This window comes from Lucilia sericata, unplaced genomic scaffold (assembly GCF_015586225.1).
Source record: "Lucilia sericata isolate MDLA Ls3-8-SP2 unplaced genomic scaffold, ASM1558622v1 Contig001218F_arrow, whole genome shotgun sequence".
Lineage (NCBI taxonomy): Eukaryota > Metazoa > Arthropoda > Insecta > Diptera > Calliphoridae > Lucilia > Lucilia sericata.
Genome location: NW_023995178.1, coordinates 34,082 through 106,170, shown reverse-complemented (window position 1 = coordinate 106,170; position 72,089 = coordinate 34,082). Strand labels below are relative to the sequence as shown.

Below are 72,089 nucleotides of genomic sequence, written 5' to 3'. Positions count from 1 at the left end.
GAACTGAACTAGAACTGAACTAGAACTGAACTAGAACTGAACTAGAACTGAACTAGAACTGAACTAGAACTGAACTAGAACTGAACTAGAACTGAACTAGAACTGAACTAGAACTGAACTAGAACTGAACTAGAACTGAACTAGAACTGAACTAGAACTGAACTAGAACTGAACTAGAACTGAACTAGAACTGAACTAGAACTGAACTAGAACTGAACTAGAACTGAACTAGAACTGAACTAGACTGAACTAGAACTGAACTAGAACTGAACTAGAACTGAACTAGAACTGAACTAGAACTGAACTAGAACTGAACTAGAACTGAACTAGAACTGAACTAGAACTGAACTAGAACTGAACTAGAACTGAACTAGAACTGAACTAGAACTGAACTAGAACTGAACTAGAACTGAACTAGAACTGAACTAGAACTGAACTAGAACTGAACTAGAACTGAACTAGAACTGAACTAGAACTGAACTAGAACTGAACTAGAACTGAACTAGAACTGAACTAGAACTGAACTAGAACTGAACTAGAACTGAACTAGAACTGACTAGAACTGAACTAGAACTGAACTAGAACTGAACTAGAACTGAACTAGAACTGAACTAGAACTGAACTAGAACTGAACTAGAACTGAACTAGAACTGAACTAGAACTGAACTAGAACTGAACTAGAACTGAACTAGAACTGAACTAGAACTGAACTAGAACTGAACTAGAACTGAACTAGAACTGAACTAGAACTGAACTAGAACTGAACTAGAACTGAACTAGAACTGAACTAGAACTGAACTAGAACTGAACTAGAACTGAACTAGAACTGAACTAGAACTGAACTAGAACTGAACTAGAACTGAACTAGAACTGAACTAGAACTGAACTAGAACTGAACTAGAACTGAACTAGAACTGAACTAGAACTGAACTAGAACTGAACTAGAACTGAACTAGAACTGAACTAGAACTGAACTAGAACTGAACTAGAACTGAACTAGAACTGAACTAGAACTGAACTAGAACTGAACTAGAACTGACTAGAACTGAACTAGAACTGAACTAGAACTGAACTAGAACTGAACTAGAACTGAACTAGAACTGAACTAGAACTGAACTAGAACTGAACTAGAACTGAACTAGAACTGAACTAGAACTGAACTAGAACTGAACTAGAACTGAACTAGAACTGAACTAGAACTGAACTAGAACTGAACTAGAACTGAACTAGAACTGAACTAGAACTGAAAGAACTGAACTAGAACTGAACTAGAACTGAACTAGAACTGAACTAGAACTGAACTAGAACTGAACTAGAACTGAACTAGAACTGAACTAGAACTGAACTAGAACTGAACTAGAACTGAACTAGAACTGAACTAGAACTGAACTAGAACTGAACTAGAACTGAACTAGAACTGAACTAGAACTGAACTAGAACTGAACTAGAACTGAACTAGAACTGAACTAGAACTGAACTAGAACTGAACTAGAACTGAACTAGAACTGAACTAGAACTGAACTAGAACTGAACTAGAACTGAACTAGAACTGAACTAGAACTGAACTAGAACTGAACTAGAACTGAACTAGAACTGAACTAGAACTGAACTAGAACTGAACTAGACTGAACTAGAACTGAACTAGAACTGAACTAGAACTGAACTAGAACTGAATAGAACTGAACTAGAACTGAACTAGAACTGAACTAGAACTGAACTAGAACTGAACTAGAACTGAACTAGAACTGAACTAGAACTGAACTAGAACTGAACTAGAACTGAACTAGAACTGAACTAGAACTGAACTAGAACTGAACTAGAACTGAACTAGAACTGAACTAGAACTGAACTAGAACTGAACTAGAACTGAACTAGAACTGAACTAGAACTGAACTAGAACTGAACTAGAACTGAACTAGAACTGAACTAGAACTGAACTAGAACTAGAACTGAACTAGAACTGAACTAGAACTGAACTAGAACTGAACTAGAATGAACTAGAACTGAACTAGAACTGAACTAGAACTGAATAGAACTGAACTAGAACTGAACTAGAACTGAACTAGAACTGAACTAGAACTGAACTAGAACTGAACTAGAACTGAACTAGAACTGAACTAGAACTGAAGTAGAACTGAACTAGAACTGAACTAGAACTGAACTAGAACTGAACTAGAACTGAACTAGAACTGAACTAGAACTGACTAGAACTGAACTAGAACTGAACTAGAACTGAACTAGAACTGAACTAGAACTGAACTAGAACTGAACTAGAACTGAACTAGAACTGAACTAGAACTGAACTAGAACTGAACTAGAACTGAACTAGAACTGAACTAGAACTGAACTAGAACTGAACTAGAACTGAACTAGAACTGAACTAGAACTGAACTAGAACTGAACTAGAACTGAACTAGAACTGAACTAGAACTGAACTAGAACTGAACTAGAACTGAACTAGAACTGAACTAGAACTGAACTAGAACTGAACTAGAACTGAACTAGAACTGAACTAGAACTGAACTAGAACTGAACTAGAACTGAACTAGAACTGAACTAGAACTGAACTAGAACTGAACTAGAACTGAACTAGAACTGAACTAGAACTGAACTAGAACTGAACTAGAACTGAACTAGAACTGAACTAGAACTGAACTAGAACTGAACTAGAACTGAACTAGAACTGAACTAGAACTGAACTAGAACTGAACTAGAACTGAACTAGAACTGAACTAGAACTGAACTAGAACTGAACTAGAACTACTAGAACTGAACTAGAACTGAACTAGAACTGAACTAGAACTGAACTAGAACTGAACTAGAACTGAACTAGAACTGAAGAACTAGAACTGAACTAGAACTGAATTAGAACTGAACTAGAATTGAACTAGAACTGAACTAGAACTGAACTAGAACTGAACTAGAACTGAACTAGGACTGAACTAGAACTGAACTAGAACTGAACTAGAACTGAAATAGAACTGAACTAGAACTGAACTGGAACTGAACTAGAACGTAAATAGAAGATTTGTAGTTTATAGAAGTTTAATTTATTTTAATAAAAGTTAAGTCAAATATATTTAACTTGTTCGTTCCCGAAACTAACCCTACTTTATCACCCACTAGAGACAGATTTTATACAAACCGTGCCGGTCGGTGTAGGGTAAACATGTCGAAATATTGTAGCTTCTAGAACTTCTTATTAAGGTGCATTAAATGAATTGAAAATACTGCCAATTAATTTTATCTGAAAGGACATTAATCTTTGATAGCTATCAGAATGTATATTTATATAAGTATGTTCACAAGTAGGACAGACAGTTAGACACACGCACTTATGTTTAATGTGTTAACATACGTATATATGTATGTATATAATGTTGTATATTCACATTTAGTTCATATTTGTAAAAACATTCCCTGTAGATATTGGAACTGGTTTTATATTAGGAAAGTCGTCAGATAAATAAAGCAGTACAATGCTACATCATCATGAGAATATTTGAAATATCTATGCAAATCAAAAACTATAGCGAACAGTTATTTTAACAACAACATTATATAACGTATTTTTAGGAGTCACATTGTTGCCTTTTAAACTGCAGGGTTTTTACACATTCGTGCTTTTTGTAAGGCATTAAACTATGTTTATGCGAACACTGGTTAGTATTTGAAGTGTTATTTTTTTATGGTTAAAAAGAAGTATATACATTTAATATCGATAGAGGACCCACATAAATACATAATTATGGTGTAATATTTATTTGAGTGAGTTTCAATTGCCATTAGGCAAATAACTATGTCAAGGGACAAAATGTAATATCTGAACAACATTAAGTACGTAGAGCAAACAACATGAAAAAAAATTCTAGCATAAGTATAGCCCAACTAACTACTAACTAACTACATACTAACTAACTAACTAACTAACTAACTAACTAACTACTAACTAACTAACTAACTAAACTACTAACTAACTAACTAACTAACTAACTAACTAACTAACTACTAACTAACTAACTAACTAACACTAACTAACTAACTAACTAACTACTAACTAACTAAGAACTAACTAACTAACTAACTACTAACTAACTAACTAACTACCTAACTAACTACTAACTACTACTAACTAACTAACTAACTAACTAACTAACTAACTAACTAACTACACTAACTAACTACCTAACAACTAACTAACTAACTAACTAACTACCTAACTAACTAACTAACTACTAACTAACTAACTAACTAACGAACTAACTAACTACTAACTAACTAACTACTAACTAACTAACTAACTAACTAACTAACTAACTAACTAACTAACTAACTAACTAACTAACTAACTAACTAACTAACTAACTAACTAACTAACAACTAACTAACTAACTAACTAACTACTAACTAACTAACTAACTAACTAACTAACTAACTAACTAACTAACTAACTAACTAACTAACTAACTAACTAACTAACTAACTAACTACTAACTAACTAACTAACTAACTAACTAACTAACTAACTAACTACTAACTAACTAACTAACTAACTACTAACTAACTAACTAACTAAGCTAACTAACTAACTAACTAACTAACTAACTAACTAACTAACTAACTACTAACTAACTAACTAACTAACTAACTACTAACTAACTAACTAACTACCTAACTAACTACTAACTAACTAACTAACTAACTAACTAACTAACTACTACTAACTAACTAACTAACTAACTAACTAACTAACTAACTAACTAACTAACTAACTAACTAACTAACTAACTAACTAACTAACTAACTAACTACTAACTAACTAACTAACTAACTAACTAACTAACTAACTAACTAACTAACTAACTAACTAACTAACTAACTAACTAACTAACTAACTAACTAACTACTACTAACTACTAACTAACTAACTAACTAACTAACTAACTAACTAACTAACTAACTAACTAACTAACTGACTAACTAACTAACTAACTAACTAACTAACTAACTAACTAACTAACTAACTAACTAACTACCTAACTAACTAACTAACTAACTAACTATACAATATTTGATGGAAGTCAAAGTTGTTAGTGTTAAATTTGAGAATTCTAGTAGTTTCTATTATATAAGATTTTTGTGTTTAATTCATATGGGAGACGGGACACTAGTCCGTCCATTTTTTCTTTCAACATTTATATATAGTTCCTTCCAGACATGTGAAAGTTTCAAGAAGATTGTTCTTGTCGTTTAGTAGTCTAAATAGACTTCAAACACACCTACAAGCATACATATGTATACAGATAATTCTTTCAAATCACTGTTTCTCTTTAAAGTTCTATTATTTGATTAATGCAAACATCATTAAAGAGTTCTTTAATAATGTTACTTTACCCCGAAATACTTATTTGCTTTGTGCTTTAAATTTTCAAATGTTTTCTCTTTAAGCACATGATTGAGTAGAAGGTAAAAATATACACTTTAACAATAATTTCATTTAAGGGATGATTTTCCTCGAAATATAAAACGCACTTTTGTAAAACATTTGTAAGTCTATTTGACAAATAGCGAGTAATAAGATTAAATTACAAATATTCTTCAACATAAAACAAAAGAAAAACGAAAATCGTTTAAGAAAATCTAAAGCAGACATATTAGATATAAAATCACTTTATTTTATTGGCACTACACTAACAGACGCCATTCAATAAACATAAAATATTCATATTTTGAAACAACATTAAACAACAAAATCAATATATTTTTTCTACAAATTTTTTTTCCAAAAAAAAAGGTTTAACAAATACATAAATATGTACATACATATATTGGCAACGAAGAGGCGGAAAATATCCTTTAGTCATAGAAGCATAACACAACAAGCTGACATCCTTAAGCAGACAAGAGCTTTTTGCCACTAACTAATCCCCTCGAATTTTTTGGGTAAAACAAAAAAATAATATGCAAATTTTTATACAGCTCGTAAAGACTTCTATAAATTTGCTTAATATTCGTGTAATTAAAAGGGTCATTTTGACACTTGAGATTTATTGATTAAACTGTAAAATGTTTTTTTGAATTTATGCAAATTTTATTCCTTTTTTTATATTTTCCGAGTGGCTAACAAAGTCATGTCAATGACTGGTTTTCCTTTTATTCTGTTAAGGGGGAATAATTATTGGAAATTATTTGGGTTAACAACTATTGGAAAAATAAGGTAGATTATTGAGGGGAAATATTTTAACTTTTATAGTAAGTATTTATATTGAATGTTTTTATCCATTTTTAATTAATTTCTTTATCTTAAAATGTCTAGAGAATTTTAATGCCAAAAATGAAATAGGTTGCCATAAATTAATTTTGATTGGTACGTTTTTTTTCTGTGGCATAAAGAATAAATCAAATAGTTTTATTGCTGTATTAGGGGTAGAACATGTTGGGATCCGAAGAAACATATCTAAGTAGGCTGCTATCGAGCCTATTGTTCTAATTCAGTTCTAGTTCAGTTCTAGTTCAGTTCTAGTTCAGTTCTAGTTCAGTTCTAGTTCAGTTCTAGTTCTAGTTCAGTTCTAGTTCTAGTTCAGTTCTAGTTCAGTTCTAGTTCAGTTCTAGTTCAGTTCTAGTTCAGTTCTAGTTCAGTTCTAGTTCTAGTTCAGTTCTAGTTCTAGTTCAGTTCTAGTTCAGTTCTAGTTCAGTTCTAGTTCAGTTCTAGTTCAGTTCTAGTTCAGTTCTAGTTCAGTTCTAGTTCAGTTCTAGTTCAGTTCTAGTTCAGTTCTAGTTCAGTTCTAGTTCAGTTCTAGTTCAGTTCAGTTCTAGTTCAGTTCAGTTCTAGTTCAGTTCTAGTTCAGTTCTAGTTCAGTTCTAGTTTAGTTCTAGTTCAGTTCTAGTTCAGTTCTAGTTCAGTTCTAGTTCAGTTCTAGTTCAGTTCTAGTTCAGTTCTAGTTCAGTTCTAGTTCAGTTCTAGTTCAGTTCTAGTTCAGTTCTAGTTCAGTTCTAGTTCAGTTCTAGTTCAGTTCTAGTTCAGTTCTAGTTCAGTTCTAGTTCAGTTCTAGTTCAGTTCTAGTTCAGTTCTAGTTCAGTTCTAGTTCAGTTCTAGTTCAGTTCTAGTTCAGTTCTAGTTCAGTTCTAGTTCAGTTTAGTTCAGTTCTAGTTCAGTTCTAGTTCAGTTCTAGTTCAGTTCTAGTTCAGTTCTAGTTCAGTTTCTAGTTCAGTTCTAGTTCAGTTCTAGTTCAGTTCTAGTTCAGTTCTAGTTCAGTTCTAGTTCAGTTCTAGTTCAGTTCTAGTTCAGTTCTAGTTCAGTTCTAGTTCAGTTCTAGTTCAGTTCTAGTTCAGTTCTAGTTCAGTTCTAGTTCAGTTCTAGTTCAGTTCTAGTTCAGTTCTAGTTCAGTTCTAGTTCAGTTCTAGTTCAGTTCTAGTTCAGTTCTAGTTCAGTTCTAGTTCAGTTCTAGTTCAGTTCTAGTTCAGTTCTAGTTCAGTTCTAGTTCAGTTCTAGTTCAGTTCTAGTTCAGTTCTAGTTCAGTTCTAGTTCAGTTCTAGTTCAGTTCTAGTTCAGTTTCTAGCTCAGTTCTAGTTCAGTTCTAGTTCAGTTCTAGTTCAGTTCTAGTTCAGTTCTAGTTCAGTTCTAGTTCAGTTCTAGTTCAGTTCTAGTTCAGTTCTAGTTCAGTTCTAGTTCAGTTCTAGTTCAGTTCTAGTTCAGTTCTAGTTCAGTTCTAGTTCAGTTCTAGTTCAGTTCTAGTTCAGTTCTAGTTCAGTTCTAGTTCAGTTCTAGTTCAGTTCTAGTTCAGTTCTAGTTCAGTTCTAGTTCAGTTCTAGTTCAGTTCTAGTTCAGTTCTAGTTCAGTTCTAGTTCAGTTCTAGTTCAGTTCTAGTTCAGTTCTAGTTCAGTTCTAGTTCAGTTCTAGTTCAGTTCTAGTTCAGTTCTAGTCCAATTGTTGTTGTTGTTCTGTACGTTCAAATTTGTTTAGTTGTGCTGTTGATTCTATTCAGTTCTAGTCTATTGTTTCATCACCATTCTGCTCGAATTTAGTTAATTCAATTCTATTCGACTCGATTGGAGTCGTTTTAATTTCGAACAGTAGTTTAGTCGATAGTAGTAGAACCCAGCTGAAACTCTGTAATACCTTGTACTTACATACCGGGTGCATTACTTTTAAGTACCCTTTTAATGTCTTACATATAATTAGTTACGTAAGTACTTTAGTGTGAGTTTCACCGTTTTATTTGCACGTTTTTTTACACACGAAAAGAAAATACGTTTTCTATATGAAAATCATTATTTGATGCAAAATTAAATAACTAAGCAGTGGTGTTGAGAGTTTGAAAGCGAACTATGAAGAAATACTTAATTAACTAGTTATTTGTAAGAGAGCGTGGTAAGTGCTTGCCAGCCATGTCATCACCGTGTTAAAGTAATAAGATAAATTGCTAATTAAGAACCCAGCAAAAAATCTGAAATTTTTGGTAATAGCCAGTAGTTATTTCATACATTACTTGGTAATGAGTGTTCATTATCATCCACATTATTTTATTTAGCTGAATAGGTTATTACTGGTAAAGAACAAAACAATTTGGATTTGTTATGGCTCAATTGTCTAGGTCGCTTATTTAACAAACAGGGGGTTCCTGGTTCGAGCCCTGCTGGATACTGTTTATTTTTTTTCAAAATGACATTCATTTATATATTTTTGTAAAATGCCGTTCTCAAAATTAGAAAAAGCAACATGTTAATGGAGCATCGAGTAAGCGGCTGGAGTGAGAAACACAGAAAACAACTGAATGCCTGGGTTCAAATCCCGGCCGAGAATTTTTTTATTTTTTGTTTTCTACATACAAAGTCGGCCCAAAATAACTAGCTATCATATAACATATTTGTAGGTTTATTTGTAACTAGTTATTTCGCAAAGTTTTTGTAATCAAATTAGTAACCATTTATTAATTTGTTTAAGGTAGGTACATATTATTTGAACCTCGTCGAACAAAAATAATTAGTTATTCACCCCAAAAGTAATTAGTTTCCACGAGATTCCAATATTACTTTCTAGATTACTAGGTAATGAAAATTTTTGCTGGGAAGTATTGAAAAGAGTCTTTCCAGTTGATTCCAGTCAACTATATTCTAGTCGATTTTATGTTATTCTATTCTATTCTCGTTTTTCTCTGTTCAGTTTCAGACTTCATTATAACCTATGCCAATCGACAAATGACAAATTCAGTCAATATTTGTTTTTTTTTATATTATAATAAAATTTATTTTAATAACTAAAGTTTTAAACCATTTAATAGAAAGTTTTATACATAATTTTCATTAAAGTTATTTGTTGTCAACTTTTTTTTTAGCAAATTTTATTCAAAAAAATTCTTTTCATTCAAGGTAAAGTTAACATTATTGTAATTAAGAATAGTTTTCTGTTTTAATTAATTTTTGCAAAAGGAGGAGTTAAAATTTGCCTATCGATAAAGATACAGATTTCAAACACACATAAGCACAAGCTAACAACTATCATGCTTACTTAATACAAGAGTGATATAAGTCAAAATAAGAAAAAACTGTTGACTTTCTTAATTTTTTTTTTGACAATTATTAATTTAGTTAATAATTTATTTTTTTAGAATTTTGATTGTAATTTAAACTAAATTTAGATATATGTATGTTTGAGTTATTACATTCTTACCTTAAATGAGCGATACACATGTGAATGTATATAAAATGTTGTTGTTGAAAACTTTAGCTATTTGTAGATGTTTTTTATTTCCACACTTCCTACATAATTTTTTTTTTTATTTTATTGAATTGTCAACTTTTATTTTATCTGCAACAAAGCAATAACAAAATATATTAACACTTTGAAGTCTAGGTTTTTTTTTTATTTCTTCATCTTAAAAAAATAAATTCCATTAAAAAGCTCATGTTTATTTATTAAAATTAAATAGGTACGTAACCGCAAATGTTATCTACTTTTCTATATATATATATAAGTATTTACCCCGCATTATCCATATAGTTGTACGGAAAAAGGAAATAAAACCTTTAAATAAATAAAAAGGGGAAAATAGATAAAAAAAAAGGAAGTATAAAAGTAGCAGCCTCATTCTCCTCAGTCAAAAAGTAAAAGGAAGCCAAACAAAATATTAATACTACATGCATCACGTGCAAACCACTCTATAAATGTCTGACAATAAATATTGATATTGGTGGTAGATGCCACTTCATATTTCATACCTTTTGTAAGTATTTGTGTTGCTAAATAAAAATATGCTGGCATTGAAGCATTTTACGATATTCTTTTCTCCCTCTTTACCTTTTTTAAAAAATTTGTCGAGACGAGAAAGAAAAATCCCCTTTTTGTGCATGAAGAGGGAAACAGTCCTCGTTTATCACAATGCCAATAGACCAATATCATCATATCATGGCTATTTTTACAAATTGGGTTCAGTTTTGAAAAAAAAAAAAATATGTATGGAGGAAAAAAACAAAATTCAATAACTCTATAAAAAATGAAAATAACAAAACAGACGATTGCGTGCTGCAAAAATACCTTTTTCATACTTGTATGTTCGAATATGATTACACAAAATACCTACAGTTCGGAGTTTATATTAGTACAAAATTGCAAATTTGAATATTTTCTATAAGATGATAATTTTTTGGAAGATCTTATAGAAAGGGAAATGTTTCTATAGAATGAGAAGTTTGTTTAACATTTTTTTTTAAAAGATAAATTTTTTCTACAGTTTTCTATAATAATAAGGGAACATTTTTTATAAAAAAGAATTTTTTGAAAATTTGGATTTTTTTGAATAATTTCTTTTTCAAAAATTTTATATAAAAAAAATTTGTTAAACATTTAAAAAAAATTTACTTTTAGATAATAAACATTTTTATATAATTTTCTATAAAAAGTGAATTTTTCAAAAAATTTCCCATAAAAAGAGAACTTTTGGAATAATTTCTATAAAAAGAAATATTTTTCTACAAGAAAAGAATTTTTCGCAAAAATTCTTTATAAAGAGAGATATTTTTTCCAAGAATTTTATATAAAGAAAGAAATTTTTCCAAACAATTTTTGAAAGTTTTCTATAAAACGTGAAATTTTTTAAAAAATTTTGCATCAAATGTAAAATGTTTCGAATATTTTCTAAAAGAATTTTATATAAGAGAAAATTTTCGAACATTTTCTATAACAAAAGAAATTTTTCGAAAAATTCTCTATAAAAAGAGAAATTTTTCCAAGAATTCTCTACAGAAAATTTTTTTCCAAAAATTCTCTATAAAAAGGAATTTTTTTTATGAAAAATTACGAAAATTTTCTTCAAAAAGGGAAATTTTCTATAAAAATGAAACATTTTAATAAAAAGGGAAATTTTTCAAAAAAAATTTTATAAAAATGGAAAATTTTGATATTTTTCGAAAATTTTTCATAACAAGTTAAATTTTTTGAAAATTTTAAATAAGAGAAATTTCTATAAAAAGAAAAATTTTTCCATGAAAAAAACTTTTTCCAAAAATTCTCTATAAGAAAAGGAAATTTTTCCAAAAATTCTCTATAAGAAAAGGAAATTTTTTCGAAAATTTTCTATAAGAAAAGGAAATTTTTTCGAAAATTTTCTATAAGAAAAGGAAATTTTTTCGAAAATTTTCTATAAGAAAAGGAAATTTTTTCGAAAATTTTCTATAAGAAAAGGAAATTTTTTCGAAAATTTTCTATAAAAAAGGAAATTTTTTCGAAATTTTCTATAAGAAAAGGAAATTTTTTCGAAAATTTTCTATAAAAAAAGGAAATTTTTTCGAAAATTTTCTATAAGAAAAGGAAATTTTTCGAAAATTTTCTATAAGAAAAGGAAATTTTTCGAAAATTTTCTATAAGAAAAGGAAATTTTTCGAAAATTTTCTATAAGAAAAGGAAATTTTTCGAAAATTTTCTATAAGAAAAGGAAATTTTTCGAAAATTTTCTATAAGAAAAGGAAATTTTTCGAAAATTTTCTATAAGAAAAGGAAATTTTTCGAAAATTTTCTATAAGAAAAGGAAATTTTTCGAAAATTTTCTATAAGAAAAGGAAATTTTTCGAAAATATTCTATAAAAAAAGGAAATTTTTCGAAAATTTTCTATAAAAAAAGGGAAATTTTTCGAAAATTTTCTATAAAAGAAGGAAATTTTTCGAAAATTTTCTATAAAAAAAAGTAGGACATTTTTCGAAAATTTTCTATAAAAAAAAGAAGGAAATTTTTCGAAAATTTTCTATAAAAAAAGGGAAATTTTTCGAAAATTTTCTATAAAAAAAGGGAAATTTTTCGAAAATTTTCTATAAAAAAAGGAAATTTTTCGAAAATTTTCTATAAAAAAAGGGAAATTTTTCGAAAATTTTCTATAAAAAAAGGGAAATTTTTCGAAAATTTTCTATAAAAAAAGGGAAATTTTTCGAAAATTTTCTATAAAAAAAGGGAAATTTTTCGAAAATTTTCTATAAAAAAAGGGAAATTTTTCGAAAATTTTCTATAAAAAAAGGAAATTTTTCGAAAATTTTCTATAAATATGAAATTTAAAATTTTCTATTAAAAAAGAAAGATTTCCAAAAATTCTCTTTAAAAAGCGAAACTTTTCGAAATTTTTTTTATAAAAGAGAAATTTTCCCAAAAATTTTCTATAAAAAGGGAAACTTGTCGAAAATTTTCTATATGAAAAGGAAAATTTTTGGAACATTTTCTATAAAAAGGGAAAAATTTCGAAAATTTTATATAAAAAGGGAAATAGGAAGTTTTCAAAGATAAGTTTTCAAAATTTTTCTATATAAAGAGATATTTTTCTAAAATTTTCTATAAAAGGAGAAATGTTCCAGAGGATTTTTCTTTCCAAAGGATTTTTTTTAAATTTTCTAAGAAAAAAGGATTTAGTGTTCCAAAGTCCTCATAGAGAGATACTAAAATTGGAAAAATATTGACAACATAGTATGCATCGGACACCTTGCAAAACTGCTGGGAAGTATAAGTGTAAAGATTCCTATGTACTTATGTGTGTATTTCGATTCTATGTTTACACTTAAATGTGGTTTTAACGAATTTGGTTTTCCTCACGCAAGCATTTTGTTTTTGAAAAATACAAAAATTTCCCACTAGTCGTTTTAAACCGTACTCAATGTTATTTATTGGACATTGACTATTGAGCATTAAATATGGGTGTAAGTATGTGTGTGTGTGTGTTGTTGTCGTCTAGATTTATGTCCTTTTGCGATAAGGGCGTTTGGTATATTTCATGTTAGTATGTGATTAAAAAAAAAATATTCAATGTTTTCAACATTGAAATCTGTCAGATTATGTATTTTATCTCAATCAAATGCAATACAAATCGATAAGAGTGGGCGTTGTATGTATGTGTGCGTAGGTAAATCCAAGAGTTTTAATAAAGTTGTTTTTCTGATTTGAAGTGAGTATTCATGAAATTTATTTGACAATTAACAAGACAATAAGTATGTTTTTACTTTATCTTGTTATACACTTTATGAAAAGTGAAATGAAGTAAATTTACCAAAAATTTGCTTATAAACTATATTAAGTATCAACATATGTATGTATACCAAATAATAAGTTTTTTCCTAAAACAGAAAAGTTAATGAAAATTTTAAAATAATTTCTCTAACAAAATAATACTATTAGTTTACTTTTAGCTAAATTTTAGCAAACTTTAATGCAACAAAAACCACACTTTTATCCAATTTAACTTTGTTTTTTAATCTTTTTCTACTTATATGCTCAAACACTTACTACATATACTTATGTACATTATAATCACATTTATATTTTATTTTTACCCAAACCTATGTATTAAATATTAATGATTGAATACGAGTAAACTGCTTATCATGAAAATCATTTAAGTTTGTTATACAATAAACCTTCCATTAAAAATCCCTTTATATTCCCCATTTAACTCCCATAAGTATTTAAGATTTCTCACACCACCAGAGATTGCTGATGGTGTTTTTGTTTTTATGAAAACAATGGTCTCTCTCTCCCTCTCTCTCTTTGACCATAGGTTTATGTGTGTGAGATAGATACATTTGGACAATGAGGGGTGAAAAGGGAAATAATACTTTTTGTAGTATGAAATCTATAAAAAGTGCAATTTTCGGAAAATTTTCAAAAAAAAAAAAAAAAGAAAAATTTTGAAAAATTTTCTAAAAAGGAGAACTCTTCAAAAATGTTCCATAAAAAATTTTTTTAAAATAGGAGAATTACTTTGAAAATTTACTACAAAATAAGAATTTGTAGAAAATGTTCTTTAAGGAGAGAATTTGTTCGAAAATTTTCTATAAAAAGAGAATTTGCTCGAAAATTTTCTGTGAAAAGATAATTTGTAAGAAAATATTCTATAAAAGACAATTTATTCACAAATTTTCTATAAAAAGTGAATTTGTTCGAAAATTTTCAATTAATAAAGTGTATATTCGAAAATTTGTTACTAAAAAATAAAATTTACTATAAAAAAGATTTTTTTCGAAAATTTTCTATAAAAAGAGAATTTGCTCGAAAATTTAAAAAAAAACGTTAATATGTTCTATATAAAGAGAATTTGTTCGAAAGCCTTCTGTGAAAAGAGTATTTGTTCGAATTTGTTTGTTTTTTGTAAAAAGAAATTTTGTTCGAAAATTTTGTAAAATAATAGAAACTTTCTATGAAAATTTTCTATAAAAAGAGAATTTGTTCAAAAATTTTCTGCGAAAAGAGGTTCGAAAATTTTCTTTAAAAAGCGAAATTTTCTTAAATAAAAAGGAATTTTTTCAAAAGTTTTTTTCGAAAATTTTCTATAAAAAAAAATCTGTTTGATAGTTTAGTACAAAAAGAGAACTTGTTCGAAAACTTTCTAGTCTAGTCTATAGTCTAGTCTATAGTCTAGTCTATAGTCTAGTCTATAGTCTAGTCTATAGTCTAGTCTATAGTCTAGTCTATAGTCTAGTCTATAGTCTAGTCTATAGTCTAGTCTATAGTCTAGTCTATAGTCTAGTCTATAGTCTAGTCTATAGTCTAGTCTATAGTCTAGTCTATAGTCTAGTCTATAGTCTAGTCTATAGTCTAGTCTATAGTCTAGTCTATAGTCTAGTCTATAGTCTAGTCTATAGTCTAGTCTATAGTCTAGTCTATAGTCTAGTCTATAGTCTAGTCTATAGTCTAGTCTATAGTCTAGTCTATAGTCTAGTCTATAGTCTAGTCTATAGTCTAGTCTATAGTCTAGTCTATAGTCTAGTCTATAGTCTAGTCTATAGTCTAGTCTATAGTCTAGTCTATAGTCTAGTCTATAGTCTAGTCTATAGTCTAGTCTATAGTCTAGTCTATAGTCTAGTCTATAGTCTAGTCTATAGTCTAGTCTATAGTCTAGTCTATAGTCTAGTCTATAGTCTAGTCTATAGTCTAGTCTATAGTCTAGTCTATAGTCTAGTCTATAGTAGTCTATAGTCTAGTCTATAGTCTAGTCTAGTAGTCTAGTCTAGTCTATAGTCTAGTCTATAGTCTAGTCTATAGTCTAGTCTATAGTCTAGTCTATAGTCTAGTCTATAGTCTAGTCTATAGTCTAGTCTATAGTCTAGTCTATAGTCTAGTCTATAGTCTAGTCTATAGTCTAGTCTATAGTCTAGTCTATAGTCTAGTCTATAGTCTAGTCTATAGTCTAGTCTATAGTCTAGTCTATAGTCTAGTCTATAGTCTAGTCTATAGTCTAGTCTATAGTCTAGTCTATAGTCTAGTCTATAGTCTAGTCTATAGTCTAGTCTATAGTCTAGTCTATAGTCTAGTCTATAGTCTAGTCTATAGTCTAGTCTATAGTCTAGTCTATAGTCTAGTCTATAGTCTAGTCTATAGTCTAGTCTATAGTCTAGTCTATAGTCTAGTCTATAGTTAGTCTATAGTCTAGTCTATAGTCTAGTCTAGTCTAGTCTATAGTCTAGTCTATAGTCTAGTCTATAGTCTAGTCTATAGTCTAGTCTATAGTCTAGTCTATAGTCTAGTCTATAGTCTAGTCTATAGTCTAGTCTATAGTCTAGTCTATAGTCTAGTCTATAGTCTAGTCTATAGTCTAGTCTATAGTCTAGTCTATAGTCTAGTCTATAGTCTAGTCTATAGTCTAGTCTATAGTCTAGTCTATAGTCTAGTCTATAGTCTAGTCTATAGTCTAGTCTATAGTCTAGTCTATAGTCTAGTCTATAGTCTAGTCTATAGTCTAGTCTATAGTCTAGTCTATAGTCTAGTCTATAGTCTAGTCTATAGTCTAGTCTATAGTCTAGTCTATAGTCTAGTCTATAGTCTAGTCTATAGTCTAGTCTATAGTCTAGTCTATAGTCTAGTCTATAGTCTAGTCTATAGTCTAGTCTATAGTCTAGTCTATAGTCTAGTCTATAGTCTAGTCTATAGTCTATAGTCTAGTCTATAGTCTAGTCTATAGTCTAGTCTATAGTCTAGTCTATAGTCTAGTCTATAGTCTAGTCTATAGTCTAGTCTATAGTCTAGTCTATAGTCTAGTCTAGTCTAGTAGTCTAGTCTATAGTCTAGTCTATAGTCTAGTCTATAGTCTAGTCTATAGTCTAGTCTATAGTCTAGTCTATAGTCTAGTCTATAGTCTAGTCTATAGTCTAGTCTATAGTCTAGTCTATAGTCTAGTCTATAGTCTAGTCTATAGTCTAGTCTATAGTCTAGTCTATAGTCTAGTCTATAGTCTAGTCTATAGTCTAGTCTATAGTCTAGTCTATAGTCTAGTCTATAGTCCTAGTCTATAGTCTAGTCTATAGTCTAGTCTATAGTCTAGTCTATAGTCTAGTCTATAGTCTAGTCTATAGTCTAGTCTATAGTCTAGTCTATAGTCTAGTCTATAGTCTAGTCTATAGTCTAGTCTATAGTCTAGTCTATAGTCTAGTCTATAGTCTAGTCTATAGTCTAGTCTATAGTCTAGTCTATAGTCTAGTCTATAGTCTAGTCTATAGTCATAGTCTAGTCTATAGTCTAGTCTAGTCTATAGTCTAGTCTAGTCTATAGTCTAGTCTAGTCTATAGTCTAGTCTAGTCTATAGTCTAGTCTATAGTCTAGTCTATAGTCTAGTCTATAGTCTAGTCTATAGTCTAGTCTATAGTCTAGTCTATAGTCTAGTCTATAGTCTAGTCTATAGTCTAGTCTATAGTCTAGTCTATAGTCTAGTCTATAGTCTAGTCTATAGTCTAGTCTATAGTCTAGTCTATAGTCTATAGTCTAGTCTATAGTCTAGTCTATAGTCTAGTCTATAGTCTAGTCTATAGTCTAGTCTATAGTCTAGTCTATAGTCTAGTCTATAGTCTAGTCTATAGTCTAGTCTATAGTCTAGTCTAGTCTAGTCTATAGTCTAGTCTATAGTCTAGTCTATAGTCTAGTCTATAGTCTAGTCTATAGTCTAGTCTATAGTCTAGTCTATAGTCTAGTCTATAGTCTAGTCTATAGTCTAGTCTATAGTCTAGTCTATAGTCTAGTCTATAGTCTAGTCTATAGTCTAGTCTATAGTCTAGTCTATAGTCTAGTCTAGTCTAGTCTATAGTCTAGTTCTATTAGTCTAGTCTATAGTCTAGTCTATAGTCTAGTCTATAGTCTAGTCTATAGTCTAGCTATAGTCTAGTCTATAGTCTAGTCTATAGTCTAGTCTATAGTCTAGTCTATAGTCTAGTCTATAGTTAGTCTATAGTCTAGTATCTAGTCTATATCTAGTCTATAGTCTAGTCTATAGTCTAGTCTATAGTCTAGTCTATAGTCTAGTCTATAGTCTAGTCTATAGTCTAGTCTATAGTCTAGTCTATAGTCTAGTCTATAGTCTAGTCTATAGTCTAGTCTATAGTCTAGGTCTATAGTCTAGTCTATAGTCTAGTCTATAGTCTAGTCTATAGTCTAGTCTATAGTTCTAGTCTATAGTCTAGTCTATAGTCTAGTCTAAGTCTAGTCTAGTCTATAGTCTAGTCTATAGTCTAGTCTATAGTCTAGTCTATAGTCTAGTCTATAGTCTAGTCTATAGTCTAGTCTATAGTCTAGTCTATAGTCTAGTCTATAGTCTAGTCTATAGTCTAGTCTATAGTCTAGTCTATAGTCTAGTCTATAGTCTAGTCTATAGTCTAGTCTATAGTCTAGTCTATAGTCTAGTCTATAGTCTAGTCTATAGTCTAGTCTATAGTCTAGTCTATAGTCTAGTCTATAGTCTAGTCTATAGTCTAGTCTATAGTCTAGTCTATAGTCTAGTCTATAGTCTAGTCTATAGTCTAGTCTATAGTCTAGTCTATAGTCTAGTCTATAGTCTAGTCTATAGTCTAGTCTATAGTCTAATCTAGTCTAGTCTATAGTCTAGTCTATAGTCTAGTCTATAGTCTAGTCTATAGTCTAGTCTAGTCTTGTCTAGTATATACTAGTCTAGTCTAGTCTAGTCTAGTCTAGTCTAGTCTAGTCTAGTCTAGTCTAGTCTAATCTAGTCTAGTCTAGTCTAGTCTTGTCTAGTCTAGTCTAGTCTAGTTAATAGTCTAGTCTAGTCTATAGTCCAGTCAATAGTCTAGTCTATAGTCTAGTCTTCATAGAAATTTTGTAAAAATTGCTAATAGAAGGAGAAATTTTTAAAATTTTAAAAAATCAAAAAATTTCTACTAAGGCAGAAATAATCTAAAATTTTATGTTAATGAAGAGATTATTTATCAAAATATTGGTACTTTTTATGCATGGTACTTTTTATGTTTAAGTTTGTATTTGTATATGCATGTCTTTACTGAAAAATCTTTGATGTCCGTGATTTAGTCATGGTTTTAAATATGCCACATCCATTGTCTTAGCTGGATGAACATTATTGTTTTTATACTTTAAACCCAAAAAGAGGTCATAAGTTCTATAAAAATAAGCAAAGAAACAAAAAATTTTAAAAATGGTACGAGATATTATTGTAGGTTCATAGTTATTGACAAACATTTTTTACACTTGATGATTGATGGTTTGGTGGGTGATAAATTGGATTTTGGATTTTTTTTTATATAAAAAGGAATTTCTTGTTAAAGCTTTATGGTTTAATCTTCATTTGTGTGCTATGTGTAAATATGGGATTGATTGTGTGTGTATGTGTTTTCATATTTTATGATAATCTTGTCATCATTTTCACCAAATTCAATAAAAAATATTTGTTTTCATTTTTTTTGTAATACAATTTATGAGTATTAATAACTTATGGTGTTTGGGGACAAAATTTTTTTATGAGATTTTTTTTTATTTTCTCAGAATTTTAAAGGTCAAAGATTTTAAAGGAAATGAGGGATTGTTTTGGGTATCATATTATATGGTTATATTAGATTAGGTTTAAAAAGAGATTTCATTAAGGTTAAAATTTTATATTTCATTATCAGAAAGGAAGTAGAGCAAAAATGATGTGAAAAGTCTTTCTAAGTAGAAAAATGACTGGCTAAAATTCTAAAGGTTATAGAGAAAAGTGACATACTTTGCAGCATGATTTTAAAGTTTATTTTACCCTATACTTAATAAGTTCTTTTTTCCTTTTATGTGATATTTTTCAAAAGCAGTTAAGTGTAAGATAAACTTATAATAAAACTTGTCCGTTTTTTTTTTTTTGCTTTTTTGACAAAACTTAAGAAACACATGTTGACTTTCATAAATTTTATGATGAAATACAAAGAACAAATTGAAGTGGGAGCATAATAAAAACTGACACATTTCAAGAAAATTAAAAGGAAAATGAGAAAGAAAACAACTACTTAGAAAATGTGCTAAATGTTAATATTTATCTTAATACTACATACAGCTGATGTTAACAGACACACTAATGTTTTGTTGCAAATACTGTCAGAAAAATGTTAATGTAAATATGTTTATATTTTTAAGATTTCACTAATGGACAGTAATTAGAAATATAAAGCAGCTTCAGTGTCATAACAGAATTTTACCAATCCAATAATAATGATGTAATAAATTTGTCAATACTAACGTCTTTATTAAAGTTCTATTGTAACATGCGTATACTTGTTATAAATACCAAAAAAATTAATCATACGCCCAAATGACCATGGCAAAGAAAACAAAACGTATTCAGTAAGATATTAATCGGTTATTTTTGGTTTATTAACACATTTTCTATACAAATTTTGAAAAATTTCTTTAGAAATCATAAAAAAATAGAAATTTTCAAAAATGTTCTATAGAAAAGAGAAAATTTAACAAATGTTTTAAAGAAAAGTGAAAATTCAAAAATGTTTTATAGAAAAGAGAAAATTTCGAAAAATGTTTATATAAAAGAGAAAAAATTGATGATTTTCCATTGAAAGAAAATATTTGGATAATTTTCTAAAGAAAAGAGAAAACTTTTCCTTAGAAAAGAGAACGTTACGAAATTTTTCTATAGAAAAGAGAAAATTTCGAAAAATTTTCTTTATAGAAGAGGAAATTTTCTATAGAGAAAATAAAATTTTGAATATCCTCTCTTTTCTATAGAACAATTTTGAAAATTTATTATTTTCTTCAGAAAAAAATTTCAAAAATTTTCTTAAAAAACAAGAAAATTTAAAAACTTTTCTATAAAAAGGAGAAAGTTTTCAATAAATCTAAAGATCATTTCGAAAATTTTCTATAAAAATGGGATAATTTAGAAAATTTTCAATAAAAATAAGAAAATATGAATAAATTTTGTAAAAAAAAGAGAAAATTTTGAGAAAAAAGAATAATTTCGAAAAAATTCTAAAAAAAAGGAGATAATTTTGAAAAATTTTTCTAAAAAAGAGAATATGTACTTCGAAAATATACTGTAAAAACGAAATGATATCGAACGTTTTTTCTGAAAAGGAAAAAATTAAAAGTGAAATTATCTAAAATTTCCGAAAAACGATAAATTTTGTAAAAATTCCTAAAAAAATAAATTTAGAAAAAATTCTTAAAAACTAGAAATTTAGGCTTAGGCCACTATCGGACCTGTTGTACACTCCTTTTCATGAAAAGAAAATTCATTTATTTTTCAGTATTTATAAACTCAGTTTCCTGGACGTAATTCCTAAGAATCTTCCAATTAGTGTTAAGGTAGAATTACCCGAACGTTGCTGTCCACGTACTGTAACGTACCGTACTGTTAGCACGTTTGTTCAATTATAGAACATTTAAAAACGTAACACTTGTTTTGAAAATAAACACAAAATAAATGAAGTTTTCAGACGTTTTTTAATATAAATGTTAAATTAATTCGCAATAATTTGCTTATTTTGTTATTTTCTTAAGAATATTTTATGTATTTAAAAAAAAATTCAACATTTATAAAAAACAAAAATAAAGTACAATAAATATTCAATCAGCTGTTCGAAACAGTGATGGTTATTGAGAGGCACTTTCTTTAAAATGTTTAAGTAGAAAAGGTACCAAAATTAAAAAATATATATATAAGTAAAAACGTTTAACTCATCAAGCGTTCTATTCCTGTTGAATACACCATATGATAGCACTTCTTCCTCTGAGTATAAAAGTGGAAAAATATTTATCTTCTCTATTCAGGTGCAGGAGTTATAGGCTTTCAAAGTTGTGATATATAATTGAATATGTCTCGGCTACTAATTATTATATATTGTCAACATGGGTATCAATAGAAAGGTCTCAGAAATATCTATCGATCGATATAGAATATTACATATATCTTTAACCCATTGAGACCAAAATTCAAATTGTATGTTTTCTGATATTGACTTTTTTACAAAAGCATAGTTATCTCAAAAATATATCGATATAACGGTTCTTCATATCACATCAAATTTTGTAGACAACATGTTGGGCTTCCATGTGATATATGATTGAGAGGCCTATCTCAATCGCGCGATTTTTTAAAATTATTTTTAACTTTTTTTAGAAAGTATTGAAAAATTTAAAGTTACCTTTAATTGTACTTGTAAAATTGAATGAATGAATCAATGAATGAATGTATGTATGTATGCATGCATGTATGTATGTATAACGAGCATATCGGATAAGTAGTTTCGAGCTATATCAATTGCATTTAATACAAATCAATGATTTTAAAAATATGCATTTTTAAACTCACACCATGCCTGCATTTAATGAGATAGGGCTCTAAAACATATATCATATGAAAGCCCAAATTGTTGTCTACAAAATTTTATGTAATATGAAGTACCGTTACATCGATATATTTTTGAGATAACGGCGCTTTTGTAAAAAAGTCAATATCAACATATCACCCTGGCTCTCAATGGGTTAATAATTTATGTCATATTATATATCAATCAAATGATATTTCAAAGACCTTATTATTGATACCTATATCGATCATATATATAAATAATTAATCAAGATATAATCAATTATATATCAACATTTTGAAGACCTCTAACTCCAGGAGAAATATTTTAATCATGTATATTTTTTTCTTGGAATTAACTGAATTAGAACGTTTGACTTACGCCTGCTTCTATAATTAGAAGGTTTTTTGAACAGTCTAACTATGATTTCTTAGAGTTTAATATGTTATTAATGTATTTTCTATAAAATTTTATGTATACACATTACTAACATCACATATGCAACCTAAAAATTTAAAAGCTAAACAATTTTATTAAATTTATGCATAATAATATAAAAATTCAAATTTGTACATACAATTAAAAAAAGTAAGAAAAAAGGGAATTTGTGCCACAGTTCTATTCTACATACAAAAGTGCCATCACTGTTCTAAAAATGTCACGTAACAACGTTATAAAATTCTATTTTATACAGGTTGAAACGTTACGGCTACATTTCGGTAAGCATTTTCATTGCTTTTCCTTAATCAAAAACGATCAGCTGACACGTTTTCTTACGGTTACAGTACGTTGCGGTTGGGTAATCCTACCTTTAGTCAGGAATGTTATTTCCGGAATAACATCACTTCCAACATACTTGGATCTAACTTCGACGAATGCCTGACAGTGGCAAAGAAAGTGCTCCAGAGTTTTACTGTCCTCTAAACATGCTCTACTTTAGTCTGAATTCGCATGTCCAATTTTGCATAGACATGCTCGTATTCCTGTGCATCCACTCAGAATACGTACTATCATCAGGGTCACCCCATTAGATTTTAGGGTTCTACCCAGCGTTTCGTTATTCCAAGAGGACTTATTCTTAATTCAGATTTATTTTTAATTCAGATTTTGTTGCGTCGAATGGTTGTGCGTTTGTCAGGTTAACTGCCTCGAGCTCCCTTCACTTTAAAGCTAATACATTCTTAGATTTAATTCTATCACCTGATATCGCCCTAATTGCCTTCTGGCGGTCGGTAAATATGTTAAGTGCTGTAGGCGCCATAATTATTCTAATCCAATTTACGCATTCCGTTATTGCTCGGACTTCTGCCTGGAAGCTTGTGTTATGATTAGTTAAACGGTGGTATATTTCTGTTTCTGGGTCTTCAATATAGAACACCAGGCCCACTTTGTCCCCCCAAATTTGAAGCCATCTGTGAAACAACGGATTCTTACTGGTATTTCCTCTAAAGTTCCGCTTGAGCAAGACATTCTATCTGGGATCAGCGTTTCAAAGATCAGGCACGTCCGATGATTGTGTATAACCTTTCAATGTATCCAGTATATATTGATGACGTGTCCTATAACCACTTTTGGTCAGTTCGCCTAAAGTAAAAGCCTTTCGGCTGTAAGCACCGCCTCATATCTTAAATATGTTTCAATGGGTGGAATATCTAGCAACGTTTCCAGAGCCTTGAAGTAGTACACATGGCACTACTTATACCCAAGCAACATGTACGCTGAACTTCCTGTAGTAGTTTGATATTACACTTTTTGTCCAAACCAGTCCAACAGATTATTGAAGCATAAGCTAGAATTGGTCTAATTACACTTTTATAAAGCCAATTTATCATAGTAGGAATAAGATCCCCCCATTTCATGCCTATAGTTCTTCTACATATCGCCCAGCACCGATGTGCCTTGTGATGTCTCCATTTTGAATGTTATTGAAGGCGCCTTCGATGTCAATGCATACCGCCAGTGTATACAGTTTGTTATCAAAGGATTCACCTTTGTAGTGGACAACTTTCGGAAATGTTCTATAAAAGAGAGAAAATTCCCGAAAACTTTCCATATAGTTTTCTATATATAGAAACATTTTCCCAAATGTCTAATAAAAAGAGGAATTTTTATACAATTTTCAAAGAGAAAATTTCAAAAATTTTCGATAAAAAATAATTTTCTATTAAAACAGAAATTTCGAAAATATTCTATAAAGGCAAAGAATTTCAAAAAATTTTTTGATATAAAAACAGAAATTTTCAAAAATTTTTTATAGAAAAGAAAAAAAATTCGTTCAATGATTTTTTATAAAAAGAGAATTCTGGTAAAAATTTTATATATGTAATGTAATTATGTAATTTTTTATTAATTCTTGGTTTAGCAAATCACACATGTATTCGAAAAAGTTGAAAAAAATTTTCGTTTTTATATAAAGTAACTTCTTAATCCCCCCACGTTACACTAAAGAGTTAAAAAGTTAAAAAATTGCTACAATATGTTACAAGCTGTATAAGCATTAAAAAAATGCTTCTTCGGTATTTCTTTTAAATTTTTATTACACTAGTTGGGTTTTTACTCTAGAGAAATATAAATTATTGACAATTTTACAGCATAGACGATTAATTTTGTTAAATTGTGTATAAAACAAACACACAAAACAATAATAATAAAAATCTAAACAAAAAAATTTGGTTAAAAAATCTTAAATTTTTGCAGGCAACATAAATAAAAGATTTGCAGTTTAGTAGATTTATTAGTCTTAGAAAGAGAGTTAGAAATAGTTGAAATAGAAACTTGATAAGGGTAAAATATTTAACACATACAAAGACTGAGATAAAAATTTATTGTTAATTTTAAATAATATTTTTCTTGAAATATAAATTTCTTTTAGTATAATATATTTAAATGATAAATTCAACTAATTTATTTTTATTTTCTTTTCAGGTAAATATTGTTTGAAATCTTTAAAGTTGGGATTTTTGGAAATTATATGTCAATACAGAGGTAAATTGAAATTTCCTAATAAAATCAATTATTATATGTTTTTTTTCCATTTTCATATGAATGCAATAATTTTTGTTTGCAACATTTTCAAAAGAAAAATTAAAATTTTTTTCTCACAAATTGAAAATTTATTTACACTTTATTTTTATGAATATTTATACTCGTTTGCATATTCACTCTTATGTATTGGTATATTAATGTGAATGGAGTATGTAAGTTTTACTCCTGTTTCCGGTTGCATTAATTTGCATAAATTTCCTGTAAAAATATAAACTTTTATAACGAACTCTTACAAAACCTTACAATACAAATTGTAAAATCATAGCATGTATTATGGTGCAACATGATTGGGAGGGAGGAAAAATTATAAATTTAAGATATTTAAAAAAAAAGAATTCTAAATTTTTTATAAAAAAATAAATTTTCAAAAATTATTTATAAAAGAGAAATTTTTCGATAATTTTCTATAAAAAGAGAAAAAATGTTCAAATTTTTTTTAAAGGAGAAATTTTTCGAAAATGTTTTTTAAATAAAATTTCTATAAAGATAGCACTTTATCAAAATTTTCTATAAAAACAGATTTTTCGAAAATTTTCTATTAAAACAGAAATTTTTCGAAAATGTTCTCCAAAGGGACTACTTTTTGAAAACTTTTCTATAAAAAGAGAAATTTTTTGAAAACTTTTCGAAAAAGATAGAAATTTTCCGAAAATTTTTTATAAGAAAAGAAATTTTTCGAAAATTTTCTTTAAAAAGAGCAAATTATCAAATATTTTCTATAAAAAGAGATTTTTTTGTTAAAAATTTTCTAGAAAAACAGAAATTTTTCGAAGATGTTCTCCAAAAAGATTAATTTTTTGAAAACTTTTCTACAAAGAGAGAAATATTTCGAAAATTTTCTATAAAAATATAAATTTTTCTATAAAGAGAGAAATTTTTCAAAAATGTTCTCTAAAGAGAGAAATGGTTTTAAAATTTTTCTATAAAAACATAAATTTTTCGAAAATGTTCTCCAAAGAGAGTAATTTTTTGAAAACTTTTCTAAAAAGATAGAAATTTTTCGAAAATTTATTATAAAGAGAGAAAATTTTCGAAAATTTCAATAAAGAGAGAAATTTTTCGAAAATTTTCTATTAAAAAAGACATTTTTCGAAAATTTTCTATAGAGAGAGAAATTTTTCGAAAATTTTCTATAAAAACAGAAATTTTTCCAAAATTTTCTATAAAAAGAGAAATTTTTCGAAAAACTTTTATAAAAAGAGAGAAATTTTTCGAAAGTTTCAATAAAGAGAGAAATTTTTCAAAATTTTCTATAAAGAGAGAAATTTTTTAAAAATTTTCTATAAAGAGAGAAATTTTTTAAAAATTTTCTATAAAGAGAGAAATTTTTAAAATTTTCTATAAAGAGAGACATTTTTAGATAATTTTCTATTTTTCGAAAATTTTCTATAAAATGAGAAGTATTTTGAGAATTGTGTATTTATAAAAGTGAAATTTTTCGAAAATTTTCTATAAAAAGAGAAGTTTTTCGAAGATGTTCTCCAAAAAGGGTAATTTTTTGAAAACTTTTCTATAAAGAGAGAATTTTTTCGAAAATTTTCCATAAAAAGAGACATATTTCGAAAATTTTCTATGAAAAGAGAAACGTTTCGAGAATTTTTTATAAAAAGTGAAATTTTTCGCAAATTTTATATAAAAAGAGAAGTTTTTCGAAAATATTCTCCAAAAAGAGTAATTTTTAAAAACTTTTCTATAAAGAGAGATATTTTTTGAAAACTTTTCTATAAAGAGATAAATTTTTCAAAAATTTCTATAAAAAAGACATTTTTCGAAAATTTTCTATAAAGAGAAAAATACTTCGGAAATTTTCAATAAAAAGAGAATTTTTCGAAGTCTTTTTTTTTATAAAAAGATCGATTTTTCTATAAATAGAGACATTTTTCTTTAAAAACAGAAAACTTTCGAAAATTTTCAATAAAAAGAGAAACTATTCGAAAATTATCGATACTTTTTAATAAAAAGAGAAATTTTTTAAATATTTTCTATAAAAAAAGAAAGAACATTTTCTATAAAAAGGAGAAATTTTTACAAAAAATGAAATTTTTCGAAAATATTCTATAAAAAGAGCGATTTTTCTATAAATTGTGAAATTTGTCTAAAAGAGCTTTGTTAAAATTTTATTTAAAGAGAGAATTTTCTAGAAAAAGAAAATTTCTATAAAATGAGACATTTTCTATCCAAAATAAAATAAAGTGAGAATTTTGAAAATGTTCCATTTTTTGAAAAGAGAAAATTAATTTTGAATTTGGTTTTGCTTTTGATTCAAATTTTGGGTGTAGCCTAATATACATATCTATGTGTATATATGTATATTTTTTTTCTGGACTCCATGTAGTATTGTTCTTTGGTTGCTGTTATTGAAAACAATTGTGGTAGCCGAACATATGTTTTTGATGCAGAAACGAAGTAACCGATAAAGACAACTTACCAACAAAATTAAATGATATAACAAATGTATGTGTAACTGATTGCAGTAATGCTTCAATAAGTCTCATAACCTTAAAGTTGAAGTCCGTCTTGACAGAATTATGTCAGGAGAATAAAATGTAGAATTGTGTTTTTTTATGTTAAAGACATAATCATTATAACTTTACATTTCAACATTTATTGGTCAAGCCCTCTTGAATTTACATGTACACATTTAATTTTTTTTATATATATACTATCATAACAACAAATTGTTGCACACAGCATTGTACATTTACTAGATCCTGTATACATTCATACATATGTAAATATTTGTCTGGGGGACATTGAGAATACAATTTATATTGTATGTACTATTTGTATATTTATCAATATGTAGTACAGTTTTATTTCATTTCTTGCAATTTTATTTATTTCCTTTTTGTCATATTCCTTTGAGCAACTCCCAACTAGTATTACGGTTCCCACAACATTTAAAATTCATGCCAAGGCATGCATTAATATCGAGAATTGTTGTATGCGTGTATATTACTAATAAATTTTACAACTAGAAACAGAGCAGAAATTTTAATTTTAATATTAATAATATGGAAAAAATAGAACAATTTATATTTTTTTACTTCACGTAACAGTTAAATTAAAAAATATATAAATACATATTTCTTTATTTTCCTATTCTTTTTAATTTGCATACGTTGAATATTTTTTATTTACTTATATTCTACTTATATGCATTTATTTTCTTATTCCTTCTAAGGTTGGGAATATGTACATAAGATTCTGTTCTTTATGATTTTTTTTATTTTTAGGGGGGGGGACAAAAACGTGGGAAAAAGGGGAGCGCGGGAACAGGCGGAAGGAGGGGGAGGGGCAGGAGGGGGCGGAAGAAGGAAGAACGGAACACGAGAGAAGAAGGAACGAAAGACGAAGAAAACGATCGAACGAAGAAAACGAAATGAACGAAACGAACGAACGAAAAGAACGAACGAACGAACGAACGAAGAACGAAACGAACGAACAACGAACGAAACAACGAACGAACGAACGACGAACGAACGAACGAAACGAACGAACGAACGAACGAACGAACGAACGAACGAACGAACGAACGAACGAACGACGAACGACGAACGAACGAACGAACGAACGAACGAACAACGAACGAACGAACGAACGAAGAAGCGAACGAACGAACGAACGAACGAACGAACGAACGAACGAACGAACGAACGAACTGAACGAACGAACGAACGAACGAACGAACGAACGAACGAACTAACGAACGAAACGAACGAACGAACGAACGAACGAACGAACGAACGAACGAACGAACGAACGAACGAACGAACGGAACGAACGACGAACGAACGAACGAACGAACGAAACGAACGAACGAACAACGAACGAACGAACGAACGAACGAACGAACGAACGAAGAACGAACGAACGAAACGAACGAACGAACGAACGAACGAACGAACGAACGAACGAACGAACGAACGAACGAACGAACGAACGAACGAACGAACGAACGAACGAACGAACGAACGAACGAACGAACGACGAACGAACGAACGAACGAACGAACGAACGAACGAACGAACGAAACGAACGAACGAACGAACGAACGAACGAACGAACGAAAACGAACGAACGACACGAACGAACGAACGAACGAACGAACGAAGACTAACGAACGAACGAACGAACGAACGAACGAACGAACGAACGAACGACGAACGAACGAACGAACGAACGAACGAACGAACGAACGAACGAACGAACGAACGAACGAACGAACTAAACGAACGAACGAACGAACGAACGAACGAACGAACGACGAACGAACGAACTAACGAACGAAACGAACGAACGAACGAACGAACGAACGAACGAACGAACGAACGAACGAACAACGAACGAACGAACGAAAGACCGAAGAACGACGGACGACAGAAAGAACGAACGACGAACGAACGAACGAAGAATCGTAACGAACGAACGAAACGAACGAAACGAACGAAAGAACGACGAACAACGAACTAACGAACGAACGAACGAAACGAACTAACTAACTAACTAACTACTACTAACTAACTAAACTACTAACTAACTAAACTAACTAACTAACTAACTAACTAACTAACTAACTAATAACTAACTACTAACTAACTAACTAACTAACTAACTAACTAACTAACTAACTAACTAACTAACTAACTAACTAACTAACTAACAACTAACTAACTGACTAACTAACTAACTAACTAAACTAACTAACTAACTAACTAACTAACTAACTAACTAACTAACTAACTAACTAACTAACTAACTAACTAAACTAACTAACTAACTAACTAACTAACTCACTAACTAAACTATGAAAGCTAAGCGTAATAAAAGCTTCAAAGCCTTACACAGAGGAAAAGGAAACTTTTTATAATTTTTCAATACCATTCGTTTTCAAAGTACATACATACGTACAACAACATAACGTAATGTTGACAACAATGCAACAATTCGTTGTCGAAATCTAAATTTTATACACATCCGTTGTCTAAATGTTTACAAACGTGATAAGCTCACTATTGACAAACAAACCGTTGCCAATAGTGAGCGTTTGTTAACATTTAGACAACGGATGTGAATAAAATTTAGATTTCGACAACGAATTGTCGTACGTATGTATATACTTTGACAACGGATGTTATTGAAAAATTACAAACTCTTTGGTGTCAATTTGGTAACAGGCGTGAGCTTTAAGCTTATCAAAAATTTTTAGACTTTTAAAAGTCTTATGCTTTTAAAGCACTTAAGTAGAAGATTTGCTTAATATAAAATTTAAACTTAATAAAAATTTAAGACTTAATTAAAGCTTTTGAGCTTAGTAATAACTTTACTAAATATTATCTGAAATTGTGCACCCTCTCTCATTCTACATTAATGTCAAAAATTACATTTTGACATTCTCTTATAGCTTTCAAAGAAACACATTCTAATTTTATTGTCATACTCAAGTATTTAAAGAAATGGAGAGCTCCCTGTCTATTCAACCATATAATTTTGCGACTCGTTCAGTTTACTCCAACTTTTAAACAATTTTTAGAAGGTTAATAAATTTGTTGCTGTAGGCATAAATAAAGTGTTTAAATGTTTTGCAAAAAAAGAGCACTTAACAAATTATTGTTTTTGACATTAGAATTTATATTTATTGAATTTGCTATAATTTCACATAAAATTTTATCATTTACAATATTTAAAGGAAAATGTTAAAAGGTAGGGAATGTATATTACATTTAGGGAAAATACAAAGTAATAAAATGTAAAATAACAACAACAACAATAATTATTGTTAACAAGACTACAAATATTAAATACCTGACTTTTTAGAAACAAAAATAAAATATTAGACATTAATTGAAAAATAAAACATTTTCCGAAATGTTTTCAATATTTAACTTTATATTATATACTTTAGAGGAAAGAGAGATGATTTTCCCAACAAATCATCATCAACATTGTCATCACAACCATCAATGTAGACAGACCCAATCATCATTAGCACTGAAGCGTTTATGTTTTTTTTATTCTTTAGTTAAAATGTGGCAGTGCGAGTGAATATTTATTTAATGTTTCGAAATTTTTCTTTTAAGAAACACAAAACTTTTTCAGTGATTTGTAAATGTTTTTTGTTGTTAGCAAAAGTTTTTCTGTTTTATTTTAAAGAGCTCTCTGGCTTTATTTCAATTAAGTATAACATTTTTTTGCTTGTACTTATTACTTTCTTTATTTTTTGAGTATTACTTAAGGGAATACTAATAACTAAACATTTTTAAAAAAATGGAAAATTGTTTAACGAAGTTTTTGTCAAACAAAAGCTTTTATTAGGAAAAATTATTAATTGTTAAAGAATTTTTTTGAAAAGGTTTAGGTAAGGAACTTTTTAATCAACATACATATATCCACAAAATCGGGAAAACATGTACATTTCTGTCATAACTCAACCATTTTAAGAACAAATTTTCTGATTATCAAAATCAAGTCTAAAAGATTGTGTCTGTATATGGGTTCCTAATGCATCTGATTCTCAACCAATTTTAATATATTCTGTCTCTATAGTGAAAGTCATAATAAAAAATTTTATTAAAAAATTCTTGATCTTTTAAATGACAAAGATAATAAAAAATCATCACATTAAAAACCCATTTTTAATGGGACAATTTTATGATTTTGTTAAACTCGAAAATATTTAAAATTCCTCTAGGTTAAATGAATCAACAATAATTCTCATAAACCTACGTTATTCATCAAAAATAACTTAACTTAAAAATAACCAATTAAACATTTTCATCATAATAAAATTATTACCAAAAAAGAAAAAAAAAAACAAATTATATTGTTGTCCTAATTTAATAACAACAATAAGACAAATAATTGATTTTATTAGTCCTAAAAAAAAGATAATAAAACAACACTTTAAAATTATAATAGAAAAAAGAAATATTACATTTCAACATTTAAAAACAAATTATTAAAAAAGGTTCCCATCAAAAAAAAAAAGGGTTAAGAATAAAATTGAGACATAAAGAAAACGTCCATTTCGCTACAAATCATTACAATGTCAATTAGAATAGAAATAAAGAAAAAAATTTTAGAAATCACCAAAACAACGAATTCTGGTTTATTAGTACTTTTGGCAGTAGTATAACCTTTCTGGGCAAGCAAGAAAACAAATGCTAAATAAGAAATAAAAAAAATTATGTCTTATTTAATTTTCTTTTGAAATCAGAAATATAAAAAAAATTTATAAAACTCTAGACGAAAAAGGTTTTGCAATAAAATAGCAACAAAATATCACACTAAACTTGATGGGTAAATAAAAAACAAGAACAGAGGGGGAAAAGAATGTTAGCTTTAAGGCTACGTAACATTATTTAAATAATAATTCAGCTATTCAAAATTTCTAAGTTAGTTGGTTTTATGAAGCATATACATACTCTGGATCTTTAAGTCATGTCTGTCTGTCTGTGTGTCTGTTGATATCAATTTTTTGAAGACCCATGATACTTTCGGGATCCAAATCTTCAATAATTCTGTCAGTCACGCTTTCGAGAAGTTTCCTATTTAAAATCAGCAAAATCTGTCCATATATAACGAAGATATAAGTAAAAACCCAAGACATCCTATAAAAATTACATTAAAAAAGAGAATGTGCAAGATGTGAGTTAGTTAGTTAGTTAGTTGGTTAGTTAGTTAGTTAGTTAGTTAGTTAGTTAGTTAGTTAGTTAGTTAGTTAGTTAGTTAGTTAGTTAGTTAGTTAGTTAGTTAGTTAGTTAGTTAGTTAGTTAGTAGTTAGTTAGTTAGTTAGTTAGTTAGTTAGTTAGTTAGTTAGTTAGTTAGTAGTTAGTTAGTTAGTTAGTTAGTTAGTTAGTTAGTTAGTTAGTTAGTTAGTAGTTAGTTAGTAGTTAGTTAGTTAGTTAGTTAGTTAGTAGTAGTTAGTTAGTTAGTTAGTTAGTTAGTAGTTAGTTAGTTAGTTAGTTAGTAGTTAGTTAGTTAGTTAGTTAGTTAGTTAGTTAGTTAGTTAGTTAGTTAGTTAGTTAGTTAGTTAGTTAGTTAGTTAGTTAGTTAGTTAGTTAGTTAGTTAGTTAGTTAGTTAGTTAGTTAGTTAGTTAGTTAGTTAGTTAGTTAGTTAGTTAGTTAGTAGTTAGTTAGTTAGTTAGTTAGTTAGTTAGTTAGTTAGTTAGTTAGTTAGTTAGTTAGTTAGTTAGTTAGTTAGTTAGTAGTAGTTAGTTAGTTAGTAGTTAGTTAGTTAGTTAGTTAGTTAGTTAGTTAGTTAGTTAGTTAGTTAGTTAGTTAGTAGTTAGTTAGTTAGTTAGTTAGTTAGTTAGTTAGTTAGTTAGTTAGTTAGTTAGTTAGTTAGTTAGTTAGTTAGTAGTTAGTTAGTTAGTTAGTTAGTTAGTTAGTTAGTTAGTTAGTTAGTTAGTTAGTTAGTTAGTTAGTTAGTTAGTTAGTTAGTTAGTTAGTTAGTTAGTTAGTTAGTAGTTAGTTAGTTAGTTAGTTAGTTAGTTAGTTAGTTAGTTAGTTAGTTAGTTAGTTAGTTAGTTAGTAGTTAGTTAGTTAGTTAGTAGTTAGTTAGTTAGTTAGTTAGTTAGTTAGTAGTTAGTTAGTTAGTTAGTTAGTTAGTTAGTAGTTAGTTAGTTAGTTAGTTAGTTAGTTAGTAGTTAGTTAGTTAGTTAGTTAGTTAGTTAGTTAGTTAGTTAGTTAGTTAGTTAGTTAGTTAGTTAGTTAGTTAGTTAGTTAGTTAGTTAGTTAGTTAGTTAGTTAGTTAGTTAGTTAGTTAGTTAGTTAGTTAGTTAGTTAGTTAGTTAGTTAGTTAGTTAGTTAGTTAGTTAGTTAGTTAGTTAGTTAGTTAGTTAGTTAGTTAGTTAGTTAGTTAGTTAGTTAGTTAGTTAGTTAGTTAGTTAGTTAGTTAGTAGTTAGTTAGTTAGTTAGTAGTTAGTAGTAGTTAGTTAGTTAGTTAGTTAGTTAGTTAGTTAGTTAGTAGTTAGTTAGTAGTTAGTAGTTAGTTAGTTAGTTAGTTAGTTAGTTAGTTAGTTAGTTAGTTAGTTAGTTAGTAGTTAGTTAGTAGTTAGTTAGTTAGTTAGTTAGTTAGTTAGTAGTTAGTTAGTTAGTTAGTTAGTTAGTTAGTTAGTTAGTTGTTAGTTAGTTAGTTAGTTAGTTAGTTAGTTGCTTTATGCTTCATGTAATTTTTAAGCTTTAATTGAGGTCAAAGCTCTTATTAGGCTTAAAACTTCAATCAACTTCAAACTTTCTATTAAGCTTAAAGTTTTGGTTTAGCTTAAGGCTTCTGTTCTTATTGCAATTTCAATCCTATTAATAAGTCAATAGCCGATTTCTGCTCTTCACAAAATAAATATGTTTATTAAGCTTAAAGCTTTGAAAACACAGTTATAGATACCCTCTTAAAGTGAAAAATTATTAAAGAAATAACAGTTATCTACAACCTATTGATTGTCAAACATTCAAATACAAAATACAGAATAGTACAAAAAATTTTAACATCTATCTCTCAATCACAGTGCGAAAAAAATCCTTTACATTTTATTAAACCAAATCTTTGACATAAAATATTCATGTGGGAAGAACTTTGTAGGCGTTTGATTTCAGTGTGATTTCATTTCTCGGCATATAAAAGGGAATACACAGTTAAATACCTCTAAATATTTTTCGACATTTTAAGAGTATTTATGTATTTTATGGATGAAAAAGAAAATGTTTTTTTAACATTTTAGGCGAAAAGCACCTTTTGCCTTATGTCGATAGACCGAAAAAGAAATATTTCTTAAAAAAGAACCAAAAAAGAAATTAAAAGAAAACAGTAGAGTTAAAAATATTTTGCTTAAAAAAGTAACTAGAAAGAGGGGAATATTTTTAAATAATAATTTATAAGAAATGTTCAAATATAAATTAATTAATACCTACTTAAATTATACCCCAAATATGCTAAAAATATTTATACAAGAGTTTTTCCCAAGTAAAATTTACTTATTTGGTAAAATACATCGCCATTAGTAAAAAGTAAATGGTGTCATTAACGCCCACCTTTACTTTTTATTAATTTAACTCCAACCTTTTTAAAATTTTTAGGAAAAAAAAACTAAAACTCATGAGTTTGCTTTATAAAAACTTAAAGTAATTACATATTTACCTTAAAAATATAACTTTTTTGTTTTCGGCTTTAAAAATTCACCAAAAAATGACAAATCCTTTTGTTTTTATTGTTCATTTTAATGAATTCCATAGAGTCTATATATTAGAGCCAAAAAAAAAAATGAAAAAAAAAAAATAAATAAAAAGAAAAGGTTTACATTTAAATTGTATTTTGTCACAATATGCTTAGAATGCGCATATTTTTCTTACAAAATTGTCTAGAAATATTTAAGGGGGTAGCCTAGAATATTACACCTAAAATTTAAGTTATTTCCCTGTATACAATGTTTAACCGAGATGTTTGTTTTATGTTCTAAGAATATTTTTACATAAAAAATGTTTTGTAGAATAATTCTTTTTGAAAGAAAGAGTATTCCTACCACAGAGAACAATAGTGTGTTTGTATTTAGTCCCCAAATGACTTTTAAGTGCAAAAATATAGTCATTAAAATAGACAAACTTACCTTAATTTATTTTGCGTGACTTGAATATTTTTAGCAAATTCATAGACATACATACTCATACACATATCTTGAGTGAATACACAGACATAGATATGTATATGTACTAATAGTTAAGGTATACATATGTATTTAAGAAAAATAGTCTAGCAAATGTTTAGGGGATCATATCCCCTATGTTTAAGTAACCAGAAAAATATCATGGTTACAGAAATATAATTTCTAAAATTAAAACTAACAATCATTATATGTTTGTTAAGATTTTCATTAAAATGTCTAGCTCTCGATTTCGAATAAAATTAAATAAATCTGGTATTTCTAAACAGTTCGATTGATCCGATTCAATAGTTTACGAAATACATACTATAGTATGACAGATTTGTCAATATTTTGCGTGGCGCCTACTTTGACGGTTTAAGCTTACGTTGCTCTTAATGCTGGGTGAATACAATGCGTCCAACAGCGCACCCTAAACCATCCGTACAAAAACGACAGGAAGTGCCGAACAACCTGATTTGAAGTCATGCAATTGCACATAACCTCCCTCTTGGTTTGGGGCGGAGATTATCTAAAACTCTTAGTAATAACGGTACGCAGTTGCAATACAACTCCACCCCGAGCTCACGCTTAACCTCAACTTAGTCTTAGTGTTTGTAAATAATGGACACAAATGTCGCCATATTTTTTTGAAACCCATTTTTATGGATTAATAACACATTTATATAGCCAGTCACAAAAGTAATTGTTTAACTTCTCGGTTACTATACGAATTGAATATTAGAGACCTCAACTGAGAAAGAAGATAATTTCTGCCCCGAATCATGGATTCATTATGTCTAACATCGTGTGTAAAACTTGGCCAACTAGTTAAATCGACACCAAATATTCATGGCGCTAAGGTAATGCTCTGTATTTCGGTCTGTAATCTAGCGGGACCAACACTGATTCGTTTAAAGCAATCTTGGGCCACATGTTGCAAAATCTGTTAAAAAAGAAGTAGTTGGGAAGATTTACCTCACTTCCTTATAGTCAAGACCTTGCACCATCCGACTGCTATCTGTTTCAATCGATTACTTCGTTATTTTCATCAAAATGGGGGAAGTTTTTCAGTGCGAAATGCATATAGAATTTTACCATAAAATCTACCATAATTATCAGGTCTTGAGAGGGACATAAGAGTCCGAGTGCTTTTGTATTAATTCCAATCTAGACATATTTAGTATTCTCTTATTCCCCCTGTGTTTGATCGCTCGCATAACAGCTGTTGCTTGTGTTACTCCATCATCCAATATTTGAGGAGGGTTCAACATGATAGTTATCTTTGGATGTTGTTCTTATGAAAATCTTTTTGCCATATTACATGATCTTGAGATCTAATAATAGTTCCAAATAGTTAATTAATTACTACTGACAGTCTAAAAAAAAGTAATTAAACTTTTTCTATCGTCCTGTTTACTTTGTAGGACTATGGGTTTTCCGAAACTTGTCTAATTTTTTTCAAAAACTAATCTTGTCTTAAAGTTATCACGAACATGCCCGCCTCGTAAACAGATAATTGTGGACTGACAGGAGCAAAAGCACAATATTTCCGTCCATAAAATAACAAACATAAGATTTCAGTCTTTTATCGTATGATTGAGAGATTTCCAAAATTTTTTAATTAAAACTTTTCAAGCCTACGATAATTACAATCAAAATGATTACTGGGTTACAAAGCAATAAATGTGTCTGCAAACATTAGTACTTACATATATGCAAAATACTAAATGTTAAATAAATTTTATCACCATTTTGCAAAACATAAAGAAATTTTTGGTTGCCAAAGGCAGCAACTAAATATGCTTGACTGTACAAACGGTTTTTTAAAATAAATTTAAAAAAAGTTTTTTAACACACAAAATTATAAAATATAAATTTTATTATATGATTAACATTTCAAATCACTTAATTAAAAGCTTTTACCTTTAAAACATTTATATAATATAAAAAAAAATCATAGACATTCATAGACTTATTTAACTAAATAAAACAATGAGACCATTAAACTAAAACCATTAAAACTATAAATTTTATATTAATTGTTTAAGTATAATAGGTCACTTTATAAATAAACTTAATATTCATCTTCCCACCAATAGGATTGATTTTCCAAATCACTTTCAATGAAACAATTTTTCATGCGTTTAGCATGAATGGAACTAAGATTTTGTGTAAGACAACCTGATGGCCCCAGCAGGTGCAGAGCAATTTGATCCTGACAATCGAATACCCCATCTTTATTACAATCTTGTTTATTGCGATTATAATACTGACGTATTACAGCCGAGGAACACATAGCATCATTAACACAGGTCAGATAGTCTGCAAAAACCGGACAAATACATATACAATCATTAGAAATTTAGTAAAAAAAACTTTATTTTTTTACTTACCTTGATCTTCGTTACTGGTACTGCCCCCGCTGATAGTTGGTTTACCACTATCAATCCAATATGATTTTGATATTCTAAATATGCCACACGGATTGCCTGAACCACAAAAAGTTGGTTGACATTCGTTTACCGTCATACATAGGCATCTGAAACACACACTGGAGTTAGGAGTCATAGATGTTTCTTTAGGCTCGGAACTTTCTTCGATATCATCCATATTATATTCTTCTGAATATTGATGTGACAAAATTTCTTTAGATTTCATGTGCATTGTATCTTCATCATTATCACTGATATTTTCTTTAATATCATCTACATCATCATCATGATCTTCGTTAATGTTTTCTTCTTTAAATTTATTTTGATCATCATCATAGTCGTCTTCGGGAGATGATGCTTCCAGTATGTTATTGTAAACATCAGTATCATCTTTATCGGTGTCTAAAATTTCTTCAGTTATTTTTACATATTTCGAATCATATTCATCGATCCATGTTGTTGTGTCTAAATTAAACAGATTGTATGTGATATTTTGTTTTAACGAAGTTTTTGTGCGAAAATAAGGAAAACAAATTTAAAATTTGACTAGACATAGACTAGACATAGACATAGACTAGACATAGACTAGACATAGACTAGACATAGACTAGACATAGACTAGACATAGACTAGACATAGACTAGACATAGACTAGACATAGACTAGACATAGACTAGACATAGACTAGACATAGACTAGACATAGACTAGACATAGACTAGACATAGACTAGACATAGACTAGACATAGACTAGACATAGACTAGACATAGACTAGACATAGACTAGACATAGACTAGACATAGACTAGACATAGACTAGACATAGACTAGACATAGACTAGACATAGACTAGACATAGACTAGACATAGACTAGACATAGACTAGACATAGACTAGACATAGACTAGACATAGACTAGACATAGACTAGACATAGACTAGACATAGATAGACATAGACATAGACTAGACATAGACTAGACATAGACTAGACAAATAGACATAGGACTAGACATAGACTAGACATAGACTAGACATAGGACTAGACTAGACATAGACTAGACATAGACTAGACATAGACTAGACATAGACTAGACATAGGACTAGACATAGACTAGACATAGACTAGACATAGACTAGACATAGACTAGACATAGACTAGACATAGACTAGACATTAGACTAGACATAGACTAGACATAGACTAGACATAGACTAGACATAGACTAGACATAGACTAGACATAGACTAGACATAGACTAGACATAGACTAGACATAGACTAGACATAGACTAGACATAGACTAGACATAGACTAGACATAGACTAGACATAGACTAGACATAGACTAGACATAGACTAGGACATAGACTAGACATAGACTAGACATAGACTAGACATAGACTAGACATAGACTAGACATAGACTAGACATAGACTAGACATAGACTAGACATAGACTAGACATAGACTAGACATAGACTAGACATAGACTAGACATAGACTAGACATAGACTAGACATAGACTAGACATAGACTAGACATAGACTAGACATAGACTAGACATAGACTAGACATAGACTAGACATAGACTAGACATAGACTAGACATAGACTAGACATAGACTAGACATAGACTAGACATAGACTAGACATAGACTAGACATAGACTAGACATAGACTAGACATAGACTAGACATAGATTAGACATAGACTAGACATAGACTAGACATAGACTAGACATAGACTAGACATAGACTAGACATAGACTAGACATAGACTAGACATAGACTAGACATAGACTAGACATAGACTAGACATAGACTAGACATAGACTATTTTAAGAAAAAAATAGTCTGAAAAAGTCTATTTAAAGCTGATTAAAGTAAATAAACCAAATTTTCTCAACTCTTTGAAAACAAGTTTCAAGAACTAAAAAACCCGAATATATTGAATATTATATATTATTGAATATTTAAAAAAATGTTGCTCAACTTTTTTAAATTTGAATATAAAAGAATATAAAAATTTATAGAAATGTTTATTCCATTAATCTGAGTTTAATCATTGTGTCCAATGCAGCGAACAGTACTAAGAGAATATGTATGCCGAAAACATTTTCCCAAAACATATAAGATTATATTTTCTTTATGAAAGTTTTCATGGGACCCTCTTGTCGTGTACAGTTTTAAACAGCTGATTGCTGTCGGCCCCTGGTGACTAATGCTGCTGAACTTTGCTCCAGTGTGTGTTTGTTTTTTCTTATTAGTTAATAACTAGCCCCACATGATTTGAAATCACATAAACTGTATTATTTCTTATCAATTTAATAAGCAACAACAAACACTATACTGATATTTAAATTGATATCAATAAATAAGTTTATAGAACTACATACATAAGTATTCTGTAGCTTATTTGAATTTTTAATAAACTATTTCCATATACTAAATAAGATGTATATAAATATTCACCATAATTTTAATATATTCCATTATTTTAATTATTTTATATATTTAAATTTTATAGTTTTTTTTTTTTTGAACATAAAACTTTTTTATAGTTTGTTTTTGTTTTGTGTTTTCTAAAATTTACATACCAACACCACTGGTTGGTTTAACACGATCACGATCTAAATTAAAACTCATGCGGCCCAAATGAGTTTTTTGTCTCCAATGCAAATAGATGGAACCGACAATCAATAAAAACGATATTACTAATGCCGTAATATAAATGCGACGATTTTTCTCTTTATTGAAAGGCATCATTTATATATGTATGTTTATAGAGAGAGATAGATGGATTCTGATGATAAAATTTTATAAAAATAAAAATGCACTTTATTTTGAAAAACAGAAAGACACACGCACGGTTTGTTTCGTACCGGCTGTTAAAATTAGACTGTCTAATGTGAGATGATTTTTTTTCCAATTAAGTTAAAGCATTGTTGTGCTGCGCCTAAAAGATTTCATTTTTGTAGCTGATTAAGTGTTTTTCTGTTCATATTAAGTGATAACCTCTCATTTGTCTCAATGGGGACAGTGATCTTAATGGATGTAATCGTGAGGGAAATAGTAGATTAGTTTGGTGTAAGTAATTGAAAGTATTAAATGTGAATTGGTTAAGAATTATATTCGCGTAATACAGGCTATGAAATTTTCTCGGTTAAAAAATAAAGTAGCAAACGAGTTTGATGGAAATATTTCTCTTTTGAGGTTTATTTAAGAACCTATGTATATAAAAATAGATTTTCGATTTACCAAGATTTTCCATTTTTTCTTAATTTTCTATAACTTTAACGTATTTCGACCTTTTGCAATAAAATCTTAAATAGCAACACTAACACAAAATTTCGCACGACATCTTAGTGCTGGTCTACACTGGAAGACTTTTGTTGAGAATCTTTTTCTTAATTCTCTTTTGAAGTTTCTTGAATGTCTATACATAGAAACTTTTGTTTCAGAAACTACGTATTAATTGCATTGATTTGTGTTTGTACGAATGAGAAGAACAACAAAACAAAACAAGTTTCCGAGTACGAGAAACTCCGTACCACGAGGTACGGAATTTCTCTTTCTCTCTCACGCAAAATCAAAAGTTTCCTAGTGCAAACGGGCACTTAGTGCTGGTTCATACAGGGAAACTTTTTTTGAGAAACTTTTGATTTTGTGTTTGAGAAAAAGAGATCAATAGTTTTCCAAAAAAAGTTTCCCTGTGTGCACCGGCACTAAGCTGTAATTTCTTAAATGGCGTTTAGCGCTTTTAGGGTTTTCAAACAAAACATATTTTTATTTACTTTATAAACAAAATACGCAAAGTAATAAAACCAACAGACATCCTTACATACGTTTTTTTCCAATAAGCAATGTTGTTGTTGCTTTTTTATCAAAGCTTGCAAAAAATTGTGTTTTTGTTATGAAATTTTCAGAGGTTGTCTGGAGTTTTTGCTCATATCTCCGTTATTTATGGACGGATTTAGCTGATTTTAAATAGAAAACTTCTCGAAAGTATTTCTGACAGAATTTTTGAAGTTTTGGATCCCGCAGATATCTGGGGTCTTCAGAAAATTTATTTCAACAGACGGACTGACGGACGGACAGACAGACAGACGGACAGACAGACGGACAGACAGACAGACAGACAGACAGACGGACAGACAGACATGGCTCAATCGACGCCGCTACCTATGAGGATCCATAATATATATATACTTTAAAGGGTCGGAAAATTTTATAATAGAATTTACAAACGGAATGACAAACTTATATATACCCTTCTCATGGGCCCCGGGCATGTTTCATTGATGATAGACCACATCTTGGTGTATTGCATTCCGGGGGAAGAGAGGTGCTATCACTACCTCTAATCTGCCAGGACTATAAACTGGTGTTCACTGCCTGTCCTAGTCTTTGCATGAATTGAAAAGAGGTCTAACTAGAGCACCACATAATCTAGTACTTCGAGTGGCCAGTTGCCCACAAGACTTGTCCTGGCTGCTTAGTTGGTTGAGGTTCCTTCGGCATCCACGTAGTAGCTGTGGTTGAAACCTAAATCGCAGGAAGGGGTGCTTGGTTAAAAGACTGATACACGGTGAAATATAATGTTCATGATATATTTCTGTTATCGCTCCCAGATGCTAGGAGCGGAACAAACTACAGAGCATGACTGTGGATTAATTAAATGTTGGATTTGAGCTGATAATGCAAAGATTAGGTATACGAAAGTGTTGATTGTTGTTGTATTCAAGATTCGATTTAGTCGGATGAATAATTGATGGAATTGATGGAATTGATTCATGATGCTGTTGTATTCGATTTAGTTGGATGGAGTAATTGATGGATTTGACGGAGAGATGTGCTGAACTGAGGTTTGGCAAAACGGAGTATGGTGCGAGGTGTCACTGCCCTTTCTTCGATTTATCGGCGATTTTTCTTCATGTTTAAGTGTTTTAGAGTTTACTCTAAAACATGCTCAAGTTATCACAGTGGATCTTTGTGGCCACTGAAATAAGTCTTGCCTATTAAAATTATCGGTATTTCGGACTACCTATTACGTCCCCTAGGTCCTGTGGCCGAATCAACAGAGCCATCTCAGTAGTTTGGTTGAGCGACAAGGTTTTTTCCTTTGTTGGGGTTAGATTGAGCTTGCTCGTGACACCTGATCCTCCTCAGCGGGACTACTATGACAAGAGATTAGATAGCTCGAGTACTTGAGCAAAGTGCGCGTATAATGGACCGACATCCATATACGTAAATTGCAAGCTGCGTGTAAGAAACACAAAGGGGCGGTGGTGAGTCGTTATATTTTTGCTCGCCCAGTGGATGAAAAAGACCACCATGAGATAGGCCAACACGACAGGTACTCACGTAAAGCACTTCGGCATTCATACCCTTCTCATGAAGGGCATAAAAATTACTTGATGGTTAAAATTTACTAACAAAAACACTAATATAACGATGATATTGTTCATAAATTATTTTAATGTAGACATATAAGGTTAGTAGGCCTCAATATTTCCACTCCTTTAGAAAAATCCCTTTTTTTTGTCAACAAATTATTGAAATATTTCAGAATTAAGGTTAAAATGAAATGCTTTATTATTCAAAAAATAATCAACTCTTTTAAAAAAATCACTGGTGTAGGGTACCATAAGGTCGTCCATATCCGACTATAAATTCTCACTTGTTTCGCACAATAGTGTTGTAGACCATTATGTTGGTAGTGTATGCGTTTGAGCTGATGTTTGTAACTCGCAAAAATATTGGACCTACATCCACTTTAAAGTGTATGTTGCACAGAATCACTTTCTGAGTCGGTTTAGCTATGTCCGTCTGTCGGTCCGTCCATCTGTCTGTGGGTTCATGTAACGCTTGTGCTCACGCTACCGGTCGTAATTTTCAACATAATTTGATGAACTTTAGTAAATACCCTTGTTTTTTGGATCACTAGTTTAAGAACGTAAAACCCAAAAAATCTAATTTTTCTATATTCCTCGCTTTGAGGTAATTTTTGACAATATTTTAGATACATTTTTCAAATGTACAGTAACCAGTAGCAAAATAAAAGGAAGTAAATCATTTAATTTTCTCATATCACTATTATTCACTATATTTCACTATATTGCCTTTAAACCTTGACTTTACTTTCATTCAAGTGAAATACTAAAAATTTACTCATAAATTACTAAGACCTTGTATATTTTTTTTGCAGCTGTACTTCCTCCACCATTACAGTTCAATTCTCAGAAATTTAATCTTTTTCATCCTTTTATATGTATTACAAACCAAAAATACAAATTTCAAACAATATACTCTATAGGAAATTTCTTGGCCAACAGGAAAAAAAAGACTAAATCAAACACACACACACGTAAGCAAATATTAATTTTTTTAATCTTTCCACAAGCTTATCTCGTTGTAGTCGTCGTTTAGTATCATCCATTCTGGTGTGTTAGTTGCTGTTGTGAACATGACTGTGGCGGAAACAATTGTTGTAACTATTCATTCATATGTATGAACACTGCATTGCATGCATTTCATTACTTTCGGACTGCCTTTCTCCTGTACCGCTTAAAACCTCATTCATCCATTAGACCATTTTTCATTTCCGCTAACAAAGCTTTTTTGAAATAAACACATCCTGATTTTCATTCATGAACACAATAAAAGTTGTTAAACTGCTTTATGCCCTCCTCCATAAAAATTCGCTCTTTATCGTACACACTCATATACATATTTATTGACTTTATGGTGGGTAAAACAGAGGATTCCTAGATTATCCGGTTTCGATAAAGAATTTTAAGTTTATCTAGAATTGTTTTACTTGATCACAAGTTAAGTTTCTTTTAAGAGACTTCAAAACTTTTGGCTTTAAATATTTTGAAATTACAATTTTTTGGAGCACTCTAATAGAAGTTTACTACAAATAGTGTCATTCTTCTTTTATTTTGATTTTAACTGGAATAATTAAATTTTAAATTAAAATGAGTAGAAAATGAGACAAAAGCTTTTATGTTACCAATTTACCTACTGGCCAAATAACGACGATGATGATAAGGATGGTGTTGATGATGATGATGCTGATGACATTGTCATACACTGCCATACACCACAAGTATTGTACATTTTCAAGGTTACCAAAAATGAAAAAAGTACAAAAAATTATTGCAAAAAGGAAATATTTATTTTAAGGCTGCATATGTTGGAGTGTGTTTATTTTTAGTCCAACAATTTCCATATTTTCAGCAAGTTTATCAAAATTTGAATATAACCATAAAATATGAATTATTTTGTTCTTTTTTTTTAATTTTAATTTTCTGTTAACAAAATTTTCTACATTTACGCAAAATTTTGTGTGTGTGTGTGTATGTTTGCATATTTATTTAAATATTAATAATAATTTCAAACACCTTGTCAATGTTTATGCAAATTTTGTACTCTCACACACAGAGAGAGAGTGTTTCCCGGTGTCGTTGCTGAGTCTGGAATATGGTTATTTCATTATAACCAAAAAATAATAATAATTATGTTAATTAAATTACAGCTGATTAAAATATTAATTAAAAAACATACGGATGAAAAAGCATTTTTACATATTTTGATGTTAGGAATAATTAACAACTACAAAAAAAAGGAAAAACAGCAAAATTTACAAAATATTAATGTTTGGGAGAAATGAAAACATCATTTGAAAAGTTATCATTTTAATAAAGTTGTAAACCAGAAGAATATATCTTATTTGGCAGTAATTAAGTTTCCTACCAGAAAACATTAAGTAGAAAATACTTTAATCGGCTTATCTGATAAAATAAACGAAATACTTTACAAAGGAGGGAAATCGTTTTTCACAAAAATTTAAATTTTGATAAAATAGTGGAAAAGGTTGTTATTATGATATAATTAGAATTTAAAAATAAATCTGGTATGGAGGAAAAAACCCTGAAGACAAATTGTAACATAAATACTCTTCCAAATATTGTTCCATCATATATTTAGGTATCAAGCCACTCAGCTATCATTCAGCTAAAATTGAATCTGGCCATTGAATTAATCTTTCACGATATCCTATTCCAACCGTGACTCTTCGCTATAAATATCTTACGATGAGTCGAAAAGAGTCTGGACACAATCGTCTTTATGGATGTAGAAGAGTACTAAGAATGGTTCGCAAATGAACATATTTTAAACTATTTTCAATAGGTTCATTGGTTAAGAAAGGAGTATGCGGGAAATTTCATCAAAATTAATCTTGAAAATTGCGAACTGTACGTGGCCACATGGAATAATACAGACGGATAGACAGACAGATGCGGAAAGACAGATAGACAGACATAGATGATAGAATAGATAGATAGATAAGATAGATAGATAGATAGATATAGATAGATAGATATAGATAGATAGATAGATAGATAGATAGATGAAGATAGATAGATCGATAGATAGATAGATAATAGATAAAGATAGATATAGAAGTAGATAGCTGTAGATGATATAGATAGATAGATAGATTAGATAGATAGATAGATATAGATAGATGATAGATAGATGATAGATAATAGAGATAGAAGATAATAATAGTAGTAGAAGATAATAGATAGATAGAAGAAGATAGATAGATATATAGATCTCGCTGCTCGATAGCTCGCTCGATCCTCGCTAGATCGATCTCTCGCTAGTCTCGCTCGCTCGCTCTCGCTCGCTCGCTCGCTCGCTCGCTCGCTCGCTCGCTCTCGCTAGCTCTCGCTCGCTCGCTCGCTAGCTCGCTCTCGCTCGCTCCTCGCTCGCTCGCTCGCTCGCTCGCTCGCTCGCTCGCTCGCTCGCTCTCTCTCTCGCTCGCTCGTCGCTCGCTCGCTCGCTCGCTCGCTCGCTCGCTCGCTCGCTCGCTCGCTCGCTCGCTCGCTCTCTCGCTCGCTCGCTCGCTCGCTCGCTCGCTGCTCGCTCTCTCGCTCGCTCGCTCGCTCGCTCGCTCGCTCGCTCGCTCGCTCGCTCGTCGCTCGCTCGCTCGCTCGCTCGCTCGCTCGCTCGCTCTCGCTCGCTCGCTCGCTCGCTCGCTCGCTCCTCGCTCGCTCGCTCGCTCGCTCGCTCGCTCGCTCTCGCTCGCTCGCTCGCTCGCTCGCTCGCTCCTCCGCTCGCTCGCTCGCTCGCTCGCTCGCTCGCTCGCTCGCTCGCTCGCTCGCTGCCGCTCGCTCGCTCGCTCCTCGCTCGCTCGCTCGCTCGCTCGCTCGCTCGCTCGCTCGCTCGCTCGCTCGCTCGCTCGCTCGCTCGCTCGCTCGCTCGCTCGCTCGCTCTCGCTCGCTCGCTCGCTCGCTCGCTCGCTCGCTCTGCTCGCTCGCTCGCTCGCTCGCTCGCTCGCTCGCTCGCTCGCTCGCTCGCTCGCTCGCTCGCTCGCTCGCTCGCTCGCTCCGCTTCCGTTGCATTAGCTCCCCTACCTTAATTTGATGTTATTGCAGATATTGTATTCCTCAGAAACACTGATTGGAACTTTCTAAGGTAAGGAATAACGTGATCATTCATATTTTTAACCAATAGTCGATTTTGTAAAAGTCTGTTGTTCCCCAAATAACGCTCCAATCGAGAAAATAGTAAGAAAGTGTTTAGTTTTTTAAAAAACGCTCAATGAATGACTCCGAATCCGTTGTACTTGTAGCTTAGGAAAGTAGGCCTAATCAGTTGGTTACTTTTTTTTGCAGATAGAGGATATCCAAGATTGCTATGCACAAGGCGGTCATGGGGGACTGTTACTCCACCCGTTTACTAGAGCCTTTTAATTTTGTAATTTTGTAAAATTGCTCAATAAATTGCTCCTCACCAATGCGTGATCTAATAAAGTAGTTCGATTCTTATCTTAACTATTCCAAAAAGCTGATTTTTGATATCTTTCTGCCAGAATTTTCTAGAATTATTCTAAAGTTGGTATTTTTTCACCAAAAAACGATATTTTATGAAAACATATAATTGTCTCAATGCTTCAAATCGATAAAAAGCCAAACATAGATATTGATATGAATGATTCGCTCTAGTTTCTCTCTGGTTCCAAATCGAGAAAATACTTAAAATATGTGTACATTCCCATTAAAAATCAAAAAACTCTCAGATCGAGATAATATTGTGTTCACTCATGTTTCTTCTGCTGTTAACATAATATAATTAATTTTAACCAACATAAATTCATTTTTATAATGTTCTTTTTAGGAAATTGGATATTTAATGTTAATAGTTATTGCTTTTATATTAAAATTTTATAAATATTTTTTTTTTTATTTTCTCATTTTAGTATATTGGCCAACAAACAAACAAACATGAATGTTTAAAACTACAACTACCATCACTTCAAAACAACAATATAAACCACCGATAAATAGGACCAACCAACAACAAAAACTTTTCCATATATTATAGATGAAAATAAATTCCATTTTCCTACTTTATAACTATTATTGTTATTTTTGCTATTGCTGCTGTTGTGGTTGCTTCGGCTACTGATGCTATTAAAGTTGTATAAAGTAGTAGTTCTGTATAAAATATCGAACTGCCCAGTTATGGCCACTTGTTTTGCTCCAAAATAGGCAATTATATTTACATCACAACACATCACATTGGAAAACTAACCAAAAGGCAATTTGGAGAGACCATTGAATACAACCCAAATCGAAGGAAACTTAAAACAAAAACTAAAGTGAAGTGAAGAGGAAAGAAGTGGTAGGATTTAGAAAACTCCTCGTATAAAGGGTGGGAAAAGTTGTATGGCAATATTTACGTCAAAGTTAAAACCACTTGACTAACACTCAGTCAAAGCAACACAAACGCATAACTCTACATATACACATGGAACATACATACATTGAAACATATACATATGTGTGTATCTAATGGACTGTAGGTGGAACCAAACAATAAATTAATACTTTTTTCACAGTGAAATAGAAAGAAACCAAAGAGGAAAAACAAAGAGTAGAAAACTTTTTACTTCAAACAGGAAATTTTCTACAATAAAGACAATAGCTCTACTATATATTCCCAACTGATACATGAATTTAGAACTAAAAGTTGGAAACTTGTATAAAATAAAACAACCACCAGCAAAACAACAACAAAAACTAAACAAAATATACAACTACAGCAGTTTTATTTCATTCTATGTCGGTCTGGACGGATGTCAATATGATTCGTTGCAAAAATTGGTTTTGCGCCCGCAGCAATAACAATGACTATGCGGAGGTTCTATTTGGTGATAGCAAAACCACAACACAAACTACAGCCGTAACAACGGACACAACAACCACATCCAACCTGGTGCGGCAACAACAGCCGGCAAATGGTAAACTAAGTGGAGCAGCAACAACGATTGCTAATAACACAACTGCAACACATACAATGCATAACAATATAGCAGCAGCAGCAGCAACATCTAATACAACATCCACTGCCGGAACAACGGCCAGTACAACTAGTGTTAGCAATAGTTGTAGTGGCACGGCAGGTGCTGGCCCTAATGCTAATTCAGCGGCTGCTGGTTCACATGTTGTTACGTTTTTGGATGATGTGCCAAGTGGTAGTAATGGTGTTGTTAACACTACCACACGTTTAATGAACAATACAGATCTACAACAACAACAACAGCATTATTATGATCATCATACATCGGATGATTTGGATGCCTTAGATACGGATGATTTTTTAGCCAATCATGTTGTCAGCTCGGCCATGCTGTGCGATGATACTCTACCAACTTCGAAAAATTGTTATCGTCTTGTGATATTGGGGTAAGTTGAATGCATTTTAATATTTTGTATGACTACTTTCTTAAATAATACATATTTATATTGGACAAGTTTAAAAACCAAAATATAGAAAAACGTAAAATGTATGTAACCAGCAGGGAAGGAGGATTCCAAAAATTATATGAAGCCACATTTGGTCCAAAAGAAAATTAAACGACAATGTTTGGCATATCTCTTCTAATTGTAGTCATAGCTTCTAAACTGACGTTTTAATTGGTGTTGTCATAGAATCTAATAATTACACAGGCCGACAAATTTTCAACCCAGGATTAAGCCACGCCGAATTTCTCCATCACATCAGGGATTTGATATATCGTGTCCTGAAGTTAGAAAAAATCAAACGCAATTTTTGGCTCTATTTGAGACATTTTAAATGTTCGAAGACAACTTTATTTATAAAATGTTATATGCCATCTGAAAGTCCACTCTATAAGCTTTAAAATAACATCTGACATATCTTCTTTCCTCTTCGAGGTACATATATTCACCTAAATCTTGATATAACAATAAATTGACAAAACATCTATTTTTTTACATTTTGCAAAAAAAAACTTAATACAATTTTTTTCTTATGAAAATACTTTTCGAAATGTTTTAAAATCTGTTGTAGTTGCTGAGATATTATCCGTTGAAGTTCACGGATGGACAGATATCCTTAAGTCGATTGGAACATCATCAAATAGGTGTGGATCCTTTATTTTTGCTCGTTATAAACAATATTTACAAAACATAATACCCTCCGCACTATATATAATAGTGCAGGGTTTAAAAACCATGTTTCAAGCTTAGGTGAAGATATCTCGAAAAAGAAAGAAGATATGTCAGATGTTAAGCCTTTATTTTAGAGTTAATAAAATTATTTTGACGTTATTATAACGTCTCAAAAAGAGCCAAAAATTGCGTTTTCTAAAATTTCAGGACACGATATCTCAAACCCCAGATGTAATGGAGAAAATCTAAGTCTGATTCGGATTCAGTTTCCTACCATTGATTGAAAATCTTGATCTCAGTACAATATGGTAAAACAAGTAAAAAAGTATAGTCGGACGTGGCCGACCATATGATACACTACACCAGTTATGAGTATATCTAAAATGTTTATTATTTTTAATAATATAGCATTTATGTTTAATTTTTCCTTAATTTCGACATATTTTTGATGAAAAATTATTTTTATATGGAGACTAAATATGGGGGCTAGGGTCAATTATGAACCGATCCTAACAAAATTTGATGGAGGGATGTTTATTGACATTAAAGTTAATTAATTTCATTGTAATACACGTGTTTACATATAAGGGAATTAACGACGTTCAAGCATTTTCAGAGGGGGGCTAGGGTTAAATAAAGGGCCGCTCATTACGAAATTTTGCAGTATCATTTGTAGTGGTATTAATCATTGTTGTGCATATTTTTGTAGGCATATTAGTATAGTTGGAGTAAAATTAATTTCATCCAATTATCTTCAAAATTGCGATCTGTAGTTTGATTACAAGGTTTACATTGACAGACAGGAAGATAGAAAGTCAGACAAACAGACAGACAGGCAGACAGGCAGACAGACATACAGACAGACAGACAGACAGACAGACAGACAGACAGACAGACAGACAGACAGACAGACGGACAGGACGGATATGGTTTAATCGACTCAGAAAATGATTCTGAGCCGATTGGTATACTTAAAGGTGGACAAATGACCAAATTCTCCAAAAAATTTCATTGGTTTTATGATAATACTCTTCATGGTCATGGTTTCTTAATTATGTGGAAATCGGTTCATAATTGGCTCAAGCCCTCATTCAAGGACATTTTTCGAAAATTGCCCTTATATTTGACTAAGTATAATAAATAAATGAGTAAATCGTGATAGTGAATAACAAAAAAGATCAATTGTTAATTGTTCTATTTTGCTATTTTTAAAAGTATAATGCACTTTGATAATCTAATAAGTACAAAGTTAATATGGTTTTATGAAAGCTAAACGTAATTAAACGTTTTTTTTTTTTTCAATTTAAATCTTCATAAATGGAAAAGAAGACTAAAAATATCAAATGTTAAGGTCATTTTCTATGTGAAAGTATTAAACTTAAATTGAGCATTCTGATATAAAACATTAATTTTTATTAATTAAAAAAGGATGGTGTATATTGACTTTGTCATTGCGTTTGTAATACATCGCAATGCCCACAAAAGTAACTTATTCTGATTTCTTATTCGATTCGAAGTCTATATAATAACAAATTTTATAGGAACTTAAATCTCACTAATAAAGGTTAGGTCGAAATCTATCTGCCAAGTTTTATGAGAATCGGTTTATAACTGACACGTTCTTCTATATAAAATCCCCTCAAAAAATTACTTAACCCTTTTGGTTTAATTTTTGTTCTTGATAATACCCTCAAGCTGTAAATCGAGGGGAGTTAGGCCAAGATACATAAATTTCCATCACTTCCAATATCTGTTCTTTTCTTTCTAATCTGTTAAGTAGACTTTATTTACTTTAGTTAATTAATTAATTGAACAATTAAAAAAATACACTGTAATTCATATAAAGCAATTAACTGATTATGTTTTATTTTTATTTTTTGCTCATCTCTTTTCGTTCAATCAACTTGCTCGATATAAAAAGTCTTAAAGACAAATAACATAAATCTTGCCATCGCCACACCAAACCGAACATAAAATGTCTAAAAGAAAAGACACAAATGTCTCTTATTTTACCTTTTCCTACAACAAAAAGGAAGGAAGGTAAAAATCTATACAGAGAAAAAAAAAAATGTGATAAAATGTAATGTTTTATCTTATAGAAAACACACATACGGGAATACAAGTACAAGGATGCGTTTATTTCCTCGTTCTCCTTTTCCGAAATACAAATTGTTGTTGTTGCCATTTTACCATAGAAATTCATGAGTAAGAGTATTTGCTGATATGAGCAGAAAAACACCGACAATTATCATTCAAGTGAATTTATATTTTTTCACACTTGTAATTATGAAATTAGACTTAATTTTATGTTGGAGATTTAATTAATTTTCATAATCTTCTATGAGAGTAGCACGTGTGAGCAATACATATGTACATACATGTATGTATATACTTTCCTTTCCAAAAACATGTTTGTGCATGTGTGTAGGTGGTATATATTTCTGAATAGGAATAAAATTTAATCACGTCTTTACATTTAATTAACAATACGTTTTAATTGGTTATAATATTTGTCTAGATGTGTTCGTAATAAAAAGATGATTATTTGAGTACGAGAGGTAGATTATTCTAATAAAACAGGACTTCAAAGGAATTGTATCTATTATCTTAAGTTGTTTAGTGTAGGAAGGTGTGCTCAAGCTAAGAAATAATTTTCGTAATAATTTTTTAAATTACTAATTATGCAACTAATACAACATGTTCTTGAAATAGTTGTACTACTACGATTATTTTAATGTCATATGTCTGTCTGTAATCTACCTTTATTAAATAAATGATGTGTTTTTTTCATACTTTTGTTGTTCTTTTTGTTTTATTGCAGTTCTTCACGTGTGGGTAAATCATCCATAGTGGCACGTTTTTTGGGTAATCGTTTTGACGAAGCGTATACACCAACTATTGAAGATTTTCATCGTAAATTATATCGTATACGAAATGAGGTCTATCAATTAGATATTCTAGACACATCTGGTCATCATCCTTTTCCAGCAATGCGTCGTTTATCCTTTCTGACGGGTAAGTGGTCAGACGTGTAAATGTGTTTAAAATTTATGTATGTTTGTCTATGTGTAATAAGTAGAAATATAAAGCAGACATACAGATGTACTTATTTATGTATGTATGTAGACAGATACATATTTTGTTATGATAATCAGGGAAACCGGAAAATGACTAACTTACTAACTTACTAACATACTAACTTACTAACTTACTAACTTACTAACTTACTAACTTACTAACATACTTACTTACTAACTTACTAACTTACTAACTTACAAACTTACAAACTTACAAACATACAAACTTACTAACTTACTAAATTACTAACTTACTAACTTACTAACTTACATACTAACTTACAAACTTACTAACTTACTAACTTACTAACTTACTAACTTACTAACTTACTAACTTACTAACTTATTAACTTACTAACTTACTAACTTACTAACTTACTAACTTATTAACTTACTAACTTACTGACTTACTAACTTATTAACTTACTAACTTACTTACTTACTAACTTACTAACTTACTAACTAACTTACTAGCTTACTAACTTACTAACTAACTTACTAACATACTAAATTACCAACTTATTAACTTACTAATTTTTTAACACCAGCATTTTTGTTAATGTTGATCATGAGTTATGTTTTGTATGGATATTACCGGTTACCCTGATTTTATGAGTCTAAAACAAATGCGCATAATAATATTATAGACCTAAAACATAAATCTACAACATTAAATTACTTATGATTATGAATATACATTTTGATGAATTTAATAAAAATGTTTTCTCACATTTTTGTAATTTTATGAAAATACATAAAGAAAATTAGAACAATTTATTCAATGGTCTCCTTAGAGTGCATTTTATTATCATCATATTATTATGATTTTGTCTTTAACAACAGTAATATCTTTGTGCTCTGAGTAAATGATTTTGACAGGCGTAGTACATCTACAACTGGACACAAAGAGAAAACTTACGGCCCAATGATAGATAGATAAATAATTATGTAAAGAATCTTAAATTTAGATTCTTAAGTAAACCAGGCTCTGAAAATCCTTGTATCCATAGGCTAGTCATAGATAGTTTGTACGACAATCACAAATTTATTGTGGATCAAACAGTGGAACTGGGCCCACAAAGTTTTCCATAAATATATTTGCATTGTATGTATGATGAACTTAAAATGAAAGTAAAAAAATTTGGAAATGGCTAAAACACAATCTTAAAGTCAATGGCCAATAATTGTATGATGTATCAGAGTACATACATAATCATTATCAACAAATCGTAATTCTATTTACTAACTTAATTTTGTTACATACACACAAGTCGGCCACATGTCTTCGGGCATCATCATATGTACAAATATTTGTCCATCTGTTTAATTTTCTTTTTACAATCTTCTCATACTTTAAATTCAATTCGTTATTTTTTTCGTTTTAGGATGTTTAAGTACGAGAGTATTTATATTGCCAATTTGTTGTTTGATGTTTTATCTTATTTTTTTGTAAGATCTGTTTATTTCTTTACTTGAGCACTCAGAGATGGGAAATATATAGATAATTTTTGATAATTTTAAAATTTTAATGAAATTGACAGACTATTATACAGCAGTTTAATTTATCTAATGATTTCAGGTGCTAACTAGCACAGAACTAGAACTGAACTAGAACTGATGTAGAACTGAACTAGAACTGACCTAGAACTGAACTAGAACTGAACTAGAACTGAACTAGAACAGAACTAGAACTGAACTAGAACTGACCTAGAACTGACCTAGAACTGACCTAGAACTGACCTAGAACTGAACTAGAACTGAACTAGAACTGAACTAGAACTGAACTAGAACTGAACTAGAACTGAACTAGAACTGAACTAGAACTGAACTAGAACTGAACTAGAACTGAACTAGAACTGAACTAGAACTGAACTAGAACTGAACTAGAACTGAACTAGAACTGAACTAGAACTGAACTAGAACTGAACTAGAACTGAACTAGAACTGAACTAGAACTGAACTAGAACTGAACTAGAACTGAACTAGAACTGAACTAGAACTGAACTAGAACTGAACTAGAACTGAACTAGAACTGAACTAGAACTGAACTAGAACTGAACTAGAACTGAACTAGAACTGAACTAGAACTGAACTAGAACTGAACTAGAACTGAACTAGAACTGAACTAGAACTGAACTAGAACTGAACTAGAACTGAACTAGAACTGAACTAGAACTGAACTAGAACTGAACTAGAACTGAACTAGAACTGAACTAGAACTGAACTAGAACTGAACTAGAACTGAACTAGAACTGAACTAGAACTGAACTAGAACTGAACTAGAACTGAACTAGAACTGAACTAGAACTGAACTAGAACTGAACTAGAACTGAACTAGAACTGAACTAGAACTGAACTAGAACTGAACTAGAACTGAACTAGAACTGAACTAGAACTGAACTAGAACTGAACTAGAACTGAACTAGAACTGAACTAGAACTGAACTAGAACTGAACTAGAACTGAACTAGAACTGAACTAGAACTGAACTAGAACTGAACTAGAACTGAACTAGAACTGAACTAGAACTGAACTAGAACTGAACTAGAACTGAACTAGAACTGAACTAGAACTGAACTAGAACTGAACTAGAACTGAACTAGAACTGAACTAGAACTGAACTAGAACTGAACTAGAACTGAACTAGAACTGAACTAGAACTGAACTAGAACTGAACTAGAACTGAACTAGAACTGAACTAGAACTGAACTAGAACTGAACTAGAACTGAACTAGAACTGAACTAGAACTGAACTAGAACTGAACTAGAACTGAACTAGAACTGAACTAGAACTGAACTAGAACTGAACTAGAACTGAACTAGAACTGAACTAGAACTGAACTAGAACTGAAAAAAAACTAACTGAGAACTGAACTAGAACTGAACTAGAACTGAACTAGAACTAAACTAGAACTGAACTAGAACTGAACTAGAACTGAACTAGAACTGAACTAGAACTGAACTAGAACTGAACTAGAACTGAACTAGAACTGAACTAGAACTGAACTAGAACTGAACTAGAACTGAACTATAACTGAACTAGAACTGAACTTAACTGAACTAGAACTGAACTAGAACTGAACTAGAACTGAACTAGAACTGAACTAGAACTGAACTAGAACTGAACTAGAACTGAACTAGAACTGAACTAGAACTGAACTACTAGAACTGAACTAGAACTGAACTAGAACTGAACTAGAACTGAACTAGAACTGAACTAGAACTGAACTAGAACTGAACTAGAACTGAACTAGAACTGAACTAGAACTGAACTAGAACTGAACTAGAACTGAACTAGAACTGAACTAGAACTGAACTAGAACTGAACTAACTAGAACTGAACTAGAACTGAACTAGAACTGAACTAGAACTGAACTAGAACTGAACTAGAACTGAACTAGAACTGAACTAGAACTGAACTAGAACTGAACTAGAACTGAACTAGAACTGAACTAGAACTGACTAGAACTGAACTAGAACTGAACTAGAACTGAACTAGAACTGAACTAGAACTGAACTAGAACTGAACTAGAACTGAACTAGAACTGAACTAGAACTGAACTAGAACTGAACTAGAACTGAACTAGAACTGAACTAGAACTGAACTAGAACTGAACTAGAACTGAACTAGAACTGAACTAGAACTGAACTAGAACTTAACTAAACTGAACTGAACTAGAACTGAACTAGAACTGAACTAGAACTGAACTAGAACTGAACTAGAACTGAACTAGAACTGAACTAGAACTGAACTAGAACTGAACTAGAACTGAACTAGAACTGAACTAGAACTGAACTAGAACTGAACTAGAACTGACTACTAGAACTGAACTAGAACTGAACTAGAACTGAACTAGAACTGAACTAGAACTGAACTAGAACTGAACTAGAACTGAACTAGAACTGAACTAGAACTGAACTAGAACTGAACTAGAACTGAACTAGAACTGAACTAGAACTGAACTAGAACTGAACTAGAACTGAACTAGAACTGAACTAGAACTGAACTAGAACTGAACTAGAACTGAACTAGAACTGAACTAGAACTGAACTAGAACTGAACTAGAACTGAACTAGAACTGAACTAGAACTGAACTAGAACTGAACTAGAACTGAACTAGAACTGAACTAGAACTGAACTAGAACTGAACTAGAACTGAACTAGAACTGAACTAGAACTGAACTAGAATTGAACTAGAACTGAACTAGAACTGAACTAGAACTGAACTAGAACTAGAACTGAACTAGAACTGAACTAGAACTGAACTAGAACTGAACTAGAACTGAACTAGAACTGAACTAGAACTGAACTAGAACTAGAACTGAACTAGAACTGAACTAGAACTGAACTAGAACTGAACTAGAACTGAACTAGAACTGAACTAGAACTGAACTAGAACTGAACTAGAACTGAACTAGAACTGAACTAGAACTGAACTGAACTGAACTAGAACTGAACTAGAACTGAACTAGAACTGAACTAGAACTGAACTAGAACTGAACTAGAACTGAACTAGAACTGAACTAGAACTGAACTAGAACTGAACTAGAACTGAACTAAACTGAACTAGAACTGAACTAGAACTGAACTAGAACTGAACTAGAACTGAACTAGAACTGAACTAGAACTGAACTAGAACTGAACTAGAACTGAACTAGAACTGAACTAGAACTGAACTAGAACTGAACTAGAACTGAACTAGAACTGAACTAGAACTGAACTAGAACTGAACTAGAACTGAACTAGAACTGAACTAGAACTGAACTAGAACTGAACTAGAACTGAACTAGAACTGAACTAGAACTGAACTAGAACTGAACTGGAACTGACTGGAACTAGAACTGAACTAGAACTGAACTAGAACTGAACTAGAACTGAACTAGAATCGAACTTTTTATATTAATAGGAACCTTAAAATCTAAATACAATCTAATACAACCTTAAAATCTAAATATTTTTGTTTCCATTCCTGAACTTTTATTACATTACATACATACATATGTATGTATGTACATTACATACACATATTTAGCCGGCACAAAATGCTTGCGATTTGTTTGAGTCAGCGCCTAAATGTATACACGTTGTATGTTTAAGATGTTTCTGGGCTTCAATAGAATAAAGAAATAAATCGTGGAGAGAGAGAAAATAACAATGACAAAAACCTTGAATGAAACCCAATTTATATTCTATATATTTTTGTCCATTATTGCTGTGACAATAAAGTAACGAAAAAAATAAATGTCACAATGAAAATATTTTTTTTTATAAAGGGGCAAATTGATAAGTTGCTAGGAAATCATTTTATTTGTATGTATAATGATTTTTGTTGTAAAAAAATATTTTTTATTTTACTATACTTTAATTAAGTTCAATTCAATTTATAGGAATATTTTGATTACCTTTGCAATTGACCCACTCTCTGACATCTCTGTCTTCATCTAAGCTTGTTTGTTTCCCATTTAGATGTCTTGTTGTCTTGTCTTATTTACACATCAGAGTCTTGTTTATTTGTCTTTCTGTGTTTGTTGGACCCTCTTCTTTTCAATTCCGTTTTGAATCTTAGGGAATTTTTTGCCATTTCTTTTTTAAATTGCCGCTCTTATCCGTTTTTTTTTGGCAACATACTTACTTGACTATATGCCAAATAACAGCAAAATACTTTGCAACATTTTCTTGCCGATTATATGATTGCGTATATGTATCCCACTGCTATGATTGTCAATATGGAACCGCCATCATTGCTTCCATTTTTTTGTGCTTTTTCAATATTTTTTTCTTTGCACATTGTCCTTTGACAGTTACCTAAGTGATTTTTTTTTTGTTATCCTTTTTTTTTTTTTTGTGTGTGTTTTCTGCCAAGATTTGCATTTATATGTATGTATTTCTAACATATAAATTGCTTATGTTGTCATTTTTTTAACATTTACTTTTGATTTGATATCTTACGTGTATGTGTGCGTGCTTTTATAGGGCTACAAAAATATTATCTTAACCGAGTTGTCAGTGGCAACAGAAAAGTTAAATACATATGTTCATGGAATTGCAATTATAGAAGTAAGTTATAAGGTTTAGATTTATTTTAGGAAATACTTATGAAGAATATTTCTTTAATAGGAATTAAGTTTGGTATTTATTCTTTACAAATTATTGAAATATTTTAAGTGAAGGGATATCTAAAAAATTAGTTAGTTAATGTTTGACCTTTTTAACTGTTATGGATTAAGTTCTTAAAATGTATATTTCTTTTATTTGCACAATGGGGGGGGGGAATCTGAAATATTTCTGACGTTTTCAAATTTCCTTTAGTTATTATCACGTTTTTATTGCATTCGTACTGCAAATACAAATGTGAACAAATAAGAAAGTATAGTCGGGAGTGACGTGGATTTCTGTTGGAATAATGGTTTTTAACCATTTTCAATAGGCTTTGTCCTTGGACCAAAAAAATGTACGTGCAAAAGTTTATCCTATTATCTTGCGACATGGACAGCTAGTCAGACGGACATGGCTTAATCGACTCAGAAAATGATTCTAAGCAGACTGGCATACTTTAAGGTGGGTATAGTTTGAATAATTGTGTGCGTTACAAACATCAGCACAAACCCAATATACCCTCCCCACTATAGTGCTGTAGGGAATCATACCAACAGATTGTACATAATCGGGTAGTACGGTTGTGTGGGGCAAGGTAAAATAATTAACCGATTTCCAATATTTTCTATGGGCTTCGTTAAGACAATAGCATGTGCCAAATTTCATCAAATTATTTTGAAAATTGCGACCTGTAGCGTTAGCACAAAGTTTACATGGACACACAGATGGACAGGCAGATAGAAGGACAGACAGACAAACAAACAAACAAACAAACAAACAAACAAACAAACAAACAAACAAACAAACAAACAAACAAACAAACAAACAAACAAACAAACAAACAAACAAACAGACAGACAGACAGACGGACATAGTTTAATCGAATCTGAGCCAATTGGTATACATTAAGGTGGGTGTAGGAACAATATTTTTGGATGTAACAAACATCATCACATAATCACAAATCATCGCATAATACTCTCCCCATACACACACAAAAACAGTCATAAGTTTTTTTCATTGTTACAGGCGATATCTTCATATTGGTGTTCAGCATGGATTCTCGGGAATCTTTCGAAGAAGTTGTACGTCTCAGAGAAAATATTCTAGAAACAAAATGGGCAGCTCTTAATCCTGGTTCAGGTTTCAAAAAGAAGGCTTTACCCAAAATACCCATGATTTTGGCGGGTAATAAATGTGATAAAGAACAAAGGTAAGTGGGAAAACAATAGTCCAAACTAAAATATTACAACAATACAATCTTATAGAACCGTTCAACTAGACGAAATAATGGGTTATATAGCGGGACAAGATAATTGTTGTGTCTTTGTCGAGTGTTCAGCTAAGCAAAACTTTCGTATAGATGATTTATTTTATGCACTCTTTACCGCCTCTAATCTACCACTTGAAATGGCACCTAATCATCATCGTAGGGTGGTAACCGTATTTGGAGCACCCTCACCATTACCACCACACTCCTCGACAGGAGGTTCCAAAAAGAATGCTCTCTCCATAAAACGACGTTTTAGTGATGCCTGCGGTGTGGTAACACCCAATGCACGACGGCCCAGCATACGAACCGATTTAAATTTAATGCGCTCAAAAACCATGCAAATGAATGAAGGTGATGGCAGTGTGGCACGTAAAAAATGTGTAATTATGTAAATTTTTATTGAAACATAAAATAAACACACACAAAAACCTAAACAAATTACATAAAATAATATAAATTAATATTTCCATATTGTGATAGTAGTTGAACAGAAAAACCAAAAAAGAATAATAAAAAAACATAAATAAACATAAATTTAATAACTGATAAATATTTATACATTAATACTTACATACGTTATAATATAACAACTATTTATACATACAATTTAATAATAAATTTAATACATCAAATATTGTTATTTTTCTATGAGGTTAAATATTATTATAGTCAAATCTTTAGTATAAATAATTAATGAGATTTATGTTAAAACATTTTTTTTATTAACGAATAAAAGCAAATAATTAAAATACATACAAACAAGTATTTGTTTAAAATATGTTAATTTATAATTTTATTTTTGTTACATTTTTTATATGTATTGTTTAAATAACAATTTGTTGATTTTTATAATATTTATATAAAATTAATAAGATTAATATTCATAGTTATTTAACGTTAAAAGAGGAGAATAATTGTTATATCAAATAGAGGCAAGGATTAAATTAAATTGAAAGTACACCATTTCCCAGGGTTAAATGTCGAAAGTTTTTAACTTTTCAAAATGTTATTCGTTTAATTATTCTATAGTTTTCTTTAAACTTTTTTTTACAAATGAAATATTTCTCTCAACTAGTGCCATTGGATAATTTACAGTTCCTTCTATAAACGTGTCAGTAGTCCAGAGTATAGACGAAACTCTACTACGGTTTAAAGACGACACAATTATACTTAGACTCTTTGCTATAGACGAACCTTTTTTCCACGCTGTAGGCGAAACTTCAAATCAAACTATTGTCCAGACTATAACCATGACTATACATCAGACTATGGTCCAAAATGTTAACAAGGCTATATTGCAGACTGTGGATAAGACCTTTATTTCTCGTGCTCAAATTTTCTATTAAAAAAGTGGGCGTGTTATTTTGATCCCATACAAATTGATGCAGTTGGTCTGCTTTCAAGTTATTGTTTTTTATTTTACTCAAGAATAACAAAATTAGCATTAACATACGAAGTGGGCGTGGACATGATGTAACATCCGCCTTTTTTGGTGGGCTGGTTCTAACTCTTATTGTGAACATACATACGTGATACATATGTATGTCATAAAAAACCAAAAAACCGTTTTTGGTCTTTTATACCGTCCCATATTAGGGACCTAGGTGTCTGTCATTTTGTGAGGTTCATATCTTGCAAACCATTCGGAATTTTGATTTATACTCTGAGGCTTAAAGAACAAAAATTATGAAAATATACAATCGTAAAAACGTCGTCTTCATCTTCTCATTTCAAGTGGAAAATTTTACCTTGTGAAATAGCATTGTTTTTATTGACGACACCTGTACGTATACGTGTTAATGATTTATCGATATTACAAATATTAAGTATACGCCAAATTTAGAGAAACACTTCAAAGTTTTTTGCGATTTTGAACGTGAAGATGAATCGTAAGTTTGGTACATCCTCAATTTTTTTACGGAATTAAATACAAATATAAACATTTTAACAAATTCTGTGAGAATTGATAATTTTGGATCTAGTAGTACCATTCTAAACCTTTCGATTATCATTGGATTGGGGTATCATATGGTCGGAATGCCGGACTATAATTTTTCACTTTTTAGTTCAGGCTTTAGAGTATAAAAAGTTTTCCTTTTTCTAGTCTTATTTTCCAAACGTTTTATCCTTTTCTGGCCTTTTCTAAAGTCCAATTTGGCGTTTTTTCCTGAAGCTCCTGAACTATAGTGTCATCTATAGTGTCATCTTAAGAGTTCAGTCTTAACCTCTGTCTGTAAGTGAGATTAAAGTCCAGTCTTTACTTTAGATAATGCTCAACAATCATTGATGACATTGCCGAATTTCGTAACGATCGGGTCTCATACAAAGTTCCCTTCAGAAAACAACATAAATATATCCATCAAATTTCATATTTGCATCTAGGCCCCCATTATTACTGTCATAACTGGTGTCGGGTATCATATGGTCGTCCAAGCCCGACTATACTTTCTTCTCTGTTTGATTTGGAAATGGTGTACTAGAGTATTTTATTAAATAGTTTTTTATTGAAGCAAACGTACTTAAAAAAAATAATTAAAACATTTGTTTTAATAATTTCATAAAACGCGCTTAAAGCAATAATTAAAATAAAAAAAATTTAAAAATATATAAAAATATGAAACAATAAAACTTTTTCGGAAATAAATACAATTACAAATTAATCGACTATAAACAATAGAAGAAAAAATTACGAGGAAAATAAAGAAAAATGAATTGTGTTTACTTTTAAAATAATTTACATAAAATTTAATTTAATAAAAAAAAAAAAAAAAAATAAAAATTCTTAAAATTTTAATAATATTCAGATGAAATGTTCTTACGTTTAAATTAAATAAAGTAAATACAATACAATTTTCATATTTGAATATTATGTACATACCTAAATCTACATAAGCATCTAAAAACTAAAAATAAACTAAAATATCACTTAAATATTTAATAAAATTTAAAAATTTAATAAAACATATCTTCAGCAACCAACAACTACAAATCTTTACAGAAAACACTGAAAACCATGCCAATATAAAATATTTTTAAACTATAAACTTACTTACAACTCTATCTCACCGACATACACAAACAAAATGTTATTTTATTTACAATAAAAACTTATTTAAAAATGAAACTAACCCGACCAAAACTAAACAAGAAAAGAAGCTAAAATTTAATATATTTATTAAATTAGAAAATGTATTCAAAGTTCTTCTCTTATTTTCTCTAACTATCTTCCTACTAAAATTAAGCAAAATTTTTTTTTAACAATTTATTAATAAAAACATTTTTGATAAACATTTTTATTTAAAAGACAATAAATTATTTAATTGCTGCATGTTAATAAAAATAATATTTATTTTTATTTAAAAATTATATCTTTTTTAATTTATAATTATAATGTATAAATATTTTACCAAATACTCAATTTTTAACTTTTATTAAATTGATTAATGTAGCATTTTATACTGCATATCAAAAGTTTTTAATTGCAAAATTTTTAGAAATATAATTTTTTGAAATAACATCATATTCAAATATAATATATTTTTTTTTTAAATAATATTTTACAAAATTTCAGACAAGACTATAGAAAATACTGTAGACATGACTATAGACTAGACTATGAACTAAACTATAGACTAGACCAAAGACTAGATTAGACTAGACTATAGACTAGACTATAGACTAGAATATAGACTAGACTATAGACTACACTATAGACTAGACTATAGACTAGACTATAGACTAGACTATAGACTAGAATATAGACTAGACTATAGACTAGACTATAGACTAGACTATAGACTAGACTATAGACTAGACTATAGACTAGACTATAGACTAGGATATAGACTAGAGCATAGATTAGACTACAGACTAGATTATAGAATAGACAATAGCCTAGACTATAGACTAGACTATAGACTAGAATATAGACTAGACTATAGACTAGACTATAGACTAGACTATAGACTAGACTATGAACTAAACTATAGACTAGACCAAAGACTAGACTAGACTAGACTATAGACTAGACTATAGACTAGAATATAGACTAGACTATAGACTAGACTATAGACTAGACTATAGACTAGACTATAGACTAGACTATAGACTAGACTATAGACTAGAGCATAGATTAGACTACAAACTAGACTATAGACTAGATTATAGACTAGACTATAGACTAGACTATAGACTAAATTATAGACTAGACTATAGACTAGACTATAGACTAGACTGTAGACTAGACTATAGACTAGACTATAGACTAGACTATAGACTAGACTAGACTATAGACTAGACTATAGACTAGACTATAGACTACACTATAGACTACACTATAGACTAGACTATAGACTACACTATAGACTATGCTATAGACTACACTATAGACTAGACTATAGACTTGACTATAGACTAGACTATAGACTAGACTATAGACTAGACTATAGACTAGACAATAGACTAGACTATAGACTAGACTATAGACTAGACAATAGACTAGACTATAGACTAGACAATAGACTAGACTATAAACTAGACAATAGACTAGACTATAGACTAGACAATAGACTAGACTATAAACTAGACAATAGACTAGACTATAGACTAGACTATAGACTAGACTATAGACTAGACTATAGACTAGACTATAGACTAGACTATAGACTGGGCTATAGGCTAGACTATAGACTGGGCTATAGGCTAGACTATAGACTAGAATATTGTCTATATGACTAGACAATAGTCTATATGCCTAGACTATAGTCTGTATGACTAGACTATAGACTAGACTATAGTCTAGACTATAGACTAGACTATAGTCTAGACTATAGACTAGACTAGACTAGACTATAGTCTAGACTATAGACTAGACTATAGACTAGACTATAGACTAGACTATAGACTAGACTATAGACTGGAATATAGAATAGACTATAGACTAGTCTATAGACTAGACCATAGACTAGACTATAGACTAGATAGACTAGACTATAGACTAGACTATAGACTAGACTGTAGACTAGACTATAGACTAGACTATAGACTAGACTATAGACTAGACTATAGACTAGACTATAGACTAGACTATAGACTAGACTGTAGACTAGACTATAGACTAGACTATAGACTAGACTATAGACTAGACTATAGACTAGACTGTAGTCTAGACTATAGACTAGACTATAGACTAGACTATAGACTAGACTATAGACTAGACTATAGACTAGACTGTAGACTAGAATATAGAATAGACTATAGACTAGACTAGACTATAGACTAGACTATAGACTAGACTATAGACTAGACTATAGACTAGACTATAGACTAGACTATAGACTAGACTATAGACTAGACTATAGAATAGACTATAGACTAGTCTATAGACTAGACCATAGACTAGACTATAGACTAGACTATAGACTAGACTATAGACTAGACTATAGACTAGACTATAGACTAGACTATAGACTAGACTATAGACTAGACTGTAGTCTAGACTATAGACTAGACTATAGACTAGACTATAGACTAGACTATAGACTAGACTATAGACTAGACTATAGACTAGACTAGACTAGACTATAGACTAGACTATAGACTAGACTATAGACTAGACTATAGACTAGACTATAGACTAGACTAGACTATAGACTAGACTATAGACTAGACTATAGACTAGACTATAGACTAGACTAAAGACTAGACTATAGACTAGACTATAGACTAGACTAGACTATAGACTAGACTATAGACTAGACTATAGACTAGACTATAGACTAGACTATAGACTAGACTATAGACTAGACTATAGACTAGACTATAGACTAGACTATAGACGACTATAGACTAGACTATAGACTAGACTATAGACTAGACTATAGACTAGACTATAGACTAGACTATAGACTAGACTATAGACTAGACTATAGACTAGACTATAGACTAGACTATAGACTAGACTATAGACTAGACTATAGACTAGACTATAGACTAGACTATAGACTAGACTATAGACTAGACTATAGACTAGACTATAGACTAACTATAGACTAGACTATAGACTAGACTATAGACTAGACTATAGACTAGACTATAGACTAGACTATAGACTAGACTATAGACTAGACTATAGACTAGACTAGACTAGACTAGACTATAGACTAGACTATAGACTAGACTATAGACTAGACTATAGACTAGACTATAGACTAGACTATAGACTAGACTATAGACTAGACTATAGACTAGACTATAGACTAGTATAGACTAGACTATAGACTAGACTAGACTATTGACTAGAGTATAGACTAGACTATAGACTAGACTATAGACCACAATACAGACTACAAACTAGACTAGTCTATAGATTATTCTGCAGACTAGACTAGTCTACATACTAGCCTATAATTTAGAGTATTAAATAGACTATATAGTACACTAAACTGCAGACTAGACCAAACTATATACTAGACTAGATTATAGACAATAGACTGCACTATTGACTAGACTATAAACTAAACCATTGACTAGACTATAGACTACACTATAGAATAGACTATAGAAAGGACTAGACTATAGTCAAAGCATATATGTATATGCATTGAAAACACTGTTATACAAATTTTTGAAAATACGGACAATTCATATGAATAATGACGTGAATTTTGGGGAAAAATTACCCGCTATGTTTTTCAGCAAGAAATTTGTAAAATATTGTTGAAATTTCTTAAATTCAAAATTAAGTTTCTGAATTACAATGTAAAATCTTAAAATTTTATTATTGCATAACTAAACATTGCAACTAAAACTAATTTATCACTTATACCCCGCCTAGTTAATCAAAAATATCTTAACTATAAATAAAACAAAATGTTTTGGACCAATAATATTAAAAAAACAACATTTTTTTTTAAATTCCTAATAAAACTCTTATAATTCTTACTTAAACACTCATACAAAACTAACAAAATAAGTAAAAAAATGTATTTTTATATATAAAAAATTTCTTATTCTAAACAAATAAAACCCTATTTTAAATCCCAAATAAAAGGTTTCTTTCTAAAATAAATAATTATTCTAATTAATAAAAAAAAAAACAAATAAAAGCTTGCTTTAATCTTATATTTATTAAAAAAAAACAATTTTTGACTGAAATTATAATAAAAACATGAAAAAATAATATATTAAATAATCTAAAACGAAAATAAATATAAAATAATTTTAACATTAAAAAATATAATTATGAAAACTAAAAAAAATAAAATAAATTTTGTTTTAATTTGTGTATATAAACAAAAATTTATTTTAAAAACGAAATATTTATATAATAAATACAAAATTATTTATATAATTATAAATCAAATACATTGTTAACATTTTGTCATAAAAAAAGAAAAAAAAAATAAATCTTTAAACAATATGAAAAAAAAAAAATAAATTCAAAATTTGTTCGTTCTAAGTTCAAATAAATAAAAAAATTATATAGAAAATATAATATTAATTTGAGTTTGTTTTAAAATTTGTAATAAAAGTTTGAGAAATTAATAAACGTTTGCCTAAATGCAAATATAAGTAGTAAGTATACAAATTTAAAAATTAAATATGTATATACTTATTCAAAATTCGCTTCAGTGTAAAAAATATAAAAGTATTATAAGCTTAAAAAATAAGGGGAGGAAAAGGCTAAGAATGGCACTAATAATATTATGTGAGGTTATTGTCTTTGCTAGCAAATTTTTCAATAGTCAGGGCAGGAACCCCCAAATGTAGAGGAAATTTTGAAAAATTTTGAGGTGACATAATATTTTGTAGTAAAATCGGTCTGAAATTTTGTTCGGAAATTTTGATGAAATGTTGGTCTCAGGTACACTATGAGTTAATTTTGGATTCAGCTTCAATACTAAACTTGAATGTCAAATTTGTGTAGCTCTAGGTCTCAAGACCCCGATATAATACCACAAATTTTATGAAATATTGGTCCCAGGTCCATTTTTGGATTCAGCTTTTGATTTTACCAGAAAGGTGAGTTTACAGCCAGATTCGACCAGTAGTTCCCGAGTTTGAAGCAAAAATAAAAAAATCTGAAATTTTGATGACTATTGGACCTAGGGCCCATACTACAACAAAATTAATTTTTTTTTTTTATTTGCTTTAATCTCGAAAACTACTGGCCGAATCTGGAAAATGGACTCAGAATTTACCTAGGTCCATTGTTTCATCAAAATTCCCGAAATTTTTTTATTTTGAACAATTTGTAATATTATGTCGGAATTATAAGGCCGAGGGAAACTGAAATTTGTCATTTAAGTCTAAAATCTATGCTGAATCCGAAAATGGTTTCAGAATGGAGGTAGGTCCAATATATCCTAAAAATTTCAGCACAAAAATATTGAACCAAATATCACACGAAATGTCATTTCACATCAAGAGTTTTCTAATATGTGAGGTTATTGGCTTGGTTAGTCAAGACAGGAACCTCCAAATGTATAGGACATTTTGAGATGACATAATATTTTGTAGTAAAATCGGTCTGAAATATTGTTCGGAAGTTTTTGATGAAATATTGGTCTCAGGTCCACTATGAGTTCATTTTCGGATCCAGCTTCAGTACTAACTTTGACCCCGATATAATACCACAAATTGCTTACAACAAAAAATTTCGGGAGTTTTGATGAAATATTGGTGCAGGTCCATTTTGAGTCCATTTTTGAAATCAGCTTGGGATTTTACCTGAAAGGTGAGTTTGCAGCCAGATTCGGCCAGTAGTTCCCGAGTTTGAAGCAAAACTAAAAAAATCTCTAATTTTGATGAATGTTGGACCTAGGGCCCATGCTACAACAAAATTTCAAATTAATTTTTTTGTTTGCTTTAATCTCGAAAACTACTGGCCAAATCTGGCTGGAAACTCACCTTTCTGGTAAATTTCCATGCTGAATCCGAAAATGGACTCAGAATTTACCTAAGTCCATTGTTTCATCAAAATTCCCGAATTTTTTTATTTTGAACAATTTGTACTATTATGTCGGAATTTTAAGGCCGAGGGAAACTGAAATTTGTCATTTAAGACTAAAATCTATGCTGAATCTGAAAATGGTTTCAGAATTGAACTATGAGTTCATTTTCGGATTCAGCTTCAGTACTAACTTTGAATGTCAAATTTATGCAGCTCTAGGTCTCAAGACCCCGATATAATACCACAAATTGCTTAAAACAAAAAAATTTCGGGAATTTTGATGAAATATTGGTCCCAGGTCCATTTTGAGTCCATTTATGGATTCAGCTTGGGATTTTACTAGAAAGGTGAGTTTGCAGCCAAATTCGGCAAGTAGTTCCCAATTTTGAAACAAAAATAAAAAAAATCTGAAATTTTGATGAATGTTGGACCTAGGGCCCATGCCACATCAAAATTTCAAATTTATTTTCAGAATTTACCTAGGTCCATTGTTTCATCAAAATTCCCGAAATTTTTTTATTTTGAACAGTTTGTACTGTTATTTCGGAATTATAAGGCCGAGGGAAACTGAAATTTGTCATTTAAGACTAAAATCTATGCTGAATCCGAAAATGGTTCCAGAATTGAGCTAGGTCCAATATTTCATAAAAATTTCAGCACAAAAATTTTGAATCGAATATCCCACGAAATTTCATTTCACATCAAGAGTTTTTTAATATGTGAGGTTATTGTCTTGGCTAGCAAATTTTTCAATAGTCAAGACAGGAACCCCCAAATGTAGAGGAAATTTTGTAAAATTGTGAGATGACATAATATTTTGTAGTAAAATTTGTCTGAAATTTTATTCCAAAATTTTTATGAAATATTGATCTCAGGTCCACTATGAGTTCATTTTCGGATTCAGCTTCAGTACTGACTTTGAATGTCAAATTTATGCAGCTCTAGGTCTCAAGACCCCGATATAATACCACAAATTGCTTAAAACAAAAAAATTTCGGGAATTTTGATGAAATATTGGTCCCAGGTCCATTTTTGGATCAAAATTTGATGAATGTTGGACCTATTGCCCATGCTACAACTAAATTTTAATTTTTTTTTTTTTTGTTTGCTTTAATCTCGAAAACTACCGGCCGAATTTGGCTGGAAACTCACCTCTCTGGTAAATTCCCATGCAGAATCCGAAAATGGACTCAGAATTTACCTAGGTCCATTGCTTCATCAAAATTCACGAAATTTTTTTATTTTGAACAATTTGTACTATTATTTCGGAATTCTAAAGCCGAAGGAAACTGACTATGACTATGACTAAAATCTATGCTGAATGCGAAAATGGTTCCAGAATTGAATATTTCATAAAAATTTTAGCACAAAAATTTTGAACCAAATATCCCACGAAATTTCATTTCACATCAATGTTTTTCTAATATGTGAGGTTATTATCTTGCCTAGCTAATTTTTCAATAGTCAAGACAGGAACCCCCAAATGTAGGGGAAATTTTGTAAAATTTTGAGATGACATAATATTTTGTAATAGAATAGGTCTGAAATTTGATTCGGAAATTTTGATGAAATATTGATCTCAATTTCGGCATTCAGCTTGGGATTTTACCAGAAAGATGAGTTTGCAGCCAGATTCGGCCAGTAGTTCCCGAGTTTGAAGCAAAAATAAAAAAATCTGAAATTTTGATGAATGTTGGACCTAGGGCCCATGCTACAACAAAAATTCAAATTTATTTTTTTGTTTGCTTTAATCTCGAAAACTACTGGCCAAATCTCGCTGGAAACTCACCTTACTGGTAAATTCCCATGCTGAATCCGAAAATGGACTCAGAATTTACCTAGGTCCATTGTTTCATCAAAATTCCCGAAATTTTTTTATTTTGAACAATTTGTACTATTATGTCGGAATTATAAGGCCGAGGGAAACTGAAATTTGTCATTTGAGACTAAAATCTATGCTGAATCCGAAAATGGTTCCAGAATTGAGCTAGGTCCAATATTTCATAAAAATTTCAGCACAAAAATTTTGAACCAA

The 72,089-nt window shown here is 30.3% G+C and overlaps 2 protein-coding genes across 3 annotated transcripts; one reads left to right on the top strand and one right to left on the bottom strand.

Annotated features, from left to right (window-relative positions):
- The first annotated feature begins 24,984 nt into the window (after positions 1 to 24,984).
- Positions 24,985 to 61,596, top strand: LOC119610504 (GTP-binding protein Rhes). 2 transcript variants are annotated; one of them, XM_037965751.1, is made up of 6 exons: positions 24,985 to 25,039; positions 48,438 to 48,862; positions 49,360 to 49,926; positions 53,477 to 53,670; positions 60,858 to 61,041; positions 61,097 to 61,596. In XM_037965751.1, exons 3-6 carry the CDS (start codon positions 49,538 to 49,540, stop codon positions 61,491 to 61,493), a joined length of 1,164 nt encoding a protein of 387 aa, XP_037821679.1. In that variant the 5' UTR covers positions 24,985 to 25,039; positions 48,438 to 48,862; positions 49,360 to 49,537; the 3' UTR covers positions 61,494 to 61,596. The 2 variants fall into 2 exon arrangements, with proteins under 2 accessions (XP_037821679.1, XP_037821678.1); XM_037965750.1 differs by having other exon boundaries at positions 49,287 to 49,926.
- On the bottom strand, positions 37,607 to 41,082 carry LOC119610505. The gene is made up of 3 exons (XM_037965752.1): positions 40,762 to 41,082; positions 38,130 to 38,633; positions 37,607 to 38,058 (listed from the first exon to the last, which is right to left on the bottom strand). The coding sequence occupies exons 1-3, from the start codon at positions 40,928 to 40,930 to the stop codon at positions 37,811 to 37,813; spliced, it is 921 nt and encodes a 306-aa protein (XP_037821680.1). The 5' UTR covers positions 40,931 to 41,082; the 3' UTR covers positions 37,607 to 37,810.
- Positions 61,597 to 72,089: the final 10,493 nt, after the last annotated feature.

Bases quoted from the DNA above. Each gene is read 5' to 3' on its own strand.
- LOC119610504 (XM_037965750.1), top strand. From the start codon at position 49,301: ATGTCGGTCTGGACGGATGTCAATATGATTCGTTGCAAAAATTGGTTT. The intron at 49,927-53,476 runs GTAAGTTGAATG...GTTTTATTGCAG, and splicing joins TATCGTCTTGTGATATTGGG to TTCTTCACGTGTGGGTAAAT. The intron at 61,042-61,096 runs GTAAGTGGGAAA...ACAATCTTATAG, and splicing joins AAATGTGATAAAGAACAAAG to AACCGTTCAACTAGACGAAA.
- LOC119610505 (XM_037965752.1), bottom strand. From the start codon at position 40,930: ATGATGCCTTTCAATAAAGAGAAAAATCGTCGCATTTATATTACGGCA. The intron at 38,634-40,761 runs GTATGTAAATTT...TGTTTAATTTAG, and splicing joins TAAACCAACCAGTGGTGTTG to ACACAACAACATGGATCGAT. The intron at 38,059-38,129 runs GTAAGTAAAAAA...CGGTTTTTGCAG, and splicing joins TACCAGTAACGAAGATCAAG to ACTATCTGACCTGTGTTAAT.